Source organism: Barbus barbus (genome assembly GCF_936440315.1).
Source record: "Barbus barbus genome assembly, chromosome: 49".
In the NCBI taxonomy this organism is placed as follows: domain Eukaryota; kingdom Metazoa; phylum Chordata; class Actinopteri; order Cypriniformes; family Cyprinidae; genus Barbus; species Barbus barbus.
Window position 1 is genome coordinate 2,949,108 of NC_136727.1, and position 68,904 is coordinate 3,018,011.

The window sequence follows — 68,904 nt, forward strand, 5'->3', positions numbered from 1 at the left end:
ATGTCATCAAAATAGCCTCAATATAAATTAAAACAAAACCTCAATATATTAAATAAAAACAAAATTGTCACTGCATGACAAAAGAAAAGCTAAAAGCTGTACAAAACCACACCCCAATATAAATTGTGAAAAGTGTTTCACGCAACCACTTTTAACTTGATTTCCCCTTCAGAATCCCCCAGAACTCTTTAAAAGCATCTGACACTCGCCACAAATGAGTGGCCTAGTTCTTATTTCCCCTCGAAAACCACAGGACGCGAGCAACACGGATGTGTCACTGGAAAAGCAAGATAAATGAAGAAACATGTGCTAAAATTAGCCACCGGACGCACCTCGATCATGTCAATGAGATTGTAAAAGAACTGCTTGCTGTCGATGCTCAGTTTGTTGTCTTTGAAGATGACTCTGTAGTGGAAGACCTTCTGACTGAAGCAGAGGCACAGCACGAAGTCGCCGGGATGCCGAACCGACTCGCGCACCAAGAAAAGCCCATCCTCCATGGGCTTGAGTTTGTCGGCGGCTTGTGCTCCCGATATTTTGCCGTGAAACCATCTGAGAAGATTGTAGACAACGTCAGGTCTTAAACCACAAAACCAGTCATATATATTGTACTGTATGGGTCAAAATTATACATTTTTCTTTCATGCCAAAAATCATCAGGATATTAAGTAAAGATCGTGTTCCATGAAGATGTTTTGTAAATTAACTTAAAGGGGACCTATTATGCAAAAATCACTTTTATAAGGTGTTTGAACCGGTTGTGTGTCCGCAGTGCGTGAAAACAACCAGCCTATAATGGTAAAAATCCACCAACTCATTTCAAGTCTCTCCAAAAGATCTGTTTCAGATTCTCCCTCTGTTCAGGTCACAGAGGGGAAAAAGTCCTGCTCATTTGTGACGCTCTCTGCCTTATTAGCATAAACACAGCCCTGAGTGAGACGCTACGATCCGCCATTACTGGAGATATATACACTGTCAGCGCCAAAGACGCTTTACAAGCATTGTGTTTTGTAATGCACTAATGAACATAGGAGTCATCTTGATCTCCCAGAAAAATTCGGTAACGTCCCCTATATGTTTAGGAATTAATACCAGCGCTTCGTGCGAACGTCAGCTCCAGACAAAGTAAGTATCATGCGTTTGTTTTCCAAAGTGCCTTTCTGAAAGAGCTTCTTGGCACTCAGCAAGGCTAATTGCTAAAACTATCATTGTCTCTGTCTGTTTTCACTGGTGCTGCTTTCAAGTGCTGCCAGAATGATCATGAATAGGATTGTAGAAGTTAAAAGTTGCGTATGAAAGCAATGCGAGTCGATTACTTGAAGTTGTTGAGCTCATAATCAGAAGTGGGACTTATAAAGTTTGTGATAGCATGAAACCAGCTGTTGTTATTTTTATCCTGCAGTGCTCCTCGTCTGTGTAATTCATAAAACGAATTATGCACAGTATAATCAGATGACTGACTTTGAAACAGTAGTTTTCTGTAAAGATAACAGGCTTGTATTAATGGTGGAATGTTTATTTGTAAAGGCTAGCACTGCTAATGCAGAGCTGGAGCTCTTGAAGCTCCGCCCTCTTCTCCAGGAGCAACAGCTCATTTGCATTTAAAGCAACACACTCAAAACAGCACGTTTTGGCTCACACCCTAAAAGTGGCAATTTTAACAAGCTATAAAAATGTATCTGTGGGGTATATTGAGCTAAAACTTCACATATACGCTCTGGGGACATCAGAGACTTATTTTAAATCTTGTAAAAAGGGACATAATAGGTACCCTTTAATTTTTTACTTCACTTGGACAACTTTAGAGGTGATTCAATACTTCCAAAAATATGCAAAAAAAATAATTAAATGCTATAGGGGTGCGAAATCCATGAATCTGTGCTCTTTGCATGCGGGATTCTTTGAAATAAACCTGAGTTTTTTGACTACTTAAGTTAGTCTGACTTATTGTCAGTTGATCTGGTTCTTGACTAACTGAAATAAACCTGGCTTATTTGGTCAATTTGTTTTATGGAACAGGCCCCAGATTTTCTCAATATCTTGATTTTTTTTTGGCCCTCAGATTCAAGATTTTCAAATAGTTGTATCCCGGCCAAATATCGTCCTATGGAATCAATGGAAAGCTTATTTATTCAGCTTTCAGATGATGTATGAATCAAAAACATTCTGAAAGATTGACTGGTTTTGTGGTCCATCTTAAATTACTACAAACTAACCACGTCCTGTCCTTCTGTGGAGAAATTACTACAACATTACGAGCTTGTTCCTCATCGCTGTTCTTCAGAATTCAGATTTCTGCTCACTTACGGCATCAGGCTTAATTTGGGGTCGATACGGAGGGCTTCCCTTTCTCTGAGTTTGGAACCAGAGACCAATCCTTCCTCTCCCGTTGTGTTATGTTGGGCTCTATATTCTCCTTTCCTCTGAAAAAAAACAAACTTTAGTCAGCCTCTGGTGGCTTTATATGGGAGAATGCGTTTAGGAAAGGTGCTTATTTTACCGTTCCAGGTCCAATGACTGTCAAGATGTCTCCTTTGTGAAACGCTATTTCACCGGCTTTGGGTTTGCAGTGCTGCTTTTTGGCGACACACTGCGTACCTGCCGTCCAGCTCTTCTGGAGTAACAGTAAATAGAGTAGCAATAATAGAGTTCGTGAGAAGTGAGGCGTGAAAACATCTCGAGGTGTAGGCTAATATTTACCAGGATGTCTCGCTTACCATCGCCATGTGTTTATTGAGCATGAAACATCTGAAGATCTCCAGACCTTCAACCTGATGGAGGAACTACAAAAAAAAAAAAAAACAAGTGTATAAAAAAAAAAAAAAAAAAAACTGGACATGATGTGTTAGCCACGTCAAATTTTATACTTCATCTAAATTAGCCTACGTTTCTAAGAAAATGCTTAAAAAGAATTGCAAAAGTAAAAAAAAAAAAAAAGGCCCAAAATTCATTCCAAAAACTCAAAATACATTAAATATAAATTTTCCACATTTGTCAATGCAGAAAGTGATTAGAGTAGTGATAAATGGCCCAAAAAAATTAAATTACACATTGATTAATATAATAGTAATATCCAGCCACATAGCCACTTTAAAAAAATAATAATATGTAACCAAATGGCCCAAAAATTCATTAAAAACTCATTACAAATTCTTAAAAAATGGTGAATGGTGGAGAACAAATAAATCAATATGAAATAAAAAAATTTAAAAAAAAATCCCCAAAAACCCCAATGCACATGAATTAAAAAATGCAATACACACATGCTAAATAATAATAGTAATAGTCACACCACATGACACCTTGACTGAAAAAAGTGCAATGTGATTAAAACAGCAAAAAAGTAAATAAAATTAATAAATTTAAAAAATGATACGAGGGGGAATTAAGTCTAAAAAAAATAAATAAAATTGTTTCATGTAAAAATAAATACATAAATACAAACCCAGATTCAAAACTGTGTTAACCATTGTCCATAACCACTTGACTGGAAAAAAAACTCAAATGTAATTTAAAATACTAAATTTAAAAAGGCAATTTAACTCAAGAAAATGAAACAAACAAAAAACTTAAATACACAAATAAATGCTTGTGGTTTCAAAAAACATTTCATGTGCATATACTTCTAGTACAGATTCATTTGATTAAATCCTTATACAAAAGAAAGTTAAACAAACTAGTAGCTTTGTATAAAAAGACAAACTAAAACTATATACTTGATATTTTTAAGATTCTTCTCACTCACCAGTGCAAGTTTGTTTGTGGATATGTTGCGGGTGTCACTCCATGTGAGAGGTTACACACTCATCAGAGGTTTATTACACATGCACTCACTTCCTCCTGATATTCATGCTGTGCCTCTGACGTGTTTTCCACCCCTATCTATGACCATATAAGATGGCAAAAATATAAAGAAAAAAAAGGCTTCAACTCGAACCGAAACAGACACAGACGAGCCGTGTAGTCTGATTGTTTTCTCCGTTTATTTAGCTAAGCAGCACTACACACATATTCCAACTGAAAGAAAGATCACGCTAGAATTATTCACAGTCCTACAAAACGAGAACAAACACTCAGCAGGAACATTTAAAAACACCGGGATACGACTGCATTATACATAAAAACAGGTGGCAGAACGCAAATTCAGTCGATACGAATAATCAGTTCAATAGCAATCTTTCTAGCAAACTGCTCATCTCTCGTTAGACTTTACTCTTTTCTATAAAAATGTAAGAATAGAGAGGTATTACATTATATTGCAATATGAAGAACCGGAAATTCACCTCCTCGTGCACATTTCAAGTGCTTTAAGTCTTTACCGCAGGCACGTGTGAAGAACCACAGACTTTACGTTGTGTTTTCCGCGTCGTTCGCTAGAGAACAACGACTCGATACCCTGTCGAAACGCCAGCTTCTCACCGTGAAATGAGCGATTATTCAGTATGCAAATAAAAATAATGATCGCAGAGAAGTAATAAGTCTATTTATTTCCCTCCATCAGTTACAGATGATGCCTAAACATGTATAAATCCAGTGTCGGGTTAATAAACAACCACACAAAGCTGAATCGTGTCGCTTTTAACAGTTTATTAGTGAATACTAGCAACTACTTATTTTAAAAACTAAATTTTTTTTTAGATACACAGTAGAGAAACTAACTTTGCATTAACCTCGTACATAATATTATTATATAATACATTATAATAATATTATATAGAATAGAATTTATTCATATTTATAAATATATCTAAATATTTTGTGTTTTACACAGTGGGATCCAAAAGTCTGAGTCTTTTAATTAAAAAATAATAATAATAATAAATTTTGCAAAACAATTTGAGAGCAATGAACATCTGTTTATATCTTCAGTGTCACTAAATAACCTTCATTTAATTAGAAATATTTCTTATGAATTTTATGTTGTAATGTTAATTTTACAAAATAACAAAACATTTATTTCCATGTTAAAATGGCTGAAAAATAAAAACGTCATTGTGGACTCAGTTATGGGCCCCACTGTGTTTAAAAAAAAAAAAATTAAAAAAGAGTGTATGTGTGTGTGTGTGTGTGTGTGTGCGCGCGTGTGTATGATGTAAACATAAAAAAGACTGGCCTGTGTCTGGATAATTAAAGCTTTTAATTAAGTGCCATTAATATGTCAAAGTGCCTAATAGAGCTAATGTGACGTTCAGTAACTTTATATTATATTTTGATCGCTGATGGGTAGCGACATTCGGTCATCATCTGATGCGCTGAAAACGAGACGTGAACTGCTGCATTTTAGAAGCATTTTGGCCTATTTTCAGCTCAGATGTAATAGAAAGACATTGCATCATAAAAGGGGAACAACGACATTCTTTCCATCTCTTGTTCTTTTGAAAAACGGAACCATCAAGTGTTGTATATTTTTCCGCTTCGAGTGATATTTATACATTTCTAAAGACATAATAGCTTGCGAAGGTTATGCAGACGTCTCAAGGGTCCTGAGAGTCGTCTTTCTTATCCTTCTTGCCGTCTGCTTCTCCCTCGCCGGTGTCACTGCCGTCACGTCGTCTCTTGCGGTTTCGGGCTCCCGCCTTTGAGACCGGCAGTGAGCCCATGCCGAGGACTTTATGGATCTGACGGAAAGCCAGCAGTCGCAGTGCGTGCTGAAAAAACAAAGACATGTCGCTTTCAGAATAGCATGCATCACGCAAATGGAAATGTTGGAAACCTAGTTTAGTACCTGAGCACTGGCGGTCACGTCCTCCCGAGCTTGTTTCGACATGCTTCCCAAAGCATCTGTTTGACCTTTCTCACACGGGTCAAGAAGACCTGGACCACCTGAGGGGTGGACAGACATTTAATGACCGACTTAAATCTAAATATAAGTGTAAATGGGTAAGAAATGTGTAGCAAAAGATGCATTTGTGATGCATGCTATTAGTAGGAAGGCAACTACTGTGTCTCACCCCGTTTTGTTGTTAACTAAACTATTACAAATCATTTTTGTTAATTGAAATAAAGCAAAATATAAACACTATAAACTATTAAAGTTTAAATTAAATATTAAAAATATATATGAACATTTCTCATTTTTAAGTGTTTAAGCTAAAGTACTAAAATTGCTTATTAAAAAACTGTTTTATTAATTGCAATAAAGCTGAAATAAAGTATAACCTAAATATTAGATGAAAAACGTAAACAAACAAAAAAACGAAGTCATGCAAAAATGAGAAATGTTGCTTTGGAAACTAAGTAAACCAAAATAAGTTCAAGCTAAAGTATTAAAATGAGAAAAACTTAAATATAAAAATATAGCAAAACAAAAACTAATAGAAAAATCACAAAATAACTGCATCTCATCTCAGTTATGTTATTAACTAAAACTATTATTAAAAATATTTTTTTGTTAATAGAAATAAAAGCTTAAATATAAATATAAAAAAGATGAAAAATATAAACTTAGCTCAACTAGAAACGTGGCCTTGCCAACTAACGCTAAGTTGAAGTACTAAATTTAATAAAACTGAAATAAAAATCTAAATAGAAGCATTTAGAAAAACTGATAAAAATCATAAAATAACAAACAACACTGGTCCTACCTGGCAGGAGAATCCCGGTGGAGATGCATTCGAGGACCCTCCGCAGAGCTTCTCCTGGACTGAGTGGACCGGACGCGCTGCTAATGGCTTTTTCCACAAGCAGCTCCATGGCCTTTGTGAATGAAAACGCAACGTTACTTAATGCGACCATTAATAGCTCAAGCTAAAATCACCGTTAGCAAGGAAAGCCAACTGACCCAGTCGGGCATCTTGCCCCAGGTAGGTACGCGCTGACACAGATCCCGCAGAACCCGAATAATGATGACGCAAGACTGAAGACCGTTTGCCCGAGCCTGTGGACAAAACTCGTTAATATGCAACAATAACAGCAGCCCTTTAGTTAATAACACAAAGGCAAATGCTAACTGAAAATGCTAATGCTTCTAAAATTAATCAATGGTTGAGTCCAAGACCAGAAATATGGTCCAAGTATGCAAACACTCGGCCAATGTATGCAAGTGCACAGTTCAACTGTACGCGTTTAACTACAAAATATTTAGGTCGTTAGCTAGCTAACATGCTAACCAGTTGACAACAAACTTAACTGACTTGCTCTGCGATATTCTTTTAAAGTTCTTCATAAAGAAAAAATGGATCATAGAAAGTTTATGCTAATGTCGATTATAGCGCAATACTGAAAATAAGGTGCATTAGCGACTAATTGCGTTCTGACAAATTTATTAATGTAGCTATGCTGGAAGCCGAACTTGTGTTGATAGAAGCAATACGTACTTGCATAGATGTTTCAGGGGTAGGCGAATATCAGTAGCAGTTAGCTACATGTAGCTTTCCCAATAGTGAATTTTTTATAGTCAATTTAGTGCTTAATTATGCTTCTGAAAAGTTTTATTTATTTTTTATATTATGTCGTAACTACGTTATAATAGACGATAGTTAATACACACGACTGAAGACCATTAGCCTAAGCCTGAGGACAAAACTCAATACGCAACAATCATAGCTGAAATTTAATTAATACAAATTGTAAATGCTAATACTAAAATGCTACTAAAATTACACAATTCTGAGCAAAACCAGAAACATACTCGAATGAAGTAAAATTGCATTGATAGAAGCGATTCATACTTGCGTAGACTATATTTCAGGTTTAGGTTAAAGTCAGTAGCATGCTAGTAGCTACACATAGCTTTCCCATTAGCGATTCTTTTAACGATCAAGTCCTAAATTTGCAATATTTAGTAATATTTTTTTTATTATAACTTGCAGAGTAGCTATTACTTAGTTTGTTTAACGTTATGGACTTTAACGTAACCGTTATAATTTAATCACGTAACTACGTTCAACTAGGAGTAGCTTGTAACGTAGCAAAATATAATTTCAAAAGGACCTTCTCCGACACTTTTCACAAGGTTACAGATTACGTGTCTAATGCCCTTAATTATTAAATACAACTCAAGCCTATCCTAAATTAGTAATCATAAACTATTTTATTTCTTTACCTGAAACCATTTAGCATGTCGCAGAGCCGCTAAATACTCAAGGCACTTGGTCCTGCTGAGAACATCCGGAGACGCTGCAAGGACACATGTAGGAAATTGTATTTAATGATTTAGCAATGGCAAGATCTTGCTGATATAACATTATTGTTAATTAAATGACAAAGTATTTTTTAGGGGATTTTGTGGCACTAGGCTGTGTTAATGTGATCATTACAACACACGTCAAAACAAAGTGACAACACCGATATTTCACATGACGGGGGGTTTTCCGCACGTCCAGGTTCCTAAAAAAACTGTTGTAATGTTATGCAAAAGATGTAGATGGAAAATGTTATTGCTTGGGTCTGTTAATGCATGATTAACAAACCCAAACAGGACAAGTGTGGAGAACCAATTTTTGGTTGTTTGAAAGAAACTGAATTGAGAATATCATTATTAACCAAATAAAACAACAATGACCTCAGGTTACAAGTCGGAATTTCAGAGGCTTTTGAGGTCACTGTTCAAAAACTTCAGGATGGGAGGATAAAATTGTTTTAGGCCACTTGATGGATGATAAAATCCATATTCTCCAATGTCCTAATCAATAAAAATGTAGTTTAGGTTTCATCTTATTTACTGCTATCATAACCATGTAATCTATTGTGAAACTATTCATACATTGTCAGTCCCAAAATACTGCAGTGGCCGCGTACTTTGATTATCTACAGGAGTGACAAACATATTTTTCAACTGAATTCTAGTTTGTTTTTACCAAGTCATTTTTTTTAAATCAAGCAAATTTTGTCGTTACAAGCAAATTGACAATTTGCATCGCGTGCACAAAATAAACAAGTTGTGAATGCAGTGACAATTAACAAATTAACCTAATTAATAATTACAAGTGGCAGTTTAATGAGCATAAACAAAACTTACTATAAAATAGTAAGAAATACTGTATTTTACTAAATACTGTATTTTAATAAACAATAATGTAATAAAATATATGAAATTTAAAAATTTACAATTAATCATTCAAATAAAAATGTATAAATAAATAGCTACTAACAATAACATAAGCCACTGTTTTTGATGAAAAATAGCCAACATGAAGCATATTAATTGATAAAAACTGTTTCTTAACATGAAAACATCAAGAATCACTAGGGATGCACCAAAGTTTCGGCCGCCGAAATGTTCATTTCGATGCATCCCTAAGAAATCACAAATTTTGCGTGATGTAGAATTGACACTTTTCCGTACACACTCAAAAATAAATGCGATTGTCACTCCCCAAACTTCACATTGTTCACTGCCACTTGTGTGTATAAATAACTTGGCCTGAAAAAGGTCAAAGATAAAAATCTCTCTCATCCTGAAGTGCCCATGTATCTTACAACACAACTTGTACAATATTGTGCCACAGTGGTAAAGAAAGGTCAGAGATCCTGTTTTTGATTCCTTAAAACGCTTTCAGGAAGCAATGCAAAACCGAACGAGGGCAAATAATGGACTGAACCGAAAGGAAAAAAGAAAATGAAGGAGGGGAAGGGGGGCAGAAATGAACAGGAAAGCCAATTTACTAATGGAAAATTCAATTCTATGGAAATATCCGTATTTTTGGTGAACCAAGGGAACAGATATAGTGCTGCTGAGGGAAAGCACGGGTTCTCTAACCTTTCTCCATGTTGGGGTCTTCGCGCATCACTGGCGAGGTAAGAGAGATGGTGACCTGCATTTTTGGTTCCTTGCTTGAAAAAATGACGATGTTGGCTTCCTCAGGGTGTACCTGCACCTCATACTGATCTTCAGAAAAGGTCTGCCGGTTAAAAGGACACTTTGCATTACTACAGAGGAGACGGCAGGGGTCAATACAGGGGCCTTAATTTGTCCCTTTTAATCCCATTGGAAATTGCCACACTCAAAGTCTTGGCTGCATAATGCAGGGGTTACTGGGATATAATGCGTATGGGAATGAAGTAGAAGCCCCAGTCTCTCTCTGTAGGTGTCGTAACCAGGCAGTGGAACTAAAGATCAGTTAAAGATACACGGACCACAAGAGCAGCAGAAGGAGCAAAGACAAAAACTCATTCATTTGCAGTTATTTTGAATTATATATGGGTGGATCACACAATAAACCACCAGAAGCATGTCTGAGTCATGTTTCTTCCCAAAAGCCCAGGGGGGCGGGGGGGATGCTCATTTTCCTGACACAATTAGTCATTACCACAATGCACAACCATGTCAATCTCATTACTGTAATGTGAAAAAAAAGAATCTGTATGTTACTGATTACATCAAGTAAATAACCATATTTTTAAGATTATAAAGATTTGGCATTATTTTCATGACATTTAGCACATTTTCCCCCATGCATTGAGTCATTACCGCAATGCACAACAATATTAAATTCATTACTGTAATGTGAAAAAATACTAATTAAATTGTAAGAAGTATTCATATATTATGGTAGTATTGTACCGAATTAATTTAATGGTGATTTTAATACAGATTTTTTTTTGTATGTTACGGTAATGAGTTTGTTGCTGCATTATAGTAAAGACAATTTTAAACAAATATATTAAATTATAAAAATATTTTCTGTATAATTTTCTGCATGTTACAGTAATGAGGTTTTGTGCTGCATTAATGACATTTTAGGCAATATGTTTAATTGACAAAAACTATTTCCTTTATGATTTTCTGTATGTTATGGTGATGATATGTTTGCTGCATCACAGCAAAGACAATTTAGGAAATATGTTAATGAATAAAAAAAATCTATTTTCTGTATAATTTGTTGCATGTAATGAAATGTTTAATTGTCATTAATATAATTGACTGATTTTTTGTATGTTACGGCAATGATTTTTTTCTGCATTATAGTAAAGACAATTTAGGAAATGTTAAATTGTAATAAAAATTATAATTTTCTTTATAATTTTCCACAAATTATGGTAATGAGGTTTTGTGCTGCATTAATGACATTTCAGGAAACGTTTAACTCATGAAAATAACTTAGAAAATACTGTATGTCAAACTGTGATAAATAATTTTTTACATAACTTTCAGCATGTTACAGTATTTCTTTGAAAACAACTAAATTTTCATTAAATTGATTTTCTGTATGCTATGCTTTTTTGCAGCAGCAGCATTAAAGTAATGACATTTTAGAAAATGTTTATTTGTCAACGATAAAAAAAATTAATGGGCATAAACAATACTCTTCATTTGCTTTATACAAAATATGATACATTTTACTTTTAAGTATTTTGAACAAATGTAAATATTTTACATTTAAATGCTTTACTTCTAAAAAGTAAAAAAAAATAAAAAAATTAAAAATATATATATATATATATATATATATATATATATATATATATATATATATATATATATATATATATATATATATATATATATATATATATATTTTTTTTTTTTTTTTTATTCAGGTGTAAAATATGACCTGGCCATTTCTTACAGAGACTCCAAGACATGACAGCCAAGCTTTATTTTAAGAAATTGCTAAATGTTAGCCAAACACCCAGCTACATGTTGCTATATATAAGCTTAACACCTGAGATTGTGTGATTTCGCACATAGGCGCTCACAGCCAAGAACAAAGTGAAACAGGTGATAAAACCAGAAGTGCACAGATATGAGCATAAACGGGTCATAAGTCAATAATGTTTTTTAAGCAGCATAGCAACTTCACAAAAAAAAGACAAGCTTACCCCTAGTTGCTTGGGCAGTTGCTCCGCAATGGTTTTCAATAGAGAGGCGGTGGGTTTCTTGGCCGCTAACAGGATGAGCTGGACGTTGCGGTCGCCGCGCAGGAGGAGACCTTTAGCAAGGATTCCCACACGCATGACTCCTTTGAGAACACGAGCCTGAGACTCCGACCTGTCCAAGAGGAAGCAGGTAAATCTACTATTCGATAGCATAAACACAAAGCTAGCTGGCAAGAGTCCTCACTGTTTGTCTGTCGCGTCGCTGGCGTCGTCCGCAGCACACGCCTCCTTCTCCAGCAGCGAATCAGACACCAGTTTGAGAGCGCGCTCAGAATGCGACACGATTTGCTGGACGGCCTGAAGCTCCTCCTCCACGGGGTAGATGGCCGAGTGTTTGGCCATGATGTGGCGGTCATCGGGCGAATCGGGCCGTCGCGCGGGCTAAAGATAAATGGGAGAATTGTTACTTTACAATTTGATAAAAACTAGCATCTGATCAGTTTGTGTCTGAAATGTCATTTTGTGTTCTTACCAATAGGGGCGGCACAGGCATGCTGGGCCGGCCCATGAGAGGGGGCGGGGCCATTCTGTGTCTCATCTCCACCCAGTATAACTGCTCCTCCTCCATCCTCTGCCAGTACATGTCCTCCTCGTACCTCCTGCTGGACAACACATGCAAATGTGAATATAAAATGTTCCAAATCACGTCATCGTAACCAACACACTCCACATTCAGTGTAAACAATGATGTGAGAATTATTATTTACAGCATTTGAAAAATATGCACTCCATTTTTTAAAGAGTGCCAGACTGTAATCATATGAAAAATGTTTTTGTGTGAGTAAATGTGAAAATTATGATTTCCCTGAATATAAAAAATTATGATTTTTTACTCAGTGACTTAAACCATGTTTGATGTATAGCATTTGACGATATTTTGCACAAAATTACTCAAAAAAAAAAATGTTTAGACAAACACTGATAAAATAATTAACTCTACATTTAGTGCAAAAAATGGTGTGAAATTTATTATATATTTACTATACTTGTAATTATAATATATATATAGAATTTTATCATATGAAAACTGTTATATATAATTTATGATTTGAAAATTACATTTTGTATTACATTTTCAAAAATGTACACAAATTATCACATTTAATTTTTATATGGTAAATGTTGTATACTTTAAAATTTTGTAATGTGAAAATTTACACGAATTATTATATATAATATTTGCAAAAAGTACAGAAAATTATAGAATGTGTGATTTTATGTACACATTCGTTAAAAGTTGTGAAAATATCACATTTTCACAGAGTTCAGTATATTTATCATGTTATGCATTTTAACTTGCAGTGAAAAGGCCTTGTGAAATGTGCAATAAACTCTGGATGTTAAAAAGGTTGAATGGTGTGAAAGCAGATGAAGACCTCATTTCCATGTGCCAGCGCTGTTCGTCCTCTTGCTGTCTCTTCAGCACAGATTTCTGCTTCTGCTTTCGCAGTTTGACTTCCAGAAGCTTCCGTGCTCGATTACTGGGCTTGATCTCCACAGGAAGGTCTGGGTTCACTTTTTTCTACAAAACAAGAAAATATTGGTCAAATATTGGATTTAGAGTCTTCATTATCTGTTTTATAATGACTGTCTTGTGTTTTGAACTGAAGTGTCTCAAGGTTAAGTTTTTGCACTCATTTTTAGATTTATAAATCATTTATGTACAATGTAAAAATAAATAAATAAAAGCCAAGAAAAATTTGAAAATCTAATTATATGAAGCAATTTTCATTGGGCAAGTATTTAAATTACTTTTTCAATAACAGACAGACTCTTGTTTATTAAATAAATTGTTGCATTTAATAATTATTAATATAAAAAAATATATATCTGAAAAACGCATGAAAGGTAGACAAATATAAAGTGGTTCATAGTGGCACATAAGAACATACAAAGATGTACCTTGTACTGCAGACGGTGTCTCCGTCCCTTCAGATGCATGTCTTTAGCATTGGGATCGTTGAAACTGCATTCACACAGTTTACAGTGAAAGCGAATCACCTTACCGTCGTCATTTCGAACCTGAGAAGGAAAAAGCACTATTCAGAGACTTAAAACCCTCAGGAGAATGACATATACCCAATTATAAATATCACATATTTGCTAAAAGCAATATTTTCGATTCAGACTGATTCACTAATAAATGATTCGTTAATCAATTTGACTGATTCGTTGACAAAAAGACAGATTCACTCATTTTGTTCAAGATTTACTCAAATATTTTGACTGAATGGCCTCACCTCTTCGACATAATCGTGTCCCACAGGCTGAATGTCTCCTTGAGCTGCAGTACCGTCACCATCCTCATCGTCGCTCAAAGTGTCCGTCTTCACTACGGACGGTTTCGCCTCCTCCGTCTTTACCGGAGCTGGTGTGGATGTTCTGCTGCCTGGAGAGAAAAGGATATTGGGAAATTTACTCTATTTCTTGTTTCTGTTTGTAATGTAACCATGCTACCAAAATGATGCTGCACGATCTAAATTTATCAGTTCATAACCTGCTGAACAACATTATCTGGAAGGAATATCACAACTATACTGAGCAAGACTTCCGTGTTGATGTCTGAAAGACACATTGCGTCAACTGCAGTGTGTATGAGGAGACTTTTCTTCTGCAAGGCAGGATGTAAATCATCTATTCCCGTCATATGGGTTTTGTGATTAATGCACTAAAGAGGAAATATAATCTATTTCTGTGATCAGTGTGAACACTGATTGTGTAAGCGCTGGTGAAATTAAGATAAGGTGAAATAACACGCAGAAGACAACTATAATCATTCGTAATATTGTTTTGAAAATGGATTATTATTTCAGATTAGTACTTCAAATGATTTACACAGACATTTGTTCCGCTCACATTGTACGAAAAAGGCCCTAAATCATTATGCAAAGTGTTGCAACTACAAATAAATTTACATAATCTCCAGTGTAAACATCGCACGTGCAAACAAATCAGTATTCCGAATGATTTACAGAGACGTTCGTTATGCTCATTTAATGAAAAGGCCCTGTAAGGTCACTTACCGATAATGGCAACTTTAGCAGTGGCAGGTTTTTTCGCAGGAGATGCCACGGGTTTGGAAAGTGCCGCCGCTGGCATCTTCTGCGCAATCGATGTAGGGGCGGGAGTGATTGTCGCAGCCGTCTTGCTAGTAGTCATCGTCACGGCAGCAGGGGCAGAGCTCACCAAAACGGGCTCAGTGGAAGGGATGGGTTTGCCAAGTTTGGTGTGCAACTTCACCACCTGAGGAAAAGTTCGATAGCAGGTGCATTTCAATGAAAAGATTCAAAAACACAAACAAATCTGCAAAACCAAAACAGGACAAGAAGCTCAAGAGCACTGAAATGGCCAAATGAGGCATCATGACATTTAACAAACCTTCTGGTGCTTAGATCCCCTGATGTGTGCGGCGTATGCATCGGCACCGGTGCACGAGACGTCGCACAATTCACAGTGCAGCTGCGTCTGGACACCGCGAGGTCCGTTGGTCACCTGACTGCCGCTCTTCTGAGCCGCCTCTTTCTTCTTGTGCTTCTGTCCTTCCAGATGTTCTCGATATGTCTGCAGGACATATGAAGAAATACATAAATATGGGAAACTTTAGGGCAAGAAACTACTAGCAAAAACATTGTTATTTTTAAATGCACAGGTGAGTATTGAGATTTTGGACTATTTAAAAAAAAAAAAAAAAAAAAAAAAAAAAACTTTAGTTTAGTAGAACAAATTTTACAGTTTTATTTCCAACTAAATTCTAAAGATTTTCACTCAGAGGTTTGTTCATATATCATTCACCTGGTTTTATACATTTTATTTCTACAAGCATAGTGGCATTTAACTTATTTCTTGCTCTTAACAGCATTTTCTGATTTATAGAGTGAGAAAAAGCTATATCCTGAATTCTTTAGGTAAAAACATTTGACTTATGTCAACAAAAATAAACAATTTTGAACCTGGCTTTACAGATTTCTTCTGTGGACATGCATGAAGATCAGTTTAATTAGAGAATGCATAACTTGCATATTTAGATTTAAACATGAAATAAATTTTTATTTTTAAAACTTGTAACATTTTGCAATTCTTAACAAACTGCCACAAAAAAACTTTGACTAAAACTAGGGTCATCTCCAGTGGATTGATTGAGTGGATAAAAATGCAAAGTTTTCTAAAATGCTATGTTTAAATATGCAAGTAAGGTGTTATCTAATTAAACATGCACCAACTTGCATACATTTCCAAATAAAATACTGTCAGCAGCAAGAAAACAAAGTTAAATTTCACAATGTTTTAGGAATAAAATATTGCATAAACCTAGGCAGCAATGTGGAGGAAAATTACTTTTAAAAGTAATGGATTACAACATTTAATTACTCCATAAAATGTAACTAATTACATTACTTTTGGTCATCTTTGATGGGCTTGTTTAACAAATATACCATAAGCTATATTTTTATGGGCCCACTTTATATTAGGTGGCATTAACTACTATGTACTATGTGTAAATTAATCATTTGATACAATGCACTTATTGTGTACATAAATGTTTTTACATTGTACCTACATTTTTTTTTTAAATACTTGCATGTAATTACCTCTGTAATTAATTTCTGTAATTACTTTTATAACTATACTGTTGACCCATCCCTTACACCTTAACCCGCCACCAAACCAATCTTCATAATACAGATGGAAATAAAACGGTAAAAAAAAAAAAAGCTTACAGTAAGTGCTACTGTAGTAGAGGGAAAAAAAATCATTTTGAGAAATCTGCCTTTAAAATATTAATCGAAATTGAAGTCTACAGACGAAAACAGATAAAAATAGATTGTAACAATAAACTGACACAAAAGCAACAATTCAACTTTCATAGGCTGATGTTGTGTGGATTAGTTTGAAGCCATCTAAATATGTATTATGGACCACTGTAAATGGTATACAGTGAGCACCATTCACTTGCATTAATTGGGAGAAAATTTTTGGATTGTTTGCCTCCAAAACCTTAAAGAAATAGTTCACCCAAAAATGAAATTTACCCCATAATTTACTCACCCTTGAGGCATCCTAGGTGTATATGACTTTCTTCTTTCAGACGAATCCATTCGGAGCTATATTTAAAAACATCCTGGCTCTTCCAATCTTTATAATGGCAGTGAATGGGTGTTATTTTTCAGTAGTCAAAAAGAAGCCCAATAAAGTGCATCCATCCATAATAAAAAGTGCCTCACATGGCTTCGGGAGGGTGAATAAAGGCCTCCTGTAGCGAATCGATGCTTTTTTGTAAAAAAAAAAATCTTATATAAAATTATATAAACACTAAACAGTAATCTCTAACTTCCGCTAACTGTTGAACGAACGCGCGTTCACAATAGAACACAGTTCCGGCAGATGACGTAGGACAAAGGCGTAGCGTAAGTGCCAGTGAGAATATGCTCTCACAAGAACCAACGTTTGTTTACAGGAGCAAAGGAAGCAGTTTCCTTACATTCGCAAAGGAAAAACAGTCTCCTCTTGGCTTATATCAAAATCCTCATTTTGTACATCATTAGTGACCGGTGTTTTGTTTTGCTCTCTCTCCTCTGCGCTTCCGCCTTCGTCACTTCTCACCGGAGTTTGCACTACGACGACGTGCTACGTCATCCGCCCGCAACGGTGTTCTATTGTACAACAGTTAGCAGAAGATTACCGTTTATATCATTTTAAATATGGATACTTTTCTTACAAAAATGCATCAGGAGGCTTTTATTCACCCACCGGAGCCGTGTGAGGCTTCTTTTGGACTATTGAAAAATAACACCCATTCACTGCCATTATAACGCTTGGAAGAACCAGGACATTTTTAAATATAACTCCGAATGGATTCGTCTGAAAGAAGAAAGTCACATACACCTAGGGTGGCTTGTGGGTGAGTAAATCATGGGGTAATTTTAATTTTTTGGGTGAACTAACCCTTTAAGTTCTCTTCGGCTGAAGAATAAAAGACCTATGCATTTTGGATGCCCTGAGGGTGAGTAAATAATCAGGAAAATTGAATTTGTGGGTGAAAATGAATGTGGATTTCATGCAAACATTCACCTGTGGACCGGCACAGCTTATCTTGCAGATATCGCAATAGTGCAGCTGTGGCTGTTTGGGCGGCCCTTTGGGCTTTTGGATCTTGCTCTGGTGGAAAACAGGTTTCTTGTATGTGTTGACGGAATGGCTGGTGATCGTGCCACTTCCAGTGCTGCTCCAGGAGGAGTTGGCGAGCTGTTTTGGAGGTTGTTGCGTCTGCTGCGGTGGCGGTGGAGGCTGTTGCGGCTGCTGGAGAGGTGGTGGAGGCTGCGCCTGCTGGGGCGCCAGCTGTGCTGGCTGGAAGTACGATGGCATGGATGTGTAACCGCTAGACTCATAGCTGGAATAGCTGAGACCGGCTGAAGCAACAAAGAAAGAGATACCGTTAGACAATATGCCGGTGGCTATTTGTGGCGTATAAATCTGAATCGGACGTGGCTGTACCGGAGTAGGACGTAGCAGCTGTGGAGTTGAAGGAAGAACTGGGGGTGTAAGTGCATATGGGGGCTGGAGTTTGCTGTACGCTGGTTGATGTAGGGTAGATGGTGTAGCTAGAGGACACAGAGCTCACAGCGGGAGGGGGTTTCAGAGCTGCGACCTGTCTTTGAACAGGCGGCTGACTGTACACTGTGCTTGTGGGGGTGTACCCAGTTTTCAGCCCTGAAAAAGCAAAGATGTTCTCATTTAAACCTAAATATTGAATATTATGATATTTGATTGCTCTTAAATAGCTTAGATGGGCTTGTTATTTCTTAGAGCATTCAAAATGTTTAATGCAAGATGTAAAATACACATGGTTTCTCACCAAAATAAATATTTAATTAGGGCTGCACGATAAATCGCATGTTATTGTCATGTGCAGCTCGTCAGTAAAGCTGGTTCTGTGATTAGTAGTAAATCTCCATCAAGTGCTTTCAAATGGAGAGGCATTTAATACACAGCGCCGTAGATCCCTGACAAGCAACACAATATCACGTTCATAATCAAAGATGAATCACCTTGTAGCTTGTAAGTGAACTATGGCTCTGTGTATTAAATGCCGCTACATATGAAAGCACGTCATGGAGATTTACTACTAATCACAGAACCGGCTTTACTGACGAGCTGCACGTGACAATAACATGGGATTTATCATGCAGCCCTATATTTAATTATTTTCATTTATATGCACCAATATAACAATACAAACAACACTAATTATATACTAATAGTATTTTGAATTAGCTTTTATTTTGAATAACTTTTTATATTTTCAATTTTATGTGCTTTTGTCATTTTTATTAGTGTTTTTTTTTTCAGTTTTAGCCATTGTAATACATCACCTTATTTATACTTATTTTATTTCTATTAGTTGCAAAGGCCATATTTGCTAATATTTTAAGAGGGTTTTTAGTAACTATTTGTATTTTGTTTCAGCTTCATTTCAATTATCAAAAACTGTTTTAGTTAACAAAAACTATATACACCGATTAAAACTCTGATTAAAAAAAATGCAACACCAGATACTTTTTATTTAGAATTTTAATTTAAACAGTTTGATTCATTTAAACATGTATGTGTTTTGTATTTTTCTTTAGAAAACTTTATGGTCAAAAAGTGCATTAAAATCATTGCAAGTGTCACAATACTGGTTAAATGTATAATTACAATAATTTCACTAATATTCTTACAAAAATAAAAATGAAATAAATATTACATCAAACATGAATGTAATAAAATGTAAATATAATAACAAATATTACATTAAAATATTAAACTAATGCAAACTATTCAGCAAGTCTGAAAATCGTTATGGATATTGAAATTTATTTTTAAAATTACTTAGTATTTCTGAATGGGAATGTGCAGACCAGAGTTGAATCTGCATCACCCGCATGAGTGCCAAAGCTCAACATGTCTGCTGGAAAAAAACTGGAAACACATTTAACTTACAGGGATTGTTCACCCAAAAATGACAATTCTGTCATGGTTTCCTCACAAAAGATGCTACTTTGTAAAATGTTGATAACCAAACGGTTTCTGGTCCCTAATGACTTCCATAGCATCTTTTTCCACACTGTATTAGTCAACAGGGATCATCAACTGTTTGATTACCCACATTTTTCAAAGTAACTTTTATTTTCATCAGAAGAAAGAAACGTATACAAGTTTGGAACAACTTGAGGATGAGTAAATGACAATTTTTGGGTAAACCAAACACAAACGGTCATCTTAAATCCTTTTACATACAGCACTTGGCCATTATTACTGTTAAAGAGGAATCGGACTCACCTGTCTGGAAGTAGGCCTCAGTCGCTGTTCGCTGCGCAGGTGCGATGCTCGTTTGAAAGTACTGCTTGTTCTCATAGCTGCTGACCGGCGGTGGTCGACCGTAGTTATAATTCTCCTGTATAACCAATTCAATCGGGAATAAGTAAATGAGCCAACTTGAGATGCATCATTAAAAACAATGAAGCAAAGAGAAGACTTACCGGTTCAGTCAACACCTGGTAAGTCTGAGGGGTGGTCGTCAGTTGTGGGGATGTTTCAGGCTGCCGGTAGCCGTAGTTTGGGGCGGGATGGGGCTGGTAGGTGGGGTAGGGAGTGGTCACCGCAGGACTCGCCGGTTGGGCGGTGGCGGAGGGGTACGAGGCCGTCACCGCATGGGCCACTCCGGGGGCGGGCTGGACGCTATAGCTGCCCGTGGTTGGGTGGGAATAGACAGGAGGCGGCTGGGTGCTGGATGGGAATTTCCGGATTCAGAATTAATGCGGTTTATACACCTTTCCCTTATGAAAATTAACCATGGTTTTAGTACAAATTAACCAAAAAAAACATGGTTACTATAGTTAAACCATGGTAACCATAGTTAATAGTAGTTATACAAATGTGAACCTGGACCACAAAACCAGTCTTAAGTCGCTGGGCTGTATTTGTAGCAAGAGCGAAAAATACATTGTATGGGGCAAAATTATCAAGTTTTCTTTTATGCCAAAAATCACTAGGAAATTAAGATCATGCTCCATGAAGACATGTAAATTTCCAACCGCAAAACTTAATTTTTTATTAATAAATCAATAGTTCATTTAGACAGCTTTAAAGGCAATTTTCTCAATATTTATATTGTTTTGCACCCAAATGTTGTTTATCCTATCCCAGCTATCCTAAGCTTATTTACTCAGCTTTCAGATGATGCATAAATCTCAATTTCGAAAAATTTGCCAAAAAAACATGGTTACTACAATAAAACCATGGATAATTTTGGTAAGGGTTACAAGTGTGCAAAATACAATGGTAATAGTATTTACTTTAAAGAATAGGCTATCAAAATATAGAGCTTTTGTAAGCATATGTTCAATGGTAAAGTCACAGAATTATGTGGTAAAAGCATACCACATGTTTACCATGGTATAAACATGGCACTCCGAGTCCATAATGTATGGCAGCACCGCGGTATTTATATTAGCACACGCATATTTCACACGTTCACCATATAATAATAATAACATGCAAGCATCAATAAACACATAAACAACAGCAGCTTGTGCACTGTCCGTCAGCATCTCGTTTAAATGCATGTCGTGGCAATGCTGCTGCATTCATGCATGTGTTTTGTTTGTTTTGTACCTGTACTGCGGGCCGGCGGCGGCAGCTGCATGTGTGAATCCATAATAATTACTGGCCGCCATCATAGAAACTCCAGCAGCAGCAACGGAGGCGGCGTCTCCGGCGATCACGTGACCGACACGTGTCCCTGACGTCAACGGTCACCTTTGCGCCGCTGCCCCCCGCGGAGCCTTAAATAACACCGCTGAGGTGGATTATTTATATTATACACCTATAAATAGTTACATAGGTTTAAACAGTGGCGGAGCTCTGAAATGATGAGGTGAAATAAGTTAGCATTTTTAGATCCATGTCTTTGTAAACGATGTTCAGCTGTTACTTGTCACTTTTTTCGTAACTTTGCACTCAAATGCTCGGTAAACGCTAACAGAAATCATAAAGTTGATTAAAAACCGGCTCAAAGACCTCCCAGTACAGGTACAAAACAAACACGTGCACATGAATATGCTTAGTTACTTTTTCTTAAATATATACATGTATGTGTATTTATATAATAAATATACACAGTACACACACACATATATATATATATAAATATCACAAAAACTTTTATTTTGGATGCGATTAATCGCGATTAATCGTTTGTCAGCACTAAATATATATATTATATATTTATGATGAATATATATATTTAGTGCTGACAAACGATTAATCGTGTCTTTCTGTCACATCCAAATTAAACCTGAAATTACCTGAACTAAAACAAAAGTTCTTGTATGTTCGTTGACAGTTCTAATACATATACAAATATATATATATATATATATATATATATATATATATATTCATACACACACACAAACTGAAAATTAAACATATAATAATATAACAGTCAAGTTAATAAACAATAAAATCTGCCCATCACATCCAAAATAAACGCCCATTAGTTTCATCCACTCAGAATGAGCATGTACATTAAGATGTGGTGTACATTAGCGCCACCTGTGGGTTGAGAGGGTTAAAGGGTTAAAGTAGGATTTCAAAGGCTCTGTTGTTCCAGTGCTCAGAGGATGTGGAAGTGCCTAAATAACAGATGCTCAATTCATCCTGAGCCTGGACCACCAGCATTCAGCATTCAGCAGGAGAAGCAATATGACAAAGCATCATTGATACTCCTAAAGCATCCTTACTGGTAATGCTTGGATTTAAATAGCAGAATATACACGCTTCTGGAAAGATGATGGACTGAATTCAGTTTCAAATTGCCTGTCTGTGACCTGGGAGAGTTTTTTCTTTCCCTCAAAGTGAACAGAGGAGTCTTGTGTTACTCCTGGAGCACCTGCATCAACACCTGCGTTCTGCTCTGGGTGAAGAGGAAAAATTATCACTTCACCAGGAATAATCCCATCCTTATGTAAGTAAGAGCGGCTTAATAATGTATTGCTATTATTTTAATCTATCAAAGACTGAATTTAGCTAGATCTATTGAGTTTTTCAAAGAATTTTGAAGAATCGTGAGGAAAAATAGTGGATTAGTGCTTTCAAGCCACACCACCGTGACGTTTCAATATAATATTGCATTTAATATTCATTATATAACATTTAGACTCCAAATACAGCCGCTTTATTGTAGTATCACTGAGGTACTATTCTAATTTTTATTTCATATAGATTTTAAATTCAGCTTTTAAAAGTTTTTCATATATTTTGAGTATGTTTATTCAGCTGTTATTAGTTTTAGTCAATTAAAATAAAACTAAATAAATAAAAAATGTTGCTTTGGCAACTAGTTGAAATAAAAAGAACTATTTTTCATGTTATAATTTATTTAAATAAATATTATTTTATGTAAATATAAATTTTTATTTGATCAAATTCATTCCTGTTAATATTTCTTTTATTTCAAGTAATGAAAATGTCTTTTAATTGTTTTTAGTTTCATTTTACTTTTAATTAACTAAAATAATCCAGTTAATGTCTTGTTTTAGTTTTTTTTGTTTTATATATATATATATATATATAAATTTCTTCCAATGTTCAGTCAAAAATAGTCATAATTCAAAAAGACAATTCAAAAGGGAATTATCCCCACATTAAAGCAGAGGCCACTCCAGTCAGGGATTAAAACTATTTTTCCCATTAATTCGTAGCACATTAAAAATTCCTCTGGTATGCACTGACTTTTGGTGATTCAACTTTTCAGGAGAGGATTTGACTTTGTTTTTCAGGTCCAGGTTTCTTCAGCATGGGCAGCGTTGACTTCGGTCCTCTGATGGAGATCATAGAGTCGAGAGACGAATGGCTGGACGATGATTTTCCCAGGTAACCATGCACCTTTTCTTTTATTGTTTTAGTGTCCACCATAGCCATTGATGATTTGGTTTTGAATGGTTGAACTTTGCTACATTTTCTGCCTCAAATTTAAAAATGTGTTCACATTGTGGTGTAAAATGCATCATATGCATTTGTGGGATGTATGAAACATGAAGAAGCATTAAAATGTTTATATTAGTAAATTATTCCAGTCTGAATTAAATGTAAGAAATTCCCAAAAAAAGAAAGCAAAGAGGGTTCATCAAAACAAACTTGAAGGCTACACTGGCCTTACAGATAGATACAGGCTTTAAAAAAACGGAAAAGAGCATCATTTCTTCAGCGAATCCTGAGGGAGATGCTGAACGGAGATGGGAGCAGGTGCAGCTCTCTCCTTAAATGGAAAGCGGCCACGTCATGTGACGCAGCGAGCTGCCAACAACACAAGCAGCATCACCAGGAAAATGGAGACAGGTCAGGCATAGAGGAGCAGCTCCAGCAACACACGACAGCATGATGCTTTTGAAATATTAAACAGCGTTAGGACCATGAGATTTCACGCAAGCGTAGAGTAAGAACTCGCGCAATCAGAAAGCAGCCAGAAACCTTGTATACGTCTCACGCAGCAGGTAAGCGAGAGCAGCTTTGATTGTGCATTTTTATTTTGTTTGTTTTCTAAAGCATGCTAAACTCATCCATTTTAGTCAAATTTGTGTTGATTAAAAGGGGTTTTAATGCTATAGAAATTTGATGAATCTCCACAGGGAAGCTGTTGTTGTTATAAATAACACGGTGCCAAATTTAGTCTGTGATTCCTTCATTTATTTGCATCTGTTAGTATTAATATGCAATATTATTTATGCATTTCTGTAGTGTGTTTTACTTTGCTGATGCTAATAACCGTCTTTCTCAAGGCTTCTGGTTTGTCGTTGTCGTCTAAAATGTGGATTTCATGGGGAAACAATGACAACTGCGAGTTAAATAGTCTTTTAGCACAGAAGCAGCAGCTGTGAACCCCACCGGCTCTGACAACCCCCTCTATTTATCAGCTGCGTGTGCAACGACCCCGAGGGCCTACTCGCTAATTAGCATATCACAATATGCTCTGGTCTTAAAGAAGCAGTTCACCCCAAAATTACAATTTTGTCATTTACTCACCCTCAGTTTTCTTTTCTTACACGAATCAATATTTGCACTTTCAAAAATTTGTGTCAATATTAAGTGAATTGAATAATTGTCCTCGCTAGGCCACTTCCTGCGGAGGGTGACATGGACTCTTCCTGCGCCCTGAACGAGGGGAGAACGTGTAAGTCACTTTGTTTCATATGCAAATGTTCTTCTTAAATTAGTCATTTGCATTTGTGTAATGCAAATCGTATCGTTATTGGCTCAGCTCCCCCAAACTCTCTCCTCATTGGTGGAGCCGGAGGGGGCGGAGCTCACCGGAAGCGTCGCACGCTGGTGGCCCCGGATATGAATTTGTCGTTGGACCAGAGCGAAGGGTCCTTGCTCTCCGATGACTTCCTGGATACACCTGATGATCTGGATATTAACGTGGATGATATTGAGACGCCCGATGATACGGATTCGCTGGAGTTCATTACCAACGGCAACGACCTGGAGTGGGAGGGTAAGAATATGCTGTTCTTCATGGCTCTGGAAAGAGATAGATAGAGAGCGAGAGAGATAGAGAGATAGAAAGATCAGTAGGTAGTTGGATAGATTAATAGGTAGGTAAATAAAAATATTGGTTAATAGTAGTTAGAGCGGTAGGTAGTTTGATTGATCGGTAGGTAAGTAGATAGAAAGATCAGTAGGTAGTTAGATTAGTAGGTAGATAGAAGATTAGTAAGTAGTCAGATAGATCAGTAGGTAGTTAGATTAGTAGGTAGATAGAAGATTAGTAAGTAGTCAGATAGATCAGTAGGTAGTTAGATAGCTCGGTAGGTAAATAGTTCAATTGGTAGGTAGTTAAAATGGTAGGTAGATAAATAAAAAGGTTGGTAGGTAGTTGGATAGATCATTTAGTAGTTATAGATCGGTAGGTAGTTATAGATCGGTAGGTAGTTTGATAAGTAGATGGAAAGATCAGTTGGCAGTTAGAGTAGTGGGTAGATAGATAAAAAGATTGGTAAGTAGTCAGATGTATCAGTAGGTAGTTAGATAGATCGGTAGGTAAATAGTTAGATAGATTGGTAGGTAGTTAAAATGTTAGGTAGATAAATAAAAAGGTTGGTAGGTAGTTAGATCGTTAAGTAGTTATATATCGGTTGGTAGTTTGATTGATCGGTAGGTAGTTTGATTGATCGGTAGGTAAGTAGATATAAATATCAGTAGGTAGTTAGATTAGTAGGTAGATAGATAAAAAGATTGGTAAGTAGTTAGATAGATCAGTAGGTAGTTAGACAGATAGATCGGATGGTAGTTAGATAGACCGGTAGGTAAGTAATTAGATAGATCGGTAGGTAGTTAGATTGGCAGGTGGAAAAATAAAAGGACTGGTGGGTAGTTGGATTGGTAAGAAGTTTTAGATCTCTAGGTAGTTAGATCGGTAGGTTGCTAGATAGATAGATAGATAGATAGATAGATAGATAGATAGATAGATAGATAGATAGATAGATAGATAGATAGATAGATAGATAGATAGATAGATAGATAGAAATATTGGTAGGTAGCTAGATAAATATATTGGTAGGGTTGATGGATAAATGAAAAGATCAGTAGGTTGATGGAAAAAAATATCGGTTGGTAGATACTAGATAGAAAAATCAGTAGATAGTTAGATCGGTAGGTAAGAAGTTTAGTAGCTGTATGTTCCACTTATTGATCCATGGCTTTCAGATGACACACCCGTCGCCTCGGCCAAAGCGCCCCCTGCTGACAGTGATGCTGATGGAGAAGGTGTGGACGGGACGGGTGTCAACGGCCGTTTATGGAGGACCGTTATCATTGGCGAACAGGAACATCGGATCGATATGCAGGTCATACGGCCCTATCTGCGCGTCATATCGCATGGAGGTACATCACGCTTCAGAATCAACATTTATACAGTTTATTTAATCTCTGCTGTGTCCTCAAGTCGCTTCTTCTACTTTGTTCTTTAGGCTACTATGGCGAGGGCTTGAACGCCATCATTGTGTTCACGGCGTGTTACCTTCCTGAAAGCAGCTGCCCAGATTACCATTACCTGATGGAAAACCTCTTCCTGTACGGATATTAACTTATTTGGCTTAGCAAACACAGCCAAGCCAAACTGTACAACCTTCTTGTTCTGTGATTTTTCTTATTTGGCTTCTCTTCACACGTTCACGCTGTCTTCACACCTGTTCCTCAGGTATGTGGTGAGCAGTCTGGAGATGCTGGTGGCGGAGGATTACCTGATCATATACATGAACGGAGGAACGCCTCGGAGCAAGATGCCCGGCATTAGCTGGCTCAAGAAGTGCTATCAGATGATCGACAGAAGGTATGGAAATAGTGATCGCTTTTATGCAAATGGACTTTAACAAATTGAGATAAACATCTTCAATCTTCATCCTCAGATTGAGGAAAAACCTGAAATCTCTGATCATCACTCATCCATCCTGGTTCATCCGGACAGTCATCGCAATTTCCAAACCTTTCATCAGGTAAACATATTATTCAACACAAGAACGGAAATGAGATTTGAAGTTCTTATTTAAAAGCTAAAATATTGGTAAATTAATCTTATATTGGAACTTTTTTTTTCTCAATACAAGACATGCTCATAAATCATATTTTATTTGCTCTACAGTGTGAAGTTCATGAATAAGATCCGTTATGTGCACAGTCTGGAAGAGCTGGAAAAGATTGTTCCTATGGATCATATCCAGATCCCAGAGTGTATCTTACAGTAAGAAGATTTCAAGCATATTTTACCCTTTGCTAACCAAAACTAAAATCTGATACCAATTTCTAAGATCAATTTGTCTTTTTTACAGATTTGAAGAGGAAAGAATAAACGTTAGAAAAGAAAGGTAATCACCAACCTCCTCAAAACTGGCTGATTTTACACCTATTAGATAATGCTTTCACAAACTGGAAGACCAGCAACTTCCTATTTACCCAGAATGCTCTTCTCTTTGTAGAATGGAGCAGGAACAGAAAGAGCAACAGCAACAGAATCCAGCCTCCAGGACAACAGAGATTGAAGAACCTGGACTCTGAGAGGACGAGCTTGAATGTTTTTGTTGCTGATCCTAGATCATTTGTCATATTCCCAAATTATATATTAATACACATATCAGACATCTCAAAATGGTCTTCGATCAGCAACAAAGCAGAAACTTTAAACTAAAGTTGGCGAGTGAGAAGGCCAGCTGCTCTCGCTTTCGTCCTCAAAGGCACAATTGAAAAAAAATTCAAAACCCACCAACAGATGGCTCTACGCACAGAGAAACGTCGCTGTTTGGTAGCAGAATTTAGCCTCTTTGCTGTTGTCGCTTTTTAAAATAGGCTGTTCCCTGCTCGCTGACCCTGGAGAATGTCATGTGACCTGACTTTAATAGATGGGTGTATCCGCTCAGGATTCGATTGCTGGTGCATGTCGATTTCCAAGCATCTCTGTGCTTCTCTGTGTGTATGCACCCAAATCGAATGTAAATTTCTTCCATTTTGCTGATTATGTTTGCCTGGAATCCTTTCTTGGATGTTTTAACCCCTTCCATCTTGTTTAATGACCAGCTTTTGTAAACGATAAGTGCCAGTCATCTCTGAAACATTCGCTGTACTTTTATGTTGCCTTATGTTTGCTATGAAAATGGTTCAAAATTAAACATTCTGCTATATGTATGACTACAATTTTGATTTGGTTTTGTCTCTTCTTGATCTTTATATCCAGTAATTAGGTGTAATCTGTATTATGTAATCAGATTCCAGAAATTAACTACTTGTAATTAGGTTGTATTACATTTATATTACAAAATACTTGTAATAAGACTACATTTCATTTTTTATTGATTACATATTTATTTATTTTTAATTGTACATTTTTATGATTTTAATTAATTATTAGCTTTTCATTAAACTCATTAATCCCCTGCATGACGTAATGTTTAATGCATTTCATGTTGTTATGGTACAGGATTATCCTAGTCTTATTATATTACCTAAAATGTGTAATATTAGAAATTTGGAATAAGTAACAGACTACATTTTGTGAGTAATCTACCCATTACTGTTTATATCAGAGTGAACACAGACCAAAAACATTTCTGGGGTTTTACCTCCATCAAACAAATCAACCAGAGTTCAAGAACGAGTTGCATAGATGCCTTTCATCTAGTCACAAGAAAGAGTTATTTTTGTATTTCCATGATGTGATTGACCTAAATAAAGAATGACCCTCGCTACACTTTGACCATAAGCACGTACACCTGGATTTTGTAGCTCTAATCAACAATGCATATGAATATTTAATTTTGATTACCAGTGAAAGGCACTTAAGTGCATTGTGAATTAAAAGTGTCCAAGATATCCACATGGTACAAGTGCACATCTGTGATGTATTAAAGGTACCAAGCCACAATGCATGTGATTTTGCCCCCCCAATAAAAGACTTTGAGGAACATGTATCCCACAGGACTATTCTGACCCCTCACCTAAATATTTGAGGGTCTATTGAGGATATCTAGCCTATAAAAAACAGGATATCTATAAAAACACCATAAAAAGCTGGTATTACAGGAAATGTTCTTTAAGTTTGTGATGACAATTTTAATATGTTTCAAAGAATGGCTCTAATTAACTCACTACAGCGGTATTTATTGTCTCTTATTTGTACTAATCTCTACTATCTTCCAGTGCATTTCGTGGGAATTTAGGCTGATTCAGAGTTACAGTATGTTCTGCCCTGCGAGAGCCGCGATTGGCTGCCTGGCACGTAAGCCACGCCTTTTCTGTGACGTGTAACTTTGGTTATATGCCCACATGCAAGTGTGTTCCCTCAACATACTACTGTCTACGGAGATAAGACTGCAAGTTTAGCTTTAAGCGGAAGTTTTTAATCGTAAATTTTTATTTTAGTCTAAATTGTAAAACCGCAACCAGGTCGGATACAATGAAGTACATCATTGGAATTGGGGGGTAAGTGTTTATATTATTTTTTTTACAGTAAAAACTAGTTGTAATAGTTACAATCAAGCCATGTGGCTTTTTATTTTTTAAATGAAGATAATATAGTATACATAATTTATTGCATGATTTTATTATTCTCATTTATGACGTGTTGGATTTGTATTTTTAGAAGAATCGCGAGCTTTGAAAGCCACGTTGAGGTTTTGAGCGGGAGATTTAAAAGTGTGAGCGCGCCGAAATTTCTGAATGTTTTTTAACGGACATCCGCGCCATAATATATTAGTCGTCTATTAATGTTTTTATTGTGTATGAAGTCAAATAACAGCTGTTTAATTCGTTTTTCTTGTTGAGGTGCCATGTTTAGTGTTATTATCCACAATTGCTTTAATATTAAGTTTTAAAGACGTGTAAAGTTGCTGTGTTTATTTTTGTGTTGTATTTTTTTTTATTGTAAATTATTATAAAGCGTTTTTTTGTTAATTTAGGACGTAATTGTATTGAACACGTGGATAACTAACAACAATGTAAACCAGGGTCAGTTTGTTGTCAATCATGAGCCAACTGAGGACCATCCCGCCATTTCTGCTTGAATCCACTTTCCAAATACACGATTCAACAAACAACATTACTGCTTTTTGAGTACTTTCAACTCTGTTTTACCATTTTAACCTTCCTTTTTTATTTTTTAGTGTGACTAATGGTGGTAAAACCACCCTGACGGACAGGTTAATAAAAGCCTTCCCAAACTGCTGTGTGGTTCACCAGGATGACTTCTTCAAGGTGACTTCAACTAAATTTAATATTTCTTGTTATTTTGGTGATGGCTTTACAAATAACACCATTCCAAACAACTTTAGCTGTAATTGTTTTCCCCCTACTTGTGTTTAAATGAGTAGCTCAACAATAGATTAGGATTTTTATTTATTTTAATTTGTAGCTTTTTGTTGTAGTACTGCATGCATGGGTTCAATGAGAAATGACTCTTTACATTTGCTCTCTATTTTATTTGATAAAACTTTTTCAGTTGGCTCCTTGTACAAGTCTGTGATAAGAGAGTAATATATAGTTATGTAAGAACTCAAAAGTGCTGATCCAAGATCAGTTTCCTCCCATCTGTCGAGTTGTATTCATCAGGTTATGACGGTTGAGACCTGATCCTAGATCAGCAGTCTGGCTCAAATATACTTGACGGCAGATGCAGACGATGGCATTTGCTGCAGTGTTTTACTGGTCACTGTTATTTCAGCCTCCGGATCAGATAGCAGTCGGAGAGGATGGCTTTAAACAGTGGGATGGTAAGACTATAAACAGTAGGAGAGTAATAACTCCTCATTCTACGCATCGCCCTCCCATAAAGATTTTACAATCCCTCCCAACCCATTTTCCATTCTCTCTCTGTGGCTTTGCTAAATTAAATTTCAATCTGCTAAAATCTTTTGTTCTGCTTTTGTAGTGATCACAGCATTGGATATGGAGGCCATGGTGAACACTGTCAAGGGCTGGATTGAAAACCCAATTAAATTTGCTCGTTCTCACGGCGTGCAAGTGACCCCAGGCACGGAAATGGACGACCCTGAGAGCCAAGTGCACATACTCATCCTAGAAGGATTTCTGCTGTACAACTACAAGTGGGTGACATTTAACTTTCAGTGGCCTGAACTGCATGAATGGCAAAGATTAGATTCTGGGAATGTTTGGTAACATGTGCTCAATGCATCTGTACGAAGGGAACATCGGGCCATACATGCCAGTCATGTGACCCTCTGCATTAGTGTAGATAAGGAGATGTGCGGAGATATTGGTGGGCATGTGGAGCTGCATGTGCTGATTTATGTAGAAGTGCCCCAATCAGTAAATGACTTGCGAGATGGTGTTCTTTTTAAGGTTATAACCTTTTTATCTTTTTTTTTCTCCAAACAGGCCTTTGCTGGAATTCTTTGACAAATCGTATTACATAACCATCCCATACGAGGAGTGCAAGTCAAGGAGAAGGTGTGTTAAAACTCATGAATTGTGCTAATTTTGAGCATCTTAAATACATTTTTATTATTTATTTCAGTACAAGGCAATACACCGTCCCCGACCCTCCGGGGCTGTTTGACGGTCACGTGTGGCCCATGTACCTGAAACACAGAAATAACATGGAGAACTGCGGTTTGCCGATTGGTACGGTATACGTTCTTCAGACTCTTGATTTTGATTCAAACCCACATTTTAGATAAATATTAATTTTGTCACGTCTACTTCAACAGAATACTTGGACGGCTTGAAAACCAAAGACGAAATCTACAACCAGGTTCACGAAGACATCCACAACACACTCCTGAATCGCTTATAGGTAAAAGAGCCAATCCAGATGGTTGTTGGAACAATTAACTGTATTTATGTCCCATATTAAAGGAACTTGTTTTGGGTTTTTTTGTCTTTCAGCAGGAGGAGGTTGCCGCCAATTATCTGTACAATATTGTAAATAGGAATTTTACGTGTGGCCTTTTTTAACTTGAATGTAACTTAAATACACTTTCTTGCATTACCATTTGTGGACCATTTTTAGAGAAGGTTTTTGCCATTTTAAAGGACTTCTTCATTCTGGAAATAGTCTGTTTAACCACAAAAATTAATTTTGTACTTGTGTACCAATAAACATTGTGCTTTGATTTTACATTTGTCAGTCTTTGCATTTCACACCAGTAATGACCGAGTTTTGTCGTTACTGTATAATGTATTTTTTTATCATAAAATGAAATGCTTATGATTTTTAAATAATACGTTAAGTTCTTTGTGTATTTTGCCATGTCCAGTATGAGAATCAGTTTTATGTTTAAGTTGGAGTTAAGGTTAAAGCCATCAAATACTATAAATATGTAGGGTAAACGTACCCATTAAGCACACTTTAATTTGAGATCAGATTATAAAAAGAAAAAATAATTTATTATCGATGACTCCATGTCTTAACCAATTGAAATCAGATCATTGCACACTGAGATATGGCTCTCCATGTGTTCACACTGTATAAAAACTTAACTTAGAGGAGCCCCTGAAATGTGCATTTTTTAGATATTTATGCCTTTATTTTGAAAGTCTGGTTACACTACTTGGATGTGTAACCAGATTGGGAACTTGGATGTGGGAAATAATAACATTAGATCCAAAATCTAGTTTTAGCAACACCGCACAGATGCTATATAACACCGTTAGCTGACTAGCTGTATAAGATTGTGTGCTATGCTAACATATTACTTCACAGGCTTGTACTTATACATCCATAACATTATAAATTGACAGTTTATTGCTGGTCAGTGGTTTTAAAGTGCTGTAATTTTTAAAGGTTTCATATTTTAAGGTGAGCTTAAAGGATGCACTACTATGAAAATCACACAGCTTCAGTGCGACATCAAGTATAATTTCATAGATATTGTTAATAATAGTTGTTCATATTAAAATATGTATGAACTTAATACATGACCTAGACTATTTAGCACAAATCTTGTCATTTTAATAAATATTACATGAAATTTATTAAACATTGTTGCTGCTCCCAAGCTCAGTGTGCTCTCTTTAAGCTCTTCCACGTTGAACGTCTACGTAAATACTTCATAAACAGACTTTAAATATTAACTGATGTTGATTTTCTATGGAATCAGTGACTCAAATCTGCAGACTGGCTCTTATATTTGGTGACTAGCATCAACTTCTCCAGGCTGGAAATCTGGAAATTCAGGGAAAACCATGTAGTGTATTCCAGCCTTAAGAGACTATAGATACGTTTACATCCATTTAAAAATAGGTTTCATAATGAGGCTAGTTTCTATGTTCATCATCATGAATTAAATGTTTTATTGGTTTGTTTAAATTCGATTTTTGAATGTTATTTAGCTGAACGTGGACTATAGATGTTGCAATGTACTTAAATGACACTTCATTATGAATATATAACTGATCAACCTTTTTACAATTATTCTTTAAAAAAATGTAAAGATTTTTTAAATAAAACATGATGTGAGCTTAATGGGAACAGGGGTGGCATAACTACACTGGAAGCCTCAGGGAGCTCAAGAACATCCAGACGCCATAATTTAGTTACCAACACGCCAATGCCAAAACGAACATCACCCACTGCAGCTACTGGAAAACCATCCACTATTCATTCTGAGGAGAATCTGCTTCCTCAACCTCAACTTTCCACTTTGACTGGGAGCAAAACCAATTTAGCTGCACCTTCAGCAACTGTTAACAACAGAAATACAGTAATGCATCCTCCCTTCCAGGCTGAGGAATGAGGAGGTGACAGTATGTTTGGTGATGAACCAACTAATCCTCAAGTAAACAACAGAAACTACTATAATCTGCTCCCGTATGGAAGTGGTGATAGAGCTCCTCAGAGAGAAACGGGTACAAGGTATTTTCTTAACGGTAAAACAACATTTGTACCTTTTTATGCAATGTGCAAATTATACAATGACTTAGAGGGTAAGTCTCCCGTAACGCACATTGTATTAAGATGTGCTGCAGAAGAGAACTGCTTTCCACTGATTATTTGCAACCAAACAACAAAAGCAGTAAAGAATTAAAACCTTTGAACCAGTTTGAATTGAATATTTGCCTTTTTCCTCAAGTGTAGCGTACAACTCAAGAGTGAGAGACCTTGATTACAGAGTGCTTCTCAGATTTCCTCCGAGGGTCAAGGCACTGCAGATGTTCTCCCTGTGAAACCTCATTGGGACACTTTTAAAAATGCTATTGTTACATCCTTGGTGTGAATGGGTTTTATGTTACTTACATATTTGTTAAATCCTTTGCACCTTAAAATTAATTCACAATATACATTTTTATGTATATGCCTTAGGAATTGAATATTTGCATCGCTGAGAACAGAACTTTGTTCAGTTTGCTCAAGATCTCCAAACATGCTGAGAGTGCAACAAAGTCTCCGGAAAACGTTCCCTTCTGCTTGAACATTTAAAATAACACGAGAAAGAGAAATTCCAGAGCTGTCATGAACAGGAGCTGAATTCAGAAGGAAACTCGGTCACGGTTGACTATGGAGAAGAATTCTATTGGGCTTTTTGAAATGAGCCACAACTTGAGAAATTGGATTAATATGTTAATTAAAAAAAAATCCACAATGGGGCTACTGTAAATCATAAACAAGGCACTCATTGAAGAGCTAGTCTCAGGAAAAACTGACATGCTGATGGTGAATGATGTATGGAGAAGAGAAAAACATCTCTGATAAATAGTGGGATCCTTATGTAAAATAACAACATTACTCCTACAAAAAATAACCATGGTTTTATTACAAATAAAACCCAAAAAATATAGTTAAACCATTATATCCACAGATTAACCATGGTTTTGCTACACTAACCCTAGTTTAACCATAGTATTGTAAAACTGTGGTTATACAAAGGGTAATCAAAACGCACCAAAAAATGTTACTATACTTTTGCTATAATAAAACCATGGTTAATTTATAAGTTCATGCACATACAAATATTATATTTAAATGTACAGTAATAATGCTATTTCTGTATATTCAAAAAGCCATTTCATTAAAACAATATTCACAAATTTTCATAAATTTGAATGTGCATGACCTTTAGTGTTGAATGTGCATGACCTTTGGTCCACTGTAAAGTGTAGAAAGGAGTTGTTGTTGTTCTACTCCAGTCCACTAGATGCTCAACACCTTGAGCCACAGAACTTCCCCAGCCTATGAAGAACATACAGGAACAGTGCTGGCATATTTTCATTCACAACATCACCATATCTCTCGAATCCATAAAGCATCATGGCATGCAATGATCACATAAACTCGTGCGTAAAGCTTCTGCTGCTCCTGGTCGTGTTGTGCGCGGCGCGCGCGTTTGCAGACAGGACTAAAACACTCGACTTCGATGTCAAACCTGGAGGAGTTGTGCAGACTTTCTCTGCTAAACTTGTGAGTAAACCCCTTTTGATATTTTAACAGCGAAATATTTTGATAATAAAAATGTTTTTGTGAATTTGCATAGACGTGTTCTCGTGTTTCAGTCATTTCTACAAGTATTAATGCACTACTGTACCTTGTTAAAATGCATTATATTAAATTCGTATGCTGTTTGTTTTTATTTCGACGCGTTGAAAGGAAATCCACTTGGCATCTTCTCATTGGACTGATGGGGTTCACTGCGCCCCTAGCGACACAAGTTTACAATTTAAAGGAATAGTTAAGTTTAGTCAAAAACTAAAACATGATTTACTCACCTGCATGTTATTTCCACACCGTATGACTTGATTTCTTCTGTGAAACCCCCACATTTTAATGGCTGCTCTTTTTTTTTTAATGAATGAAAGTGGATGGAGGTGTGAAGAAATGAAAAGGCTAAGAAGGTCATCATAAAGTAGTCCATATTGCTTGACCGTGGCTAAATGCCATGATAGCACATGCACGATATGGAGACATCTATTTGACATTTGCATTTACATCTGCAAGACGGTGGATGGAGATGTGAAGAAATGAAAAGGCTAAGAAAGTCATCGTAGTCCTTGGCCCGGTTTCACAGACCCCTTAGATTAAGCCAGGATTAGGCCATATAGGACATTTAAGTAATTTTATAAAAATGCTTAGAAAAAAACATTACTGGGGTGCATCTTGAGACAAAACAAAGGCACTGATATATTTTGAGATCAATCAGAGCAAGTTTATTTCAGCTGAAACAGCTCAGACTTGCATTTTAGTCTAGGACTAGGCTTAAGCCTTGTCTGTGAAACCGGGGGCATATTACTAAATGCCATGATAGCACATGTACATCATGAGACGTCTATTTGACATTCGCATTTACATCTGCAAGACGTATTTTTAGGATGGCTCACATGCAATACAAATATAGGACATTTTTCAGATGTCAAATAGACGTTTATTAGATGTCTTTAAGATGTTTATGATATAGAATGTATGTAGAACTGTCAGATGTTTGTACAGAGCAGATGCTTTCCAGTGGCCTGTAGCAAGAAGGGAGAAACTCTAATCACCGGTTTCACAGACAAGGCTTAAGCTAGACCCAGACTAAAATGCATGTTTGAGCTGTCTCAACTGAAAATATCTTGCTTTGACATATCTTAGAATTTGTCAGTGTCATTGTTTTGTGTCAAGATGCACACCTGCAATGTTTTCTTCTAAGGCATTTTTATCCTAGCTTAAGCTAAGCCCCGTTTGTGAAACCGGGCCTAAATTTCAGAGTAGGTTTAGAGTTGACAAATCCAACCTGGGGCCAGTTTCATAAAACAAGTTTACCAAATAAGCCAGGCTTATTTCAGTTAGTCTGACTTATTGTCAGTTTATTTGGTGCAAAGTAAGTCAGACTAACTGAAATAAGCCTGGTTTATTTGGTAAACTTGTTTTATGGAACAGGCCCCTGGTTTAGATCAGGATTAGCAGGCTCACAAACCTCGATATAAACGTTCTCTGTCAACTCAGAGTTTGAGCGTGTGCACCTGAAAGTGTGACACGTGCCCAAACAGCCAAGCACACGAAACATGGAGATTCACAGTTTGATTCACTTCTCGCAAGAGTCAGCGTAATTATAAATATAATTGATTTAAATGCATTTACAAGGCAGGGATAAACACAGATGCGGCAGCAAACGTTTTAGAAGGCAGCAGGAAGAAAATATCTGACTGTGCAAAAGAATCAGCTGAATTCAAAGAGCTAAAAAGTAAATGCATAACGTTTAGTCATTTTAAAAGCTTTATACATTGAAACCTATTTATAGGCAATGTACATATTTAAATTAATTAAAATGCAAATTTTATATTAATTGCCAATAATTTTGGCACATTATATAATTATAATTCATATGATATGAATATAATAAATAATTAGCAGAAAAAGGCATTTACCTTTAAAGTTCTTTGACTGTACACTGCTTTAATTTGGAGCGAGAGATACGGGGGCTTCATCAGATATTGGTCACTTTGCTCACAGCTGATTGATCTAGTTTGGGTGTGCGATCTCTAACCCAGAATAAAACCTGCTCCGGAGCAGGGTATTCTTGTAGGTAAGCTACCATGGTGACCTGCTCAAAACCAACCCATTGAGTCCGAAAACTCAGAGTTTGCTCAAACTAAACTCAAACTTACCTGGGTAAAAACTGAAACCGGCTTCGTGCTACAGGCCACAGATCAAGTGATCTTTAACAGACATCTTGCAGATGTACTTGTGCTATCTATACACTAAGTCTTATGAAGCCATTCGATTTCTTTATGTGAGGAACAGGCCAAGATATTGCTCTCTGTCTTAGCTCTCAAATCATATCTCGTATTCAGACATAAGTAGTGTCAGGTGCAATGCAGTGTTCATCAGTTTTCATGCGTACCACGTCAAAATCAGAAACCTTTTTATTTTTATTGCAGTATTAATAACTGTATGTCTTCTGACAGGAACTAACGTTACCATGGTTATTTTTGTAAGGGTCAACATCCTTTCAATGCAGAGCCATCTTCAAAAGTCTGGGAAATTTGCATATCACGTAGGTGGAAGCTTGGCATTGTCAACCTGTTTATGTATTTACAGTGATCTGTTTCTTGGTTTCGTTTTAGAAAAAGTATAAATGCACTTTCACATATGCGTGTCAAGGAGGAACCAATGAGGTAAGACATATTTTCTGTTATTTATAAACACTGTTGGTTATATAAGTGTGTTGGAGATAAATGTAAGTAATATACAGTTCACAAAATAAACTTATGATTTTATTTTTTAGCACTTTATATTATTGCTTCATTATTAGATTACTTTGTTTATCATTACTTTCCATCCCATGTGCTGAGAAGTTTCTTAAAGATAATATGATGAAATTAAACATTGCTGTTCGACCTTCCTAAAATTCATAGCTTTGTGTCTGTAAGCATTTTAAGATAATACCAACTATTGTTATGACATCAAGACATTTGTCACTCTGGCACTAACAACCTGGAAATTGTAGCAATTATGCGCTGTTGTAAAACATCCTGATTTCACAGAATTGCGCAGTTTCAGACTTAAATGTGAACCCTTTGTGCTTTAATTCCCTCTAGCAATGGCAAATGAGCGTTGGACTAAGTGACGATGACCAGATGTTTTCCTGTTCAGTATGGAGGTAACTTTCAAAACACTGTTGCATTGGTTTTTGGTGGCTGTACTCAATATGCAATACCAAAAATGAGGTTTACTCGGAAGTACAAGCAAATCTCGGTTTTCTGTGTTTTCAAACATTGTCATGTAATTTGAGATGAAAGGAAAGAGAGGACAATATTGATTTTTCTCTGTCATTTTTTCACGATAGGCCCCAAGGGAAGTCCTACTTGTTTTTTACCCAGTTCAAAGCCGAGATAAAAGGAGCCAAGATTGAATACGCCACCGCATATGTAAGTATCACATTAACTTCAGCTATCCTTCATGACCTGACACCACATCAACCTAGTGAAACATTCAGCAATCCGCAGAATGTATGATTCAATATGAAGAAATTAGCTTTTAATGCGTTGACTCATTTCATCGACCAAGAATATTCAGATGACAACTTTTTATTTGTGTGCTTTGCACATGCAAAGAATTGGCACAGGTTTTTGAAGATCTTGTTTAAAATTGATCCTTAGTCGTGACATTGACATTTGCCGCAGATCAAACCTTAATTCAGATTCCGAACGCTCGTTGCTCTCAGATCAAAAGCAGTCAGCCCTTTTTGTACAGGTGTTGCATATCAAGACTTTGTGAACATCTTTATCTTCAGATTAAACTGAAATTCTCAGTAGAGGGATGACGGTGACGTCCTGGTGGCCTTGTCCCCTGTGTAAATAGCAAAAGTTCAAAAGCGTGCTTGAAACAGGCGCTCCATAGACTCCATGTTTTCTTAGTGAGGATCTCTTTGTTATTCAGCCCACTCCTCTAGGCTTCTCTGTTAATGTCTTGTCACTCATTCTCTCTCTTTCTCTTCTTCTCAGTCCCAGATGGCCGTGGGTGGACAGAGGGATGTCGCTTTGAAGGAAGAAGAGTACATTGTGTTAGAGTCTTCAGGTGAGTCTGCATATTCCTACTTCCAACAAGGCTGACACAGCTATGGGAAACCTGGAAATAACAGAGAAATTTAAAATGTTGTTTACCAGGTTAATCTTGGCAATACTGTTTATAAATGTTTCTAATCAAGCACATCTTTATTCTGTCATTCAGTGACCCACAGAGAAGGGAAATTCCATTCTGAGCTTTCCAAGCTCACTGTCATTGGTCAGACACACCACGATGAACTCTGATTGGCCGATCTGAAAGAGGATTGTCCCATCACTCGAGGACATTTATTTGACAGCTATGGACACTCTGCCACTTAACTGCTCACTGTCATAAGTCAAGCAAAGGAAATCAAACTGCGGGAAGCTATGAAATAAAGAACTTTCCGTGATAGAAAATACTAGAGATTTCCTCTAGAGGCAGCATTACACCAGTGACCGAGAACTGGACTGATTGGTAGATGAAAAATCTACTACCAGACCTTTTTTTATACCAGAAAATGAAAAAAATGTACATGCACATTTATTCATATTTGTGGGGTGATATGAAGGCTTCTTCAAATTAAGTTCAGAGCAGTAGATTGATTTCTATTCCTGGCAGGATTTATCGGTTTAGGGTTTCAGACTGACTTTGACTTCATACCTGCAAATCTGATTATCACGAGCGCATTCATGCTCATACTTACTTTCTTAAACTGGTGTAATGGCACACTCGTAGAGAATTTCCGCTAAATCTTTAGGGTACGTCAGAATCCTTTGATTATTTCTGTGGTGGAGGAAAAGACAGAAAATCGTGCTTTATTCTGATAGCTGGTGTACTGGAATTTTTAATAAATCTGTTATCAGAACCTTTTGGCTTCTCATTTTGCCAGTTGAAATTGACTTCTTGTATTAATATTTTTCATAAAGTGAATGTGCATTATCGGTTTCTAAGTACCGTAATTTCAAAATCTGCAGACATTTTTGCTTTTTCTTGCAATTTTAAGGGGGCGAACTCTGTTTAATTCTGCCACATGAACTTCAGTTAAACTAAAATGTGTTTGAAAAAAATCTGCAGAATCCTTCTATGTGCAAATTCTGGTCATATTGTGAGATTTGTCCACTCAGCTCTGCAGAGGGACTGTCGGTACCACAAATATGAGCATCTGCATCGTGTCATAATTCTCATTGTCAGCAGTTCAGGAAATGAACCGAATGCGTGACATTTTTCCTACATTAGATTCTGTGGCATTTAGACTTTAAAAAATACATTAAAGCCAGAAAATGCTTTATGCCGTTTACATCTTTAAAAAGCTTGAAATGAGCATTGCAGTACACATGAGGGAGACAAAATGCTGTAAAAGAACCTTTCGCCCATTTTCTTTTCAGTACCTGTTGAAAATGCCTAAGTTTGAATATGAAGTACTGTTGCATTGTCTTTTTGTTAAAATGTCATCGGGACGTGCATCTGAGAACATCATATTGCTAAGGCAAGACTTCAAACACTAGACTAGAGTTGGAAAAGCAATACAAAAATAATCCTTTAACAGATGAGGGTTGCTGGGAGATTGGAATTGTGATTTGCGTCCCACTCCAGATGTCATTTAAGGCTCGAAATAATCTCCCGCTACCTCTGGCTTGCGTACAGTATTTCAAAGAAGTGGGCCCCAGTCACACATGTCACTCTCTAGATTTATTAGTACGTGATGTTTCTGTCGTGTCCTCTTTATAGACCTAAAGAGAAAAGGTATTACACGGTTCACCTGCGATCTAAGAGACTTTTTGTACAATAAATTGCAGCTGCACTCGGAGTTATCGAGTCCAATAAAGCCCAAACTTACCGCAAAGGTGCCTGTAACACGGTATTCCATGTAGAGTGTGTAATGCTCCACGTTGTACCCTGAAGCCGCGGCCTGCTCAAACAATGGTCGAGAGCAGTCTCCGTCTAAATGGGTAGGGTGGCGTCTTCCGACCTTTGTCTTTTGCTTTAGGATTCACTTTTCCCATTGTGCTGGCGTAGGGGTAAGGTGGAGGCTTCTGATTCCTGCGCCTTGAAGTGGTCCCTGATGTATCTCTTTGAGAAATGACCAACTCCTGAGTTGATTCCCGTTTTTGACCTGCATCATGCAGCCCTTGATTTTTTATGGGATATGCTGGTGGTGCCACAGATGGAGTTGGTGCTTTGAGGGATGACTTGTCAGAGCAGACTCTTTGAGATGATGCCACTTCGGTGTCTATCCTTCCTGAGTGGCATCCTTTGAAAGTGTCCCCTGGATCCTCATTGCCCATATCAATGTCAGCCGTCAGGAGGTCTATCTTCTGGACCACCTGCGTTCCAGGGGAAGACAAAGCATAGTTTATTTGGCATTTAACGCAAAACGTTCCTGGAAATGTTGAGTACTACACATGTCTCGAGTTTCTATTGGGGCACATTTCACACAAGAGTGCCGACAGGCTAGTTTACAAGATTATGAACCTGCAGCAGAAAGCTGAGAGCGGACAGCGGCCATTTCTTCTTGCCTATCTGAGGGGACTATAAACCACCGGCCCACGTTCCTCTCCAACGTTGAATACATTTGCTAAATGGAGCGGATCAGACCAATCCTTTCTGCATTAAAGTTTCACTATCCCCTCATAGAAGTGAAATTGCCCAGTCCGCAATAAATTCAGGGGTCTCTATAAACAGAACTCATTATTGATATGAAGATTTTTATTGAAACTAAGTCTGTGTGTTATTTAAAGTACGACCATTTAGAGTATCTGGCAGCTGATGGATAGCAAAGAGTTTGGGATTTAACTAAACAGAACATTTAAATGCCGCCCTTTGTTGAACTCATTGTGAGTAACATCTGTTAACATCCCCAAGTGATAAATAAACCTTTACCTCCTTCATTTCCAGATGTATCTCTTTCAGGCCATGTAAAACCTCCTCAAGATTCACAACAACTCTTTGGATCTGGTCCCGAATAGCTCTCTCCGACTGGTTAGAGCTGAAAGTGTAATACCCTCTTCCAGGTCCACTGAGATCCCCCTGGGCGACCTTTGCTTGACACTTAAGGTGGTTAGAATTGGTCTTGTTGACATCTTTGGTAGACAGCATAACTTCATTTGCCAAACTAGGTCCGTTTAAGTCTTGCATTACAGGTCCCAGGCATCTATGCAAAGTTCCCTGTCCATTAGAAGAGTAAAGTTCTGCATCCTTATTAAAGGTCGAATTGTGAGCGCCACTTGCGTCCATCCAGTCCGATGCATTTTGTTCCGTAAGCAGGGCCCCTCGCACAGAGCCTGATTGTTGCTCCGCTGCACAAACAGGCACTCCACAGTTTCCATGACCTCTGAACTGTGTTGGCGCGTCCAGAGCACACTTCCTCAAGAAGGGGTGTGGCTCGGTCTGGTGCCGGTGGACCACAAAGCTGTATTCTCTCAAGCTGTAGTTCACAGAGACGCTGTTATGTTGCAGCCCCTTCCCTGGAGGCTGGTTCCACTGCACGCTGGTCTGACAAATCTGGCCAGTCACATCTAGCTGTGCATGACCCCCCTGAACAGCGAAATGTTTTTTGGCAGTGTATCCATTGAAGGGGGAATTCTGCTGCTTTGGTCCACAGTTGTTCGTTCCGTGGTCCCTAGTCCCAAAATAGGCAAGGATGCCCGCTTTAGGTCTTTGTATTCCATTTTGTAGTTGGCTTGAGGTGGTTGGTTGAATGCGTGGCTCTCCGACCCCTTTTGTCTCGGAGAACATTCTGCGGCCCAGGAAGGGGACTCTTGAGAGGACGTGTCCCTTCTTTAAGTGTCCAGGCCTTGTCATTACCAGATGTTTTTCTCATCTGTCCTGTCTTTAAACTTTCTCTTGCATGTTTCTTCACCCTGACCCCCACCTTCTGCTGTGTTGTTTCCTCTCGCAGATGTTTTCCCGGTGTGTTTCTTCCTCTGGACACTTGCCCTTATTTCTCTCTTACCTCACTTCGCTCCCGTCGTCCTCTCGTTGGCGGCGGGCCTCCGTTTTCCACCCTCTCCCTCAAACTCCCTGCATTTCTGTTCCACTGGCTGTTGCTTGCTTCCTGCCTTTGACTCCCTCCCCATCCCCTCTCTCTCGCTCGCTCGCACTGCACTGCCTCCCTTTCTGGTTCATTCTTCCTCCCACTCCCTCTCACGGCTTTTCCTCTCTCCCTCGCTCTCGTTTACCTATTTGCAGAAACTCATCGTACCTCAATCAGTGAGGGGGGTCATGGAGGGGGGATTTAATCCAGTGCTGATGCTGTGTGTCCATGTATGTTCCCAGCCTCGGGACTGATCTGATTACTTCTGTTCTGCCTCAGTACGCTACAATTACACCCAGGATTTTATAGCAGGATGCCAGGGCAAGCACACTCCCCCTCTAGTGCTTTATGGGGCAGCACAGGCAGGGCTAGTCCCTAAAAAAAAAAAAATCGCATGAGAATGTGACTTTTAAAATTAATAACCTGGCATGCTGCTGCATGAAAATACTTCTTCATGTCTTTGGTTTATTTCTGGTTTATCTGGTATGGAGGGGTTCTCAGAAAGTGCATATACTGAAGTTTCAGTTCTACATTAGTTGTATGTTTTCATTTCAGTTGCATGTTTTAAACGTTTTAGTAACAGTTTAGCTATATGACGACCTATAGAAAAATTGCAATTAAATTAAAGTGCAATTATTTGGAAAGTCTATATTTCACACATTTTTAAGATTGAAATGGTAACATTTGTATTCTCCATATCCAAGATTGAAAGGTCACAAATGCAAATGTTTACCATTGTTATTCTCAGCTGCTTTAGGTTTCAGTTCTTTTCTCATTTCCATATAAGCTGAATGTGTCGGGGGTAAAATTCCTGACCTTTCTCAGAGTGGTCAGTCTCTTACATTCAGGCTCCATTTACTTACTCATTTCTGCCAACTATATTTTGCTATAAAGTACTACTCATGATTTTGATGTTGCTAGATACCAATTATATAGAACATACAATAAACAACTGCAACAATTGTATGTTTTATTTTTTGTCTTGTGACCTCATAACATCTTATATAATGTGTCCAATTATCATCTTGAAATAAAATATGGTTATTTTGTACTTTTAAGTACACTTTTTGTTTTTAAGCAGTCTGATCAAATAATAATGTTAAAAAATATGGATCTAAACGTTTTCAGTTAATTCATCACATTGGAAATGGTAAGGTCAAGTTGAGGACATTGCATTGTGGGATACAGCATTGCACACAGTGCATTTTGTTGTATGCTAGATGCCACAGCAAACTTAATATTGCAAACAGAAAATTTTGTATATTGTGTACATACTATATAGTCCAAGGATTGTGATAACAGCATGTTAGCATGCTATTCTGAACAGTAAGCTGTTTTGAAAACAGCAGTAAATGGTGCAGAAATTTCTTAAGAAAAATAAAATAAAAGGAATAAAAAATCTTGTATATAGCACTAGGTCTTGCAGCCAACAGCAACATGATTAAAAAGTCACAGTTCAGTCTTACTGATAAACAATTGAATGCAGCCACAAAGATGTTATCGTAGACGTAGCTTCTGTGAGCTAATGCTCCCAGAGTGCTGGTCAGAGGGCCTTCTGTTTGACACCAGACACATCACTGCAGCAGCAAACGCAGTGCTTTGAGACGTCACTCTCACGCTGAGTGCGAGCCATAAATAGCGTAAAACGCTTGAACGTGGCTGTTCATTTCAAATTCAGGTTGGATGCACAAGTGCTGTTACCTGTCAAGACTGATGACACTATATAACACTAATGGCCTGCAGATGCTGTTCAACAGCTGTGGTGTGTTTAAACTCAGACACTTACACTATGAAGCACCAACGCTATGCTCGTTTTCTATTTTCTGTGCTGTATTTTGATAAGACAAAGCACCAGATTTTACAAGCCTCCGTTAACTGATTGTAATAAGAGCTATTAATGTGATTCTAGTCTTTGTCTTGTGGTCAGATGGTCATTTCTACACCTCTGGTGGCGGTTACCAAGACAACTGACAGGCAGCCGTGCGTTTCTGCAGGTTAGGTGTGAAGGGACATTGCGGAGATCGGGTCAATGCATGACGTTGTCTCCAGCTATGAATAACTCAGAAATTACACTTCTAATACATAAAAATCAGGACAAACAAGGTTATATAACCCACCCGGCGGGGTCCGTAATATAATGTCGCTGATAGTATAACCTTGAGAGCCGTACAGAATATCAATGAATTCTTTATATAGGCTATGTATTTGTTATTATATAAATAATTGCTTTACATTCACATTTGCTTTTAACGGAAAACAAACAGAAGGTTTTAGATCCCCAGAGGACACTCTAGAGGAGAGAAAAGAACTTGCCAGGTTTAAGAACTTAAGTCCCTGGTAACTGTCACATCTCAGGTATCAGCCGGAGGGGGATCGAGCATCAGCATAGAGAACAGAAACTGTGTCAGAACAACACACCGAAACAGCCGTGACAAGAATAGCAAATGAAACCAGTGTGTCAGTTTTACATGTTTTTAACATTTTTATATTGTCTCACTCTCGTTAGACCCGTGAACATCACTGCGATTGGGTTCAAGCTCGGGAATATCTTAGGGAGAATTAGGATTATATTTTTATACTGATACCACACTGTAAACATTGATGCCATACACGTCTGGTTTGCTATCCTTTTGGGGACCCTCCATAGGCATAATGGTTTTTTACTGTACAAACCGTATTTTATATCGCTCTACATCTAAACCTTACAGAAAACTTTGTGCATTTTTGCATTCTCAAAAAAAAATTATTATAAGCTTATTTCCTCATGGGGACCTCAATTTAGGTCCCCATGGTGACACGAGTCCCCATGAGTTGGTGTGTATTCAGGTTTAAGCCTCCACCAGGATATAAAAACATGTACATATTTCTTGGCATAAAACTATCAATCTATTCAGAATTTGTTTTAGGGAAAATTAAATCAACTAAAACTTTCTTAATACATGTCCCTGATCTTATTGTGAAAGATTCATCTGTGTATGCTACTCCAAAAGAAAAGAAAAAAAAACATACAAGCATTTGTAATCTTTAATCAAAATGTAATAACGCTGAAATTAGTCTTTTTTGGCTTACACCACTAAAACATTCATCCAACCACTTGTCATACAGAACAAGTCCCTTCTGGTAACACCCACTTCTCACAAACCAATCAATAAAACTTTTTCCCTTTATAGAATATTATTTCACGCCAAAACATGTCATATTATAGAGCAAATGGGTTGGAGATGCTGTCTTATGTTAATGGTACACATGCATTCTGCAACAAAAAAAGTTCAGATTTGTTTTTCTGGAAAATAACAATCTAGCATGCCAAGAGAGATTAGCATACTGTAATCCAGGGCAAACACGCTAATACTGCTTGGATTCTTTCACTAGATTATTCTACATTTCTCATTAAATAAAAACAGAACACTTGCCTCTTAAGATTGACACATTTATACACACACATACTGTATTTGTATACATAATTTTTAGAAAACCAAGAAAACAATTAACAGGACTTGTTTGTGATTAACAAAAATAGCCTTTAACATTGTAGTTTAAAAACATGTAATGTGAATGATAGTCTTAATGCTCAGATAATATCTGCACAAAGCAAAACAAGGTATCCAGTCCTTTATTGGTTTAAATTGGCCCAAAACACCACATGTAAGAGGCATTGGAGACTGAACCCTGAGAGGTTTTAGGATAAATCAGGAGGTATGGCTTTCACTGCTGTCCAAGTTACTCAAAAGTTTCACGTTTTCCCTTGAAATTATACTTTATTTGTAAGATGGAGCTTTACTTAAAAATCTAGTGACAACAAGACACATTCAAACAACCCTTTGCTACTGAATTAAAGAAAATAAACAAGTGCATACATACAGAAGAAGAAAAAAAGATTTGAGGCCAAGAGGACACATTAAACTATTCAATAATAGTTGAGCCGTACAGGCCTTTAGGTATACCAGAAAGATCCAAATAACTCAAACTTTGTGATTCTTTCAGGAAGTAATTTTGTAAAAAGACAAGTTTGGAATATTCTAGGTTAAAATCAAGTACACGTACAAACATAAAACATGTGGGCAGATTTGCACTTACAATGCAAGTCTATGGGACAAGTATACAGTTGCCTCATAGACTTCTAGTAAAAGTATTTCTGTATGCACTTTTTTTGGTAGCTTGTCCAATGTTTTGTGGTAACCGACGTCCCAGATGTAATGTCGAAAGATCTGTACTTGTATACACCCAGTAAAATACACAAAATAATCTGTCAAATCCGCTGGAGCTAAAACAAACCGACGGCAGAATGGGACAATGAGACTTAAAGTTGAATTCTTTGTTCACATAAGTTAAAAACAATCAGAAGTGACGTATCAGGGAAATAACGGCTCAGTCGTGTATTTATACATATAAAATCTTCATTAAAACAGTAAATAAACACGCTGAAAGGTAGCACAGTGACATAGTAGCACATTCTTCATTCCTCGATAAGGAATTGCATCACAGTAAAGACCTCCCATCAGCAGGGGGGCGATATGGAGTGGAAAAACAAACATAAGATGAACGTAAACCGCTCTCTGACCAAGTTTAGAAATCACAGGGGTGATCATTTACAAATAGTTTAGCATCAACCTGATGATGAATCACAAGAGACATGTCCAAAAACAGTTCTTTTGGGTTGCAGATTTAACGTGTCTATTTTCGGGAAGCGAGAGGGTGATGCTGCAGGCTCATTTCCTAAAACGTTTCATACATATCCCCCAGTGCATTTCGTATTTGCAGTGCTTGAAATATCCTCTCAGCATCAAAAAGGTTTGCAAATGGTCCTTCATTTCCTCCGATGGTGGATCTCAACCAAATTGCGCGCTCAAATTACCTTTGGACAAACGGGAGCAAGATTTGCATTGGGTCACGTTAGGTTTGCGCTGTAAACCACCTCTAACCCCTTTTTCTAAAAATACAGGAGTCAAGAAGACAAACGTACATTCATGATTTAGTGTCCAATGCACAAATAAGGCATGAGATCTTCCGAGCCTAAGCTCCGTTTAAAACAAACACACAAAGAAAGTGTTCAAATAAATGTATAATTTCCATTAAAAAAAAAAGACAACAGGTAGTGGTCAAAGATTGCCGTCATCCAGCATCTTGTTGACTCCTTCACATATCTTCTGCAAGTGGCTGCGGTACACTTCCGAAGGTCCGTAAAGCGTCGCGAGGAACTCGCAATCGGAGAAATGATTGAAGACGTGGTTGATACGGCCGTGAGATTTCGCCGTCAGGTGCCGGTTGATGGCCTGGTGCAGCAGTTCGCGGCAATCGTTGAGCAGGTTGCTCATGACGCGGCGGTCGAAGGTGAAGTCGATCTGGTAGAAGCTGACAGCCGTCATTGCAAGTGTGTGCACCTTTTTCTGGAATCGCTCGACGAGCGCGAGCTCCTCGTTGTTGAACTGGCCATTGCGGTAGAGGACGCCCAACTTGACCACCATCTTAATGAGGTTCTTGATGATCTTCTGGGCCTCCTTGCGGTTGCGTGTATACTCTTTGGTCACCCGGTACAGCTCGTCCAGTACCTCGCTGCTGGTGTCGTCTATGAAGAGGTTGGCCACAGTCTTGGTCGCCATCTTGCTCATGAGCTTCTTCTGGGCCTGTAGGGCCAGGCTCTTCGTGCTGAACGAGTCCATGATGTCTATGGATGAGACACAAAGGCAGCCATTCAAATTGAGTTTTATAAACATGGAAAACTTAAAACATAGCCGCGGTTCAACATTCTTTCAAACAACAGTCACGCATCCAAATTGGGACAACAGATGTTTATCTTGAGTGTCTCGTCTGGAAGCGTATATGGAAAGCATAGGTGACTCCCACGTTGAAGTCAAAAGATGCTAAATATTGACTCTTGAAATCAAACACAATCTAATGAGAGGAACACAAACCAGGCTTATACACTCATACAAATAACTGTTCTTTATTGGCATCTATAGTTCAATGAAGAACCTTCAACATCCATGGAAGGTTTCCATTGGAGAAGAGGTTTTTCAGATTATTAAAAGGTTCTTTGGAGAACCTAAAATGCACCTTCTATGGCATCTCTGCAAAAAAAAAAAAAAAAAAAAAAAAAAAAAAAAAAGTAGAACCTTTGTTTAAGAGCACATGAAACATGCTAGGCATTCATGCGACATGCAGACTTCAAAAGGTTTCACTTCAGGACACTGAGGAAACCAATCTAACGGACTCATTTTCTCATCAAAGAGGCAAGACATAAAAAGGTTTCTGAAACTACTCCCTGTGCATGTTTCCTTCCAGCACATACAAACATAAATGGTCAATGCACAGATTTGTATGCGACTAAATCCGAACAACATCCATGCACTTCCGTTCTCACACGGCGAACACTACACTTTAGAGTCTTTAACAAAACAATGGACTTCCTAAGTCTCGTAGAGGCCTGACAGGACAATTTCCCCTTCTTAAAATGACCGCTCCCTGGGGAAGCGTTGCTCACAACAGAATCCCTTCAAGTCTGAATCACTGCGATGAATTGTTGCTAATTAAACTGCAGAAGTGATACAGTGCATGGTCTGAGACCAGCGGATTCTCCAACACATTGTCTTTTTTGCACACACCATTTGCATTTCTTTGAAAAGGCACGTTTGATGTGACTCAATTCCCTGGGAAAATCTTCACAAGACTATATCCCTAGTTAGAGGGACTTCTAACGCCGATTGCTGAGCCTGGTATTAATATGTCGAGATCAAAGGTAAGCTGTTTGAGAAAGAGACAAGGTGAGACTGGACTCCTGACAGATAAACACTAAATCAATTTGCATATTTACAACCAAATCTAGATGCATTTGGGCACTAATAATAACTGCTGTCAAAATACTCCCACAAAACAGATGACACAAAAATCATTAAAAAATCCCAAGGTAATCTGGTCTCAGAAGGAAATGGGTTTCCAAGCCACATTTCTCAGATGATACAAATCTGAAAACGTGAAGTCTACATTCCTCTCTCGTTTTTGCACTGCCAACTACAGCAGCATAAAATAGCTGAACGCTGGCCAAGCAACACTGGGCAGTGACCAACTTCACAACATTATCATTAGTGGCGAGTTTTACATGGGTGGAAACAAAACAAGACATAAAAGCTCATGTAACAACAGAAACTAGCATGAAACAAACAACTTCGGACTACAGATATCCCAGCAACGCTCGTGGTGTTTGATTCACCACTGGACAAAGAAGCTGTAACAAGAGACTGGGGTTTTCAGTTGCTCAGCATCAACCAGAAGCCAACACTCACCTTCCTGGAGGTATAAGGTTGCGTTCTCCATGATTGGGGAGTGGGAAAGCGAGAGATTGTGGAGGACAGTGGAGAACATTGGAGATCACTGAGCCATGCCTGTCTGCCTGAACTGATTGTTTCAGGTGTGTAAGGAAGTGAGTGATTTCACCTGTAGGTTTGGCTGGTAGCTCCTGCCCTGCTGGTAGATGCTGGAACTACATCTAATGGATCACTTTCTCCAAGCACCTCCTTGACATCTAACGACCCACCCTAGCAATTATGCCTTGAGGAACCAAGGAACAAGCTTCCTGAAGCTGGAAAAGCCAACAAAAGGGCCACTGTCCAAACTCCAACTAACATCTAGCTCTGTTTTCAGGTATGGACTGAGGCAACAGAGCCACAGCATGTAACGGCAGCATATCTTTCATGTGGTTTAGCTCTTGTTTGCTGTGTTTGGTCTTATCGATCATCTGCTGTGCAGGGTTCATGGGGTATAGTGAAAATTATAAGAAAAATGCTCTTTCTTTTTTTTTCTCGTCACACAGATCTAGAGAAGCCTGCGGTGACATGAATTATTCAGCGGTTTCACAAAATAGTCCTGCATTTTAATAATGCATGAACTAATTTAGGAATAAAGGTTTGGGTCGACTAAATGTGTTTTTGTGCAAAGGTGATCAAAGCCTGGAACGTTCATTACGAGAACAAGTCTCTCCGACAGAATTAGTGATCGTGAGATACAAGATGCTGAAAAGATAAGCAAACTAACCTGTTGTTTGTTTAATTAAACAAACTGAATAAGGTGAGGAATTGGTAACCAGATCTACTCCATATGCAACTCTCAAGAGTCTACATGAATAATAACAACAACTTTTATAATAAATATTTCTGCAACTGAGTATTAAATAACAATAATTATAATATAATAATAATAAGAAAAATAACTACAATTATTTCTTCTAATATACATACATATGCAATTTAAATAATTTAATAATCATTATTAAAATAATTATTTTATAACATATTTTTGCAATTGAGAATTACATACCAATAATCCAATAATTATCATTTTGATCAAATAACTAGATAAATAAATAGCAATTTTAATAATTATAATTATTTTTGTGATGAGTAAATATTTGTGTATGTTTTCGCTATCATTAAATTTTTTATTAAATAATATTTTTGCAATTTAATAACACTATTTATTAGAAATTATTAAGAGAATTATTATTTCAATAAATAAAATATAATTATAATATATTATACATATGATTATATTGCACATATGTACATATATTTACTAATTAAATCATTAGCCATTTCTGTGATTTGAGTAAACATTGAGCAAATCTTGTGTACATTTATTTTGTTTCATTAAAAAATATAATAAAAAAAGGTACTTGTGACTATTTCTTGGAATTGCAACTTTTCACAATTGCAATTGTGTTTCTCGCAATTTCAATATCTCATAATGTGAGTTAATTCATTATTTTGAACTTTACGTCACAATTTCCCTTATATTTTTTACTCTGAGGTCAAAAGTGGCTTCCATGGCATCGGCTTGCAACCTTGACAAAGCACTAGTAAAGTTAAACTGCCTAAAATAGATGAGGGTTTTCCCTAAATCCAGTGTCTCCAGACACACAGAAAATGCCTAGTCAGCATCAATGTGCCTCCATGAACTAAAACTGCATGTTCTTTACTCTACATCCAACGGCCTGGCTCTCAACTCCAGAGTATCTATGTCAACAAGGTCTCTGTCTTGATATTAAAGGCTTCAGGTGTTTGTTTGAAATGTATTTGCATATAATTAATGCTGGATAACATGAGCCTTAAACTAAAGCCCATAATATGCACTGACTATTGAGTACAGAACATAATGAAGGTCCAGACAATCTGAAGACCCATCCCAGACACCTGAAAGAACACAGGTGGTTAATGTTTCCTAGGTTACAACCAAAGCCTCCATGTAAGTGAACTTTGCAGTCCAGTAAATAAGGTCACTGTCTCTATCAATGAGTTACCGGTCTGTTACTCTTACAGACTTTCCATTGTACTGGCCATCATCTCAAATACTCATGACACTAGTATGCTTCCCTACATTTGAGTTGCTGTCAAGACATAATATTCATACTGGTTTACAGTGTAAAGGTTATCATCTGTCTATGCATGCAGTAAAAGCACAAGTTCTGTTTTGTGCATTGTAAAGAAAACTGTATGCATTAAAATCACTGAATAAATATCATGCAAAATAACCTAAATCAATAATAAAAGCATGTGTTCTATGCAGAACTATTGATTTTCATATAACACAGATGAAAAACCCCACATTTTCAAGGGTTCATGAATGCACAACATGCAGAATAAGTGTTACTAAAGGCAGTAAGAAACTTACTCACCTCTCCTGTTTGAACCGGATACTGGGCGTCTAAAGAATAACTTTCGTTCTTCAAACCTCCATCTGAAGCCAATAAACAACCTACAGCCGCATGAATAAGGCTCAAAAATATCATATAAAGACGGGGAAATGTGTCCAACAGGTATGTGTTGCGTCTGCGCCGCTGGTGTAAATAATTCAAGCGTTTTCTTCTCCCTCTTTTCGCGTTTGGTTTCCAGAGTTTGTAACCTGACTCCACCTTTTCGAAAAGTTTCAAACTTGAGGGTCCCATGCGCTCGGTGAGCGACGTCCTAATTGACCAATCACGCTCGGGTTTGGAACGCCAACGGGCCAATCAGAAGACAGAGAGGCCCGTGCGTCCAGCCTTCCATATGGTTTCCCGTCATTATCCTGTGAGAACCCAAAGCTGAACATTATATTGAACAATGAAGGGGGACTCTCGTAACTAGTGATTTGTTTTCTTTGTTTATTTGTTTGATGCTGATAATCTAGTATACACAGCAATGATATTCCCTCTAAATTTAATAACATTTTCTTTCTTTCTTTTTAAAACCTGAATGCATTCAATTTCTCAACATTAATTTCTTATTCTAATAATGCTTTTACTACTATTAAAATCAATAATTTATTCAGACCTTCCACTATATGGTTTTTATTTGGGATGTCACACAGCCAGATGGCGCCGACCAGTGTTATAACTTTGTATTGCTGTGTTTGGGGCAAATTCAAGCAACATGGTCAACTTTTCTAAAGCTATTTTTTATATATAATGCTTTTATTTAAAGAACTAACCACATACATTTAATTATTTAATTAATAATAATAATAATAATAATTTAGGCCTACCATTTTGGTTTGTCATCACAGAATAAATGACTAAAATAGCCAATAATTCAATAATAATAATAAATGCCTCCAGTGATATATGTCTGAACGTCTTCATATAATTATTGTTGATTCATATATTTTTTAACAATATAAAGGCCTGGTTTCACAGACAGGGCTTAGACTAAACCAGGATTAGTTCATAGTTCAATTAGGACATTTAAGTAATTGATATAAACATGCTTAGAAAAAACATTACTGAGACGAAACAAAGGCACTGATATACTTTAAGATCAATCAGTGCAGTTTCTCTCAGTTTAAACAGCTCAGACTTAGATTTTAGTCTAGGACTAGGTCTTGTCTGTGAAACCGGGGGATTATGTAATAATAAAATAAAATAGTTTTTAAACAATCTATACTAATGTGATTATATTCATTACAGAGAGTGCATTATAACATTAAGCAAATGGTCTTTGTTAGTTTGCAGGAAATGTGCTTGAATGGAGGTCTCTACTTCCCTTTATCTATCTCTTTCTTTATTTTTCTACAATGTCCTCAGACTGATAAGCTCCTCTTGCACTATATATATTCACTCTATACATATACACATATATCGGCACAGTTTTGTTTTATGTAACTGGTTTGCACTCTATCTGCCATGTGCCTTATGCCACTTTATCTATCTCTTTCTTTATTTTTCTACAATGTCCTCATTTGTATATCTGTATAGTTGTATGTACATATGTTTAAACTGTATTTATCTGTATTTGAACGTCTACTGTCAGTGTTTAATGTTAACTGTATGCACCGAGGGTCTGAGAGTAACGCAATTTCAATTCTCTGTATGTGCTGTACATGTGGAAGAATTGACAATAAAGCAGACTTGACTTGACTTGAATAAAACACAATTCTGAAAATCTACTATCTACTTAATAATAAACAAAACCTTTGAATTTCCTTCCCCTTTCTGAGAAGCATAAGAGTTATAATTATACTACTGTCACTTTAAACCAGTTCCTATTCTCTCTCTCTCTCTCTCTCTCTCTCTCTCTCACCTCTCTCTCTCTCACACACTCTCTCTCTCACACACTCTCTCTCTCTCTCTCTCTCTCTCTCTCTCTCATCTCTCTCTCTCTCTCTCTCTCTCTCTCTCACACACACTCTCTCTCTCTCACCTCTCTCTCTCTCTCTCTCTCTCTCTCTCTCTCTCACACACTATCAATTCAATTCAATATGTGCTTTATTGGCATGACAATTGTTACAATGTATTGCCAAAGCATAGTGTTTACATTAAATATAGAACATGTATATAAAAAAAAAAAAAAAAAAAATACATGCATGTATATATAATTAAACAAAATAGAACAAATCAATTCTAGGATTCTGTGAACAGTTTAAAAGTGTGTGTGTGTGTGTGTGTGTGAGTGTGTGTGTGTGGGCGCATCACTGATTTGTTGACTCCTCCCTCTTTTTGTGACAGGCATCAATGTATCTCCCTCTCTCTCTCTCGCTCTTATCTATCTGAAGATAACGGGCCGCTGCTTGAGTATTCATTTGGCGAGTTTTATTTCTACCTGTGTATCCGACCCACATATGGACATACCGAGGGAGCATTTCTACTTTAAACCTCTCGACATGCGATGAAATCCAGAGGAGATGTTATGTATACTGAATAATGAAAAGAACAGGACGCGCTATTTTATGAATTGGACACGCATCACTTGCGCGGAATATAAAGAGGTGAATGACACTTGTTATGGTTTTTATGAACCTTTCATTTCAGGGTTGCTCAGAATTATTAGCCATCATCTTAAATTTATAATATAGGAACTGTTGTAGGTAATGTCTTCACATTGTGCAGTGGATTTTGTAATCATACTGAGCAATATTATATAGCTACAGAGACGGTTTCTTGTTATAGGCTATTTAAGCAAATGATGGTGGCACTCTAAAGCCATTAACAACCCAATAGCTGACATTGACATATATGCATAGGATATAAAATAATCTCTTTTCTCCTGGCATTAAGGGTTAAGGGTTAATGTTGGAATCTGTTTGTTTGGCATCATTTGTTAATTAGCAATCTTAATTTAGAAGACAAGAAAAGACAGGATACTTCAGAGACCATAATCAGCTTAAGGTATAGCTGGTGGCACTTTTGCATTGTGCATTTCCATTGCTTTCCAGCCTCTAAGTGGCTTGTTATTATAGTATTTCTAATATAATGGACCCCAGTCATATGGATGATGGCTCCTCCAGCGATGGCATGGAGATGGAGATCATGCCTGGCTATATGGAGCTCGTCACTAGAGCATATTCAGTCATGTTCAGTGCCTTTAGAGACTGTAAAGACTGCGGGCTGGAGCTGTCCAGAAGAACCTTGCTGGATCATGCAAACATAACCTGGACGGAAATCTTCATGTTCCTCATGTGTGCGGTCATGTGGACGAAGGTGCGCAGGGGACTGACCGTGTACATCTTTGAGGTAAATATACCAAAGAAGTCACTATCAATTCAAATGCAACAAGTGGCACACTATCAATTATTTATACTGTGTATAATGAGTTCATTAGAGTATCCAGGGGCCTGTTTCATAAAACAAGTTTACCAGATAAGCCAGGTTTATTGCAGTTAGTCTGACTTATTGTCAGTTGATTTGGTTCAAAATAAACTGAAATAAGCTTTTTAATGGTGTCAAGTATTACTAGTACTACCACCACCCATACTTGATGTTAGTAATCCGACTGAGTTGTGCACAAGCAATCCACTCAAAAGTCAAGTTTTTAGCTCTTCTTGATTCTGGACAGCAGTATAACAGAAGTCTTGACACTTGATGCAGAAAGTTCACAAGTCATTTTCAACTGTTACTGCAAAATGTTTGTGAAGATGTGTTTGTGGTGTAGCTTATCCTCTGTTTAAGTCCTCAGAGATTTTGTTCGCTGTCACACGCCAGTGAAATTTGTTTTAAACTCACTGCACGAGGTTACAATGTGCACAAGAGCTATTTAGTTTTTTTTTACTTTGCATTTTACCCTTTACATACTTTTACATACAGAGATGGCTATGCAAACAGGCCATATTACTATCAAGTTTCCTAGACATGAGCTTTACCAAATTGCCTCATGTCTGGGATTATGATCCCCACATTTTGCATTTGATGCTTATTTTCGGCCTAGGGTCCCCTGCATTCGTGTGTGCTCTGGGCTGCGGTTTATTCCCCCTTCTGTAAATTCTTTTCTCTCAACATGTTGAGAAACCCTGACGGATGGCATGGGGCAGCTGGCGTGATGTTTATATGGAAATATGTGACGTGCCAGGACCTCGTCTGGTTTGTAACCCTTGAGTAAGAGACAGCGAGGTATTGGCAAAGAGTTGCAGCACCGTAGTTTGTGTTTAAAAACAGGCATGGCTTTGAAAATAAATAGATGAGCATTTGTCACTTGTAGACCATTAAGACACTTATCAGTGTAATTTGTGCTTCCTGGCTAATAATATCCTCTTCACGAAAGAGCGTGTCCCTTCTACATAACACAGTATTAAAGTAAACATGTTGCCATATGATCAAAGCATTGCTTGCAAAAAAATCAATAGGAGCCAGATGGGATTCATGTGTACTGGGACTGCCAAAAGGCATCACCCAAATAGAACGTGTGTTTTATTGCAAACTCATAGGATAGTTTTAAATGAGGAACAGATTATTTACTGATAATCTTCCCTTTCGGTGAACTGTTTACCCCTGGAGTAAGTGAGCAGACCCTGGATGAACTGACTTGTTGAAAAGATCTGACTCAAAAGATTAAATCATTCTGATTCATGAAATGTGCAAAGGATTGCTGGGGAAGATATTAAGGTTTTCAGTGATTAATAACTTAAATATGGGTCTGTTCTTCGCACTCAGCTATCATAGGACTTCAGGAGACAAAATATAGTGCACAAGTCATATGGAGCCGTTTTTTGGCTGTCTGAAGTCACTACTGCAGTTTTAGTATACTGTACTTTGGCCACAAGGTTGTTTTGTATGTCTTGGGAGATAATTTCTGACATAGTCTGCAGATTTTAAAGTGTTTTGTGGACTATGTCCTGCACTGTCAAACACATGCGTGCGGTACGTAACATGATCTTTCCACCTGCTTTTTAAACGAATCTCCATGTTGCCTAATAAACAATTTATGGCATGAGCTCTTAGTGCTAATGAGGCCCATTAATTTTTTTAAGTTCCCTTGCACTTTCATTTTCTCAGACTCGATGGATGACTAGCACAAGGCCTTCTGGCCAGTACTTTAAACTGTGTGTGAAAAAATCAAGGTGTTTACTGCATGCTGGGTGGCCGAACGCATGCTGTTTTGACCTTTGATGAGACTGTGATGATCACTATTCACTGGACCAGAGGATATTTTCAGTAATCACTCCACTTAAATCAAAATGGACAACAATATCATGTTCAGGCAAACATCAGCTGTCTGAAGCGCTGCCAAAGGAATATCATGTCACGCTGTGGATTCTGCAGGCACTAGCTAACCTTTGAGTTTTGTGTCTTAACAGCAGTTCGTACAGACAGAGGTCATCAGCTCTTCAGATAGTAAAGCTACAGATGTGTTTGAATGATTTACATTAACACATGCTGAACAAACGTTAATTGCGACACCAGCAGGTGCGTTGATTTTTCATTAACCTGTTAAAAGACTGTCAATCAATAATCATTATGTATACTGAGTGATTTTGAAATTGATGCAAAATAGTACTTATATGACCAAGCAGAAACGGTTATTAGCTAATGCTGATAGAAGATTCTTCTTACGGTAACCCTTCAAAATGTGCAGCCCCGTATATTGATCCTGAAAGGCAATTAAAGCACTCATTAATTTATGCCTGCTCAGAGGCCTGATAAACTGCACTGTATTGATGTATTTTGAATGTTTGGTGCTCAGAGTGGAAATTGCATGCCATTATCAGTACGTATCTAAAAACAGCTGCATCCTTCCTTCCTCTTTGTGCCGCCCCGTTACGTCTCTGATCTCTTGATCGGATACATCATTTTCACCCGAAACGATGACAGAAAACAAACTTGTGATTCCAAGAGGAATCAAAGCTTAAGGAAATTTAACTCGGCCCCAACAGGAAGGAAGGAGGAGGGTGTTTGAGGGGAAATAAGTATAAGATGAGGCTCTGTGGCTCCATCTGGATACTTTTGTCCCCTCAGAGTATCGGGAAAAGGGTTTTATTGACCGGATCTCTTTACGATCTGATTAATTTATGTTTTGGCACGCTCATAACATAAGTGAGTGTGAATTTCCACCCAAAAATGAAAACTGTCATGATTTACTCACCCTTATGTCGTTTTCAACCTGTATGCAACACATTAGTAGAGCAATCTTCATTCTTGACTTCCATTCAAGTGACCACATTTGACAAAGGCGATCCACTTTAAAAGTTGCATGAAGATTCAAATAAACTTTAAAGAAAAACTGTCCTTTTAATGAAATGCAGATCCTAAGAAAACAGCAAGCTGAAGGAAATGGACAGGAAAGGACAGTGTGATGGAAAGCTGTTACATACGTGGGAGATGAGCTTGTTCTTTTTCATGGTGTTAGTTGTCATTTGTCTTTTATTTATTCTACAAAACCACCTGTTATCCTCAAACATTTGCCATGGAAACTGCATGTTTAGCCGATAGGTCAGCTCTTGTACAAGACCCCAAAACAAAACGTATTTCAGTTGCATTTGGTCACCAGATTCAGTTCTGCCCTCGCTTCTGCTTGCCGTTCATGTGCTGGGGGAGTGAGGAGAAGTAGTTGGCGACCTAATATGGGTTGTAACGCATCTTCCATAAGATCACATTCCCAGAGGAAGCTTCGACGGCACAGAGGGTGGTCTTCCATAGCTCAGGAGACTTTTTGGGGAACTTGTTTGTGTTTCATTATGTTTCTTCACTGATGACAAGAGACACAAATTAAACATGGTTGACAAAATAAGAGAACAGATCTATGAAACTGATGTGGATATAGTTATATTGAAGATCATACTTTCTCTTGGAAAATCCGAGCACACTCCAAGGCATTTCTTACACCCCGAGGCAATTTACCAGAAGAAAACAGTCAGTCTGAAGCCCTGTTTAGCTGTATACGTAAACATTTTTTTATCATATCGGCCTTTAGTCCAGATCTCAGTGGCAGAATTACAGCGCCACATACTGGTCTGGCATGTATTCTACATCGTTTTGAGTCGGTTTCAGTGGTTGTGTACACAGATAATTCTTGAGACGATGCTGTGTTTACGGAAGAACAAGGAAAAAAAAAGATTGGATAGGGAAAGCTCTGGCTTTGTGTGGACTTGTTGAACTTCTACAGCAAGCAACTGGAATATTAAAGAGATCTCAATTGTGATTGTCATTTGGGACCGGCGTAAAATCATCTTTAATTAATTTGTGGCCATTAGACCACAGAGCAATGTCAGGCTGCTCAGCTGAGAAAGGATGTGTGCTGTCTATCACAACCATAAGCTGTAGCCACCAGCATCAGCAGCAGTAATCCTGAACCTCAGGGCCTCAGCTAGAGGTAGTGATAGACGGATGGGGGTGGGGCATTTTGGTGACAGCTGGCCTCTATAAATAACCCCAGCGGGTGGAGGCAGAGAGCAGAATCCTGCAGTGTGAGCCACATTGTCTTATAACCAATCAGAGGCAACCATGAGATCTACGTCCGCAAGAGTAGGGCCACATAGTGTCAACGTACTCTATATGCCTAGTTTCGAAGGCCTACTTTCTTTGATTGTCTTGAGCACAAGGGTGAGTGCAGATCGGGTAACGGCAAGTAAAGGTGGTGATCATGAATAGATAAATGATTAAGACAAGCTTTTAATCGCATCTTTGGTTACAGTGACATTCGGTTTCACATGCAGGATAGTCTGTCACAGGAGAGATAAGGTCAGAATACACAAACATATGAACAAAGTATCCAAGTTTAGCATAGAGGTACAGGTACTACTTTAGCTTGAGGCTATTACGATCAGTGAGTCATCCTATGTCACGAGCTAATCATAGCTCATCCTACTCTAGGAAATGCTTTACTTATTTTGTTTAATGCAAATTTATAGAAAGAATTGAAGTCTTATTTAACTGAAAGTCTTTTTTTCAACTTCCAAATTGAAAAACATTTGGACACAGATTTTGCCCTATTGTGGTTGCATGACATCACACTAACATTGCGGCACCTGGGGAGATATAAACAGTTAATGTTAACATTCACTTTCATGCAAATTAGGTAAATTGAATCAAAGCATGTACAGCATGATAAATTAACTTTTCTGTTGATTTTACCTGGTAGCATTGTGTAGCATCATTTATCCTCTGCAAATTGGTTGTTAGATCTTCTTTGTTGACAAATGAACGCCTGCTATTCAAATGCAAGCACTGTAATTTCATTCTTTGCTCTTGTCTTTCACAGCCTTTTGCACATTGGTGTTGTATCCAACCAAAAGATGTCTCAAAGATGCCGGAGAGTGCGTGGAAGCTGGTCTTCTACACAATGTCATGGTCATACAGTACCTACCTTTTGTTTTTCACTAGCTATTCCTTCTTTCAAAACCCCCCATCTGTGTTTTACGGTAAGGTTCATACTTGACGCATGTCCTGTTTTTGTATGTAATAATTTGATTAAACCCTGTCGGGCCTGAATAACTCAACCTTTGGTTTCTTACAAGCATTTGAGTTGTGTAGTAAACATATTGCATGCTACTTTTAAGTGGCATAAATATACTTAATCACAAGTTGCAATTATCTGTTAACACTCATCAACACAATACGCTGGCCACTGATCACTATTTATGCTCCCATTGGTTGTTGCTGTATCATGTCATTGCTTATTTGCATAAAGTTTGTCACATCGTCAAAGACTGTTGTTGTTGTTGGAATCCATCACCTGTCGTTAAAAATGAATGGCATCTTGTGGTTGCAAATCACTGATTTGATCACCTTGCCAGCGACATACAACTTTAATCTCTACTATATCAGAATAAATTATCTGTTTTATGAGTCCAGTGTTCCACTGTTTGAAAGTCAAGGTCATTACAATCTAGAGTTGTTTTTTATGGTTGCGGAGTTTACTTGGAGAACTCACTTGGTGTCACTTGTTTGTTATCTCTTTCTTGACTTAGACTGGAAGAGTGGGATGTCGGTTCCCACTGATATCACAATAGCTTACCTAATCCAGGGCAGCTTCTACGGCCATTCCATATATGCCACCATCTATATGGACGCCTGGAGGAAGGACTCCCTTGTCATGGTGGTGCATCACTTTATCACTCTGGCCCTGATCACATTCTCCTATGCCTTCAGGTCAGGCAAATTCAGTTTTGACGTTCTAGTTTCCATAGTTACAACAATTGACAAATAATCAACTCAAATTAGATGCCACTAAAAGCACAAACCACTCATCATTGTTCGTATCGTCCTCAGATACCACAACATTGGCATTCTTGTCCTCTTTCTTCATGACATCAATGACATTCAGTTGGAATTCACCAAGGTCAACGTTTACTTCAAAACCCGGGGAGGGAAAGAGTACCTCATCAATGATGTCCTGTCCAACATAGGGGCCATTAGTTTTAGCATCACATGGTGAGGTTTGCCTGTTTTTCAAGAAACTAGAAGCTTTTTATTGATGCATATATAGTGACACAGAAGTATAGTGATTTGCAGAAGTAGGTACACACCCTTTGTTGATCCCGGGACAACATTCTCATCAACTGATCATTGGCCTAAAATTTCAGGGATTGGTTTACTGTAGAAACAGGATTGGGTACCCCTGGTTTAGGGTTAGGAAAGGTTGATGGGAATGCTATGCAACAACAATAGATGTTCATCTAGCAACATGCTCTTCTTGGTTTGTCAAGGAGTGGGCAACTCTAACAGTCCAGCAGTTTGAGAAAATCTTTAGGATTGCTTAGAAATTACAGGCAGGTCTGTTTGATTAGGGTTGGAGGTAAACTCTGCAGGACAGTTTACCTGGCCCTCAAAGGCCAGAGTTTTCCCTCCCCTTCGCTGTCATATCCCTTGTATGAGTAACAACTTTTGTAATGGATTTTTTTAGCCTCTGTCCAGAGGATGCCTGAGAGATCCAGTCGCCTTCACATGTGAGCTAATTTGTTCTTGCTGTTTTTGCAGGTTTTGGTTCCGTTTGTACTGGTTCCCCCTCAAAGTTCTGTGGGCCTCCTGTGTCACCAGCATCCAGTCGGTTCCCCATATCCCTTTCTACTTCTTCTTCAACATACTCCTGTTTGCCCTGCTCCTCATGAATATCTATTGGTTCCTGGTAAGAATAGGCAGTTTAAGAACACAACAGCAGTGTAGTGTAGCTCAGGGTTAGTGACCCGAAGGTTGCTGGCTTGAGCCTTACAATGAATCCACTGTGAGCTATCATCAAACAATTAAATTAGAAAGGCCCCAGTTTGCTCTAGTGCAGGGTTGTACTCCCGCATCAGGTTTGGGAAACCCTGATGCGGGAGTACAACCCTGCACTACTTGCAGTACTTCAAACAGTGCACATTTTGGATGTCTCCTTATCAAACACACCTGATTTGACCAATCAGCTCATTAGTGCGTCAGATAAGGGAGACAACCTAATGAGCTGATGACCTGAATCAGGTGTCGTGCTCCTGGTGGGCCACTGTCCTACAGAATTTAGCTCCAACCCCAATTAAACACATCCTGAACCAGCTAATCTATCCCTGCGTCCCAATGTGCATACCATCCACCCCTATCTGCCCAAAATAGTATTGAAAATTACTAATATCACATAGAATTTAGGATGGATAGTATTCACATTGGGATGCACGCTAGGTCTACTAGAAATTTCTAGACGCAAGTTGGAGCTAAACTCTGCAGGACATTGGCCCTCCAGGACCAAGTATTGACACCCCTGCTCTAGAGGGATTATCCCAGGAATAAGTGTACTTTAGGTAGCTTAACATAAAAATGACTACTTCTAATATTACATCTTACTGACCTGAAATCTGCATTGTCAGATCGTGTTAGCTAGATATCTAGCATATACTTTATCCAAAGTACAACATGAACAGAGCATGCTACCCTGACTTTAACTGTAACTTGCACTTTAACCTACACACTTCAGATAACTGGCTTAGACCTTTAGCCAATTACCTACCATCATTTACCCTGTTCAAGTTACATTTCTTATGTGTTATTGCTAGGAATATTCTCAACATTCGTCAAATGTTTTTGTTCCTTTTTACAGTTCATTGTGCTGTTCGTGGTGAAGGTCCTGACGGGCCAGATGACGGAGGTAAATGACGTCCGGGAGTACGAGGATGAGGACCTAAAGGAGACAAAAGACAACAATGATCAGATGTCTACTGAAGGGTAAGCAAAGAAATGCAGCAGTCGATGGTTACCGCAGGTTTACAGCATGTGCATGTAACCAAGAGGAAATCGTGTGGTCAACTAGCAGTTCAGGCAGAACTGTGAGCTGTAGAGTCAACTACCTTGAGTGACTTCTTTTGACCCAAAATGTTTTTGCCTATTCCTACTAGTATTTATAATTATTGCGGTGGTGTAGGCTACAAGTGCACTTGACCCATAAATGTGCTCATTCCAACATGACATTAAGTCAGCATAATGTTCCATTTCTTCGAAAATGCAGTTTTGCTTTACTAAAATATATATTGCTAACTAGGACCAGAAGAGTATATAAACAAGGCTATATTAGACACTTGATTTGTGCTTAATCTTCGAAAGTTTCACAGTTGGGCAGTGTTTTATTATAGCTTTAGATATACTATCCACCAAGACCGCTTTGTTCCACACACTTTGTGACAGCAATAGCTGTAGGTTTAGGGTAACGCAATCGGAGATCACGGAGTGCGACAGTCTGTTTCGACCTGATCTGTGAGACGTGGAGATTGGATGAAAGTGCCGTCTCATGTATATGTGACAAGCGTCATGGCATTAGTCCTGTCCTTATTGACCTTGAAGTGATCTCCGACCAAGCCACATGCATCCTGCGATCACCTCCTTAAAGCCTGACCATGTGATTTTCACATTTCTTACTTCTTCTTAGGAAACACGTGCAGAATGGGATCACCAAGAAGAAACATCTATAATGTCTAGGTGCTGCCATCTGCAGGCACTTAACGTTGACTGCAAGGTACTTATGTGAACTAGTTTGATTCTAACCTCAGAACGCCAAGGTGCTTGGACAGTCATAAGAAGAAACAATATCGACCATCATTTGCATTTTATCTTGATTGTAATTGATATTATAATTGTAATCATAGCACTGTGAATGTTATTTGTTATCTGTCTTGTATATTGCTTAATTTTTTGAGTGACCTCTCATTAATTGTTAATCAGGAACTTACGGCGGGATTGACTATGATATCTCTGCCTGTGAGAAACAAACCCATCCATTTCGGAGAACGGCGGAAACCATGATAAACAGGTTTTGTGGTCGTCATCTGGGACCACAATTTGTTTTAGATTTAGACCACTGTTTTTGTTGTTCTGATGTATTTATTTTCATTCCAGGAGTGAAATAATTAAAAAGGGTTAATACGTAACTTGTGGTAGTGAGTACTAGTGGAGTGGCTCTCAAATGGTGGGTCGAAGGTCTGATTTGAAAACAAATGGAAACGTTAGAAGTGTATAATGTTAAATGCAAATGAAAAAACCCCCCACACAATTACTATGTAATAACACGGACATAATTAAGGCAGTATATGAAACAAATTCTCACCATATCGTTTGTTGTTGGCATCAATGGGCAGGTTGTGCATCAAATCACGCTCAATGGTATTTTGGCACAAATTCATGTTCATTATTAGTAACTAGTCAAAAAAGTCTCTCAAAACCATGAATAAAATCTTGCATGGTAAAAACCAAAAAACAAACATTCAGAAAACAATACCGGTATACATGAATAAACAGTTTGTGCAGAAGTCATGTTGGATATACTGCATATTAAAAAGTAATAAAAGTGACTATGCTTAAAAAAAGAGAAAATTAGCAATTGAAACAAGTTTATTTGGCTGATATTTTATCTTGTTTAAAGTGAAAACTAAAATTTTCCGAAAACAAGACTTCATATTTTGTCATTTAATGTATCTTGATTTAAGACTGTTTTTAGACATATGTACTGGAAAACTTTTGCAACGTGGATATTAATACATTTCAAGTTTAAATTACTTTTTTTTTTTTAAATAATATAAAATCAGTACGAGAACCACTGTACTAGTATAATGTACCAATGGACTAGTTAAAGTTGTCTACTAATTTGCACCCTATGCAGGGTTACAACCACAAATCAGCCTGACCTGCATCAATCAAAATCACGTTTGTACAGTATTACCGTATTTGAATGTACAAGATACTGCTTGCATTCCTAACGTGGATTTTTAATTTTTTTTCTGTGATAGCAACCTTTGCTGTAATGGCGCAGTCTAAGCTAGCTTATGATTGGCAAAAGATTTTACACTCAGATGCTATATCTATTTGTTTTACATAAATATGGATCGAGAACTAACAGTACTTTACCGTGGATGCTTAAGTCCGACATTTTTTGCTACCTACTATTTATGCAGATGTTGTATTCAGTAATGAATGATATTTGAGAATATGCTGTATGAAGAAATCTTACGACAAAAGAACTGATATATTCTGTCGTGACGTATTGATAACTCCAAAACTAATGCAATACTTGCTGATTTGCCTACTGGATGAAGCTCATAATCTTCATGCACAAATGCTGTCGCTGTGGTCATGTCTTCCGTTCGTGTTGCTAGCTTGAGCTAGCCGTTATATTTGTGTATGTTTTGTTCAAATAGCTGCTGCTCTTTTTTTCTGTGTACACGTCCATTATTTATACAGCAGCCGTGTACTATAGTACTGTCGAATGAGTTTAGTCAGTTTCTGGTCTGTAGTTATTTTTACCCGTCACTGTCAAATCACTGGACAAAAACATTTCTGTTAAATACAGCTGTGGCTAGATGGTAACCCTCATTCTGTGAAACTTCAAACTTCAACATTCAAGTTACCAACTAGCAATAACAGTTAAACGCCACCATACCCTCCATTGGTTATGAAAAATCATTGGTTTTCTGTTGGATTGTTTGATATTCATAATGGAAATAATTTTATCACATTAAGAATATAATCAAAATGTGTTAATTTTCTAGAAAAGTGCCAAAAATAAATCAAACCCCTGGTAAATGTAATAAAAAAACAACATTAAGTTTGAGGTGTTTTTGCCTGGGGTATTTTGCTATGTCCGGGTTATAAAATGTTATTTAATTAAAATTGCACTGTAATTTCTTACTATTTTTTTCCTGTATAAAATATATTTTAAAAATTATATAGATTAATTTAACATGGAAAAATTTAACATTTTTCTTGGACCATTTATTCACTCTTTTCCTTGATTTTGATCTGACCGCTAGGAGTGACAGGTATTATCTCATTTGTAATGGAACTATTTTAATAATTCCAGTTGAATTAGTGAATTGAAAGCAACTGTGTTGTCATGTTTTTTCCATTTAATAAAAACGAAAAGAAAGCAAATGCAGTATATTCTTAATTCAACAAAAACCTTTTATTTTTCTTCTTCGCCCTTAAGAATCAAGTTCATGTACCTCTGATTTGCAAAGTTAAATTGAGTTTAGAGAACAACAACAAAAAAAATTTATCAGTGCATGTCGAAGCACATCAGCTTCCATAAATAACAGCAGATTTGTACCACACTGCTTTCCAATAAATTGCGAAAGCAGAAGTGAACATCGGGTGTCAAATACACACACGAAATTAGGATTGAAGAAAGAAATGGGAGTTATAAAATGTCTAAAGAATCATGGAATAATTCATAGTCTTTTGACGAAAAACTTTAGGATAAAAGAATCTGCAAAACATGAAATACCAGGTTTCCAAACATCACAATCTATATATTTATATATAATACTCGCTCCGAAGAGAATCAGCAGTTCGAGTTGAGACTCGCGTGAGCGCGTGACGAAGATTGAGGAGCGTTGACAGACTTCAACTCAACCAGCAACGATTTTGGCCCACTTTGTAGTAGCTGCCAGTGAAGAATAACCACACGAGGAAAGGTTTCAGGAAACACTGCTTAGAAGTACAATCCGTAATTGATGCAAGAAGGGCACATTTCATACCAACATTACATGGGAACTGATTTGTTTGCGACTTAAATTGAAATCAACTCTGAGCAATTACATACGGATTGTATTTTTAAGGACGCAGGACTTGAGGCAACGCTGAGACAAGGAAGACTTTAAAGGCTAGCGGAGATGTAGTGGATGAAACTCTTGGCATGGAAATCAACATTCATTCTCAGAAAACTAAATCAATCAAACAAACTAGTGAATTAAAGAGAGAAAACACACTCTTGGCTCTGCTGTGAGACCCCGGCGGCCCCTCGTATTGTGAAGAGACTGTTGCAGGTTAGTGCTGTTTGACCCGAGGAGCCGTGACTCTACGCAGGAAACTGTACAGAAATCCAAAATTCTGCAGGAAAACAAGAATTACTTTTTACAAACA

At 37.5% G+C, this 68,904-nt stretch overlaps 9 protein-coding genes across 17 annotated transcripts in view; 4 read left to right on the top strand and 5 right to left on the bottom strand.

Moving 5' to 3' along the window:
• LOC306867679 (megakaryocyte-associated tyrosine-protein kinase-like) overlaps positions 1 to 3,771 on the bottom strand; it is an 11,357-nt gene extending 7,586 nt beyond the window's left edge. Inside the window, exons 1-5 of one of the 2 annotated variants that reach the window (XM_079413497.1) lie at positions 3,746 to 3,771; positions 2,718 to 2,783; positions 2,501 to 2,611; positions 2,308 to 2,423; positions 333 to 552 (exon numbers count right to left, since the gene is read on the bottom strand). In XM_079413497.1, the coding sequence (XP_079269623.1) occupies positions 333 to 552; positions 2,308 to 2,423; positions 2,501 to 2,611; positions 2,718 to 2,741 (471 nt within the window). In that variant the 5' untranslated portion in view covers positions 2,742 to 2,783; positions 3,746 to 3,771. Of the gene's footprint in view, positions 1 to 332; positions 553 to 2,307; positions 2,424 to 2,500; positions 2,615 to 2,717; positions 2,784 to 3,745 lie in introns of both variants that reach the window. The other variant, XM_079413496.1, reaches the window with a different exon arrangement.
• Positions 3,772 to 5,334: 1,563 nt separating this feature from the next.
• Positions 5,335 to 21,554, bottom strand: LOC306867673 (zinc finger RNA-binding protein-like). Of its 2 annotated transcripts, none has more exons than XM_079413484.1 (19): positions 21,475 to 21,554; positions 20,340 to 20,586; positions 20,140 to 20,254; positions 18,313 to 18,528; positions 17,890 to 18,227; positions 15,199 to 15,381; positions 14,844 to 15,063; positions 14,061 to 14,209; positions 13,723 to 13,842; positions 13,197 to 13,342; positions 12,293 to 12,419; positions 12,005 to 12,201; positions 11,764 to 11,932; positions 9,701 to 9,842; positions 8,045 to 8,118; positions 6,782 to 6,877; positions 6,585 to 6,696; positions 5,726 to 5,823; positions 5,335 to 5,648 (listed from the first exon to the last, which is right to left on the bottom strand). In XM_079413484.1, exons 1-19 carry the CDS (start codon positions 21,537 to 21,539, stop codon positions 5,475 to 5,477), a joined length of 2,988 nt encoding a protein of 995 aa, XP_079269610.1. In that variant the 5' UTR covers positions 21,540 to 21,554; the 3' UTR covers positions 5,335 to 5,474. The 2 variants fall into 2 exon arrangements, with proteins under 2 accessions (XP_079269610.1, XP_079269609.1); XM_079413483.1 differs by having other exon boundaries at positions 12,293 to 12,422; positions 21,475 to 21,551.
• A 58-nt stretch (positions 21,555 to 21,612) lies between these two features.
• Positions 21,613 to 28,546, top strand: LOC306867683 (caytaxin-like). 2 transcript variants are annotated; one of them, XM_079413503.1, is made up of 13 exons: positions 21,613 to 21,891; positions 22,475 to 22,606; positions 22,720 to 22,828; positions 23,643 to 23,736; positions 24,975 to 25,033; positions 25,121 to 25,357; positions 26,569 to 26,745; positions 26,832 to 26,934; positions 27,062 to 27,193; positions 27,270 to 27,356; positions 27,503 to 27,601; positions 27,690 to 27,725; positions 27,837 to 28,546. In XM_079413503.1, exons 4-13 carry the CDS (start codon positions 23,660 to 23,662, stop codon positions 27,913 to 27,915), a joined length of 1,086 nt encoding a protein of 361 aa, XP_079269629.1. In that variant the 5' UTR covers positions 21,613 to 21,891; positions 22,475 to 22,606; positions 22,720 to 22,828; positions 23,643 to 23,659; the 3' UTR covers positions 27,916 to 28,546. The 2 variants fall into 2 exon arrangements, with proteins under 2 accessions (XP_079269629.1, XP_079269630.1); XM_079413504.1 differs by lacking the exons at positions 21,613 to 21,891; positions 22,475 to 22,606; positions 22,720 to 22,828; positions 23,643 to 23,736 and adding an exon at positions 24,152 to 24,356.
• A 1,022-nt stretch (positions 28,547 to 29,568) lies between these two features.
• LOC306867691 (nicotinamide riboside kinase 2-like) lies at positions 29,569 to 32,484 on the top strand. 2 transcript variants are annotated; one of them, XM_079413517.1, is made up of 8 exons: positions 29,569 to 29,832; positions 30,513 to 30,603; positions 31,070 to 31,118; positions 31,277 to 31,451; positions 31,744 to 31,815; positions 31,883 to 31,989; positions 32,076 to 32,161; positions 32,254 to 32,484. In XM_079413517.1, the coding sequence occupies exons 1-7, from the start codon at positions 29,807 to 29,809 to the stop codon at positions 32,159 to 32,161; spliced, it is 606 nt and encodes a 201-aa protein (XP_079269643.1). In that variant the 5' UTR covers positions 29,569 to 29,806; the 3' UTR covers positions 32,254 to 32,484. The 2 variants fall into 2 exon arrangements, with proteins under 2 accessions (XP_079269643.1, XP_079269644.1); XM_079413518.1 differs by having other exon boundaries at positions 29,671 to 29,832; positions 32,257 to 32,334.
• A 3,007-nt stretch (positions 32,485 to 35,491) lies between these two features.
• Positions 35,492 to 40,764, top strand: LOC306867692 (myeloid-derived growth factor-like). The gene is made up of 6 exons (XM_079413519.1): positions 35,492 to 35,764; positions 38,404 to 38,454; positions 38,878 to 38,939; positions 39,126 to 39,207; positions 39,784 to 39,856; positions 40,010 to 40,764. The coding sequence occupies exons 1-6, from the start codon at positions 35,615 to 35,617 to the stop codon at positions 40,087 to 40,089; spliced, it is 498 nt and encodes a 165-aa protein (XP_079269645.1). The 5' UTR covers positions 35,492 to 35,614; the 3' UTR covers positions 40,090 to 40,764.
• On the bottom strand, positions 39,291 to 44,180 carry LOC306867680 (uncharacterized protein). Of its 3 annotated transcripts, none has more exons than XM_079413499.1 (4): positions 42,707 to 44,180; positions 41,664 to 42,150; positions 40,530 to 40,609; positions 39,291 to 39,817 (listed from the first exon to the last, which is right to left on the bottom strand). In XM_079413499.1, exons 1-2 carry the CDS (start codon positions 43,625 to 43,627, stop codon positions 41,740 to 41,742), a joined length of 1,332 nt encoding a protein of 443 aa, XP_079269625.1. In that variant the 5' UTR covers positions 43,628 to 44,180; the 3' UTR covers positions 39,291 to 39,817; positions 40,530 to 40,609; positions 41,664 to 41,739. The 3 variants fall into 3 exon arrangements, with proteins under 3 accessions (XP_079269625.1, XP_079269624.1, XP_079269626.1); XM_079413498.1 differs by having other exon boundaries at positions 39,297 to 39,907; positions 42,707 to 44,111; XM_079413500.1 differs by lacking the exon at positions 40,530 to 40,609 and having other exon boundaries at positions 39,353 to 39,907; positions 42,707 to 43,914.
• A 2,692-nt stretch (positions 44,181 to 46,872) lies between these two features.
• On the bottom strand, positions 46,873 to 53,726 carry LOC306867693 (tumor necrosis factor alpha-induced protein 8-like protein 1). Its single transcript, XM_079413520.1, has 2 exons — positions 53,524 to 53,726; positions 46,873 to 49,524 (listed from the first exon to the last, which is right to left on the bottom strand). The coding sequence occupies exon 2, from the start codon at positions 49,517 to 49,519 to the stop codon at positions 48,959 to 48,961; it is 561 nt and encodes a 186-aa protein (XP_079269646.1). The 5' UTR covers positions 49,520 to 49,524; positions 53,524 to 53,726; the 3' UTR covers positions 46,873 to 48,958.
• A 2,125-nt stretch (positions 53,727 to 55,851) lies between these two features.
• Positions 55,852 to 67,891, top strand: LOC306867684 (ceramide synthase 1-like). Of its 2 annotated transcripts, XM_079413506.1 has the most exons (8): positions 55,857 to 56,832; positions 61,790 to 61,949; positions 62,499 to 62,679; positions 62,800 to 62,961; positions 63,508 to 63,655; positions 64,598 to 64,722; positions 65,420 to 65,506; positions 65,713 to 67,891. In XM_079413506.1, exons 1-7 carry the CDS (start codon positions 56,572 to 56,574, stop codon positions 65,460 to 65,462), a joined length of 1,080 nt encoding a protein of 359 aa, XP_079269632.1. In that variant the 5' UTR covers positions 55,857 to 56,571; the 3' UTR covers positions 65,463 to 65,506; positions 65,713 to 67,891. The 2 variants fall into 2 exon arrangements, with proteins under 2 accessions (XP_079269631.1, XP_079269632.1); XM_079413505.1 differs by having other exon boundaries at positions 55,852 to 56,832; positions 65,420 to 67,891.
• A 30-nt stretch (positions 67,892 to 67,921) lies between these two features.
• The window catches only part of LOC306867676 (BOS complex subunit ncln-like), a 12,034-nt gene continuing 11,051 nt past the window's right edge, over positions 67,922 to 68,904 (bottom strand). For both annotated transcript variants that reach the window (XM_079413492.1, XM_079413493.1), the window contains exon 15: positions 67,922 to 68,871. In XM_079413492.1, coding sequence (XP_079269618.1) covers positions 68,809 to 68,871 — 63 coding nt within the window. In that variant the 3' untranslated portion in view covers positions 67,922 to 68,808. The remainder of the gene's footprint in view (positions 68,872 to 68,904) is intronic.

Bases quoted from the DNA above. Each gene is read 5' to 3' on its own strand.
- LOC306867693 (XM_079413520.1), bottom strand. From the start codon at position 49,519: ATGGACTCGTTCAGCACGAAGAGCCTGGCCCTACAGGCCCAGAAGAAG.
- LOC306867683 (XM_079413503.1), top strand. From the start codon at position 23,660: ATGGGCAGCGTTGACTTCGGTCCTCTGATGGAGATCATAGAGTCGAGA. The intron at 23,737-24,974 runs GTAACCATGCAC...TGTCCTCGCTAG, and splicing joins CTGGACGATGATTTTCCCAG to GCCACTTCCTGCGGAGGGTG. The intron at 27,194-27,269 runs GTATGGAAATAG...CTTCATCCTCAG, and splicing joins TATCAGATGATCGACAGAAG to ATTGAGGAAAAACCTGAAAT.
- LOC306867673 (XM_079413483.1), bottom strand. From the start codon at position 21,539: ATGATGGCGGCCAGTAATTATTATGGATTCACACATGCAGCTGCCGCC. The intron at 6,697-6,781 runs GTCAGTTGGCTT...TCATTCACAAAG, and splicing joins GGGGCAAGATGCCCGACTGG to GCCATGGAGCTGCTTGTGGA. The intron at 5,649-5,725 runs GTACTAAACTAG...TTGTTTTTTCAG, and splicing joins ACGTGACCGCCAGTGCTCAG to CACGCACTGCGACTGCTGGC.
- LOC306867684 (XM_079413505.1), top strand. From the start codon at position 56,572: ATGGACCCCAGTCATATGGATGATGGCTCCTCCAGCGATGGCATGGAG. The intron at 61,950-62,498 runs GTAAGGTTCATA...TTCTTGACTTAG, and splicing joins CCCCCCATCTGTGTTTTACG to ACTGGAAGAGTGGGATGTCG. The intron at 63,656-64,597 runs GTAAGAATAGGC...TCCTTTTTACAG, and splicing joins TGAATATCTATTGGTTCCTG to TTCATTGTGCTGTTCGTGGT.
- LOC306867691 (XM_079413517.1), top strand. From the start codon at position 29,807: ATGAAGTACATCATTGGAATTGGGGG. The intron at 30,604-31,069 runs GTGACTTCAACT...CTGTTATTTCAG, and splicing joins ACCAGGATGACTTCTTCAAG to CCTCCGGATCAGATAGCAGT. The intron at 31,452-31,743 runs GTGGGTGACATT...TTCTCCAAACAG, and splicing joins TTTCTGCTGTACAACTACAA to GCCTTTGCTGGAATTCTTTG.
- LOC306867692 (XM_079413519.1), top strand. From the start codon at position 35,615: ATGGCATGCAATGATCACATAAACTCGTGCGTAAAGCTTCTGCTGCTC. The intron at 38,940-39,125 runs GTAACTTTCAAA...TTTTCACGATAG, and splicing joins TTTTCCTGTTCAGTATGGAG to GCCCCAAGGGAAGTCCTACT. The intron at 39,857-40,009 runs GTGAGTCTGCAT...TCTGTCATTCAG, and splicing joins CATTGTGTTAGAGTCTTCAG to TGACCCACAGAGAAGGGAAA.
- LOC306867680 (XM_079413499.1), bottom strand. From the start codon at position 43,627: ATGACAAGGCCTGGACACTTAAAGAAGGGACACGTCCTCTCAAGAGTC. The intron at 42,151-42,706 runs GTAAAGGTTTAT...CCTGGAACGCAG, and splicing joins TACATCTGGAAATGAAGGAG to GTGGTCCAGAAGATAGACCT.